This window comes from Phalangium opilio, unplaced genomic scaffold, assembly GCF_054372755.1.
Source record: "Phalangium opilio isolate 3A_F unplaced genomic scaffold, DU_Popi_V2 ptg001421l_1, whole genome shotgun sequence".
In the NCBI taxonomy this organism is placed as follows: domain Eukaryota; kingdom Metazoa; phylum Arthropoda; class Arachnida; order Opiliones; family Phalangiidae; genus Phalangium; species Phalangium opilio.
The window spans coordinates 822,646-894,734 of NW_028324258.1; the positions used below are offsets into that span (position 1 = coordinate 822,646).

A 72,089-nucleotide genomic window follows, 5' to 3' on the forward strand; every position below is an offset into this window, starting at 1 on the left:
AGCGGTGTTGTGAGGTCTCAGATGTAACGTAAAATGTCAGAGTTTTTCCACAATACCTGACGAACATTTAATTTTTGGGCTTCCGTGGCGCAATGATTAGCGCGTTCAGCTGTTAATCGAAAGGTTGAAGGTTCGAGCCCACCCGGGAGAGGTGTTGTGGGGGTCTCAGATGTAGCGTAAAAAGTCAAAACTTTTCCACAATACGTGACAACCATTTAATTTCTGAGCTTCCGTGGCTCAATGGTTAGCGCGTTCGGCTGTTAACCAATAGGTTGGTGGTTCGAGCCCACCCGGGAGCGGTGTTGTGGGATCTCAAATGTAACGTAGAAAGCCAAAGTTTTTCCACAATATCTGACGACCATTTAGTTTTTGGGCTTTCGTCGCGCAATGGTTGGCGCGTTCGGCTGTTAACCAATAGGTTGGTGGTTCGAGCCCACCCGGGAGCGGTGTTGTGGGATCTCAAATGTAAAGTAGAAAGCCAAAGTTTTTCCACAATACCTGATAACCATTTATTTTTTGGGCTTCCTTGGCGCAATGGTTAGCGCGTTCGGCTGTTAACCGAAAGGTTGGTGGTTCGAGCCCAACCGGGAGAGGTGTTGTAGGGTCTCAGATGTAACGTAAGAAGTCAAAACTTATCCACAATACCTGACAACCATTTAATTTCTGAGCTTCCGTGGCTCAATGGTTAGCGCGTTCGGCTGTTAACCAATAGGTTGGTTGTTCGAGCCCATCCGGGAGCGGTGTTGTGAGGTCTCAGATGTAACGTAAAATGTCAGAGTTTTTCCACAATACCTGACGAACATTTAATTTTTGGGCTTCCGTGGCGCAATGGTTAGCGCGTTCGGCTGTTAACCAATAGGTTGGTGGTTCGAGCCCATCCGGGAGCGGTGTTGTGAGGTCTCAGATGTAACGTAAAATGTCAGAGTTTTTCCACAATACCTGACGAACATTTAATTTTTGGGCTTCCGTGGCGCAATGATTGGCGCGTTCAGCTGTTAATCGAAAGGTTGAAGGTTCGAGCCCACCCGGGAGAGGTGTTGTGGGGTCTCAGATGTAGCGTAAAAAGTAAAAACTTTTCCACAATACGTGACAACCATTTAATTTCTGAGCTTCCGTGGCTCAATGGTTAGCGCGTTCGGCTGTTAACCAATAGGTTGGTGGTTCGAGCCCACCCGGGAGCGGTGTTGTGGGATCTCAAATGTAACGTAGAAAGCCAAAGTTTTTCCACAATATTTGACGACCATTTAGTTTTTGGGCTTTCGTCGCGCAATGGTTGGCGCGTTCGGCTGTTAACCAATAGGTTGGTGGTTCGAGCCCACCCGGGAGCGGTGTTGTGGGATCTCAAATGTAAAGTAGAAAGCCAAAGTTTTTCCACAATACCTGACAACCATTTATTTTTTGGGCTTCCTTGGCGCAATGGTTAGCGCGTTCGGCTGTTAACCGAAAGGTTGGTGGTTCGAGCCCCACCGGGAGAGGTGTTGTAGGGTCTCAGATGTAACGTAAGAAGTCAAAACTTATCCACAATACCTGACAACCATTTAATTTCTGAGCTTCCGTGGCTCAATGGTTAGCGCGTTCGGCTGTTAACCAATAGGTTGGTTGTTCGAGCCCATCCGGGAGCGGTGTTGTGAGGTCTCAGATGTAACGTAAAATGTCAGAGTTTTTCCACAATACCTGACGAACATTTAATTTTTGGGCTTCCGTGGCGCAATGATTAGCGCGTTCAGCTGTTAATCGAAAGGTTGAAGGTTCGAGCCCACCCGGGAGAGGTGTTGTGGGGTTTCAGATGTAGCGTAAAAAGTCAAAACTTTTCCACAATACGAGACAACCATTTAATTTCTGAGCTTCCGTGGCTCAATGGTTAGCGCGTTCTGCTGTTAACCAATAGGTTGGTGGTTCGAGCCCATCCGGGAGCGGTGTTGTGAGGTCTCAGATGTGACGTAAAAAGTCAAGGTTTTTACACAATACCTGACGAGCATTTAATTTTTGGGCTTCCGTGGCGCAATGGTTAGCGCGTTCGGCTGTTAACCAATAGGTTGGTGGTTCGAGCCCACCCGGGAGCGGTGTTGTGGGATCTCAAATGTAACGTAGAAAGCCAAAGTTTTTCCACAATATCTGACGACCATTTAGTTTTTGGGCTTCCGTCGCGCAATGGTTGGCGCGTTCGGCTGTTAACCAATAGGTTGGTGGTTCGAGCCCACCCGGGAGCGGTGTTGTGGGATCTCAAATGTAAAGTAGAAAGCCAAAGTTTTTCCACAATACCTGACAACCATTTATTTTTTGGGCTTCCTTGGCGCAATGGTTAGCGCGTTCGGCTGTTAACCGAAAGGTTGGTGGTTCGAGCCCAACCGGGAGAGGTGTTGTAGGGTCTCAGATGTAACGTAAGAAGTCAAAACTTATCCACAATACCTGACAACCATTTAATTTCTGAGCTTCCGTGGCTCAATGGTTAGCGCGTTCGGCTGTTAACCAATAGGTTGGTTGTTCGAGCCCATCCGGGAGCGGTGTTGTGAGGTCTCAGATGTAACGTAAAATGTCAGAGTTTTTCCACAATACCTGACGAACATTTAATTTTTGGGCTTCCGTGGCGCAATGATTAGCGCGTTCAGCTGTTAATCGAAAGGTTGAAGGTTCGAGCCCACCCGGGAGAGGTGTTGTGGGGTTTCAGATGTAGCGTAAAAAGTCAAAACTTTTCCACAATACGAGACAACCATTTAATTTCTGAGCTTCCGTGGCTCAATGGTTAGCGCGTTCTGCTGTTAACCAATAGGTTGGTGGTTCGAGCCCATCCGGGAGCGGTGTTGTGAGGTCTCAGATGTGACGTAAAAAGTCAAGGTTTTTACACAATACCTGACGAGCATTTAATTTTTGGGCTTCCGTGGCGCAATGGTTAGCGCGTTCAGCTGTTAACCAATAGGTTGGTGGTTCGAGCCCAACCGGGAGAGGTGTTGTAGGGGCTCAGATGTAACGTAAAAAGTCAAAACATTTCCACAATACGTGACAACCATTTAATTTCTGAGCTTCCGTGGCTCAATGGTTAGCGCGTTCGGCTGTTAACCAATAGGTTGGTGGTTCGAGCCCATCCGGGAGCGGTGTTGTGAGGTCTCAGATGTAACGTAAAATGTCAGAGTTTTTCCACAATACCTGACGAACATTTAATTTTTGGGCTTCCGTGGCGCAATGATTAGCGCGTTCAGCTGTTAATCGAAAGGTTGAAGGTTCGAGCCCACCCGGGAGAGGTGTTGTGGGGTCTCAGATGTAGCGTAAAAAGTCAAAACTTTTCCACAATACGTGACAACCATTTAATTTCTGAGCTTCCGTGGCTCAATGGTTAGCGCGTTCGGCTGTTAACCAATAGGTTGGTGGTTCGAGCCCACCCGGGAGCAGTGTTGTGGGATCTCAAATGTAACGTAGAAAGCCAAAGTTTTTCCACAATATCTGACGACCATTTATTTTTTGGGCTTTCGTCGCGCAATGGTTGGCGCGTTCGGCTGTTAACCAATAGGTTGGTGGTTCGAGCCCACCCGGGAGCGGTGTTGTGGGATCTCAAATGTAAAGTAGAAAGCCAAAGTTTTTCCACAATACCTGATAACCATTTATTTTTTGGGCTTCCTTGGCGCAATGGTTAGCGCGTTCGGCTGTTAACCGAAAGGTTGGTGGTTCGAGCCCAACCGGGAGAGGTGTTGTAGGGTCTCAGATGTAACGTAAGAAGTCAAAACTTATCCACAATACCTGACAACCATTTAATTTCTGAGCTTCCGTGGCTCAATGGTTAGCGCGTTCGGCTGTTAACCAATAGGTTGGTTGTTCGAGCCCATCCGGGAGCGGTGTTGTGAGGTCTCAGATGTAACGTAAAATGTCAGAGTTTTTCCACAATACCTGACGAACATTTAATTTTTGGGCTTCCGTGGCGCAATGGTTAGCGCGTTCGGCTGTTAACCAATAGGTTGGTGGTTCGAGCCCATCCGGGAGCGGTGTTGTGAGGTCTCAGATGTAACGTAAAATGTCAGAGTTTTTCCACAATACCTGACGAACATTTAATTTTTGGGCTTCCGTGGCGCAATGATTAGCGCGTTCAGCTGTTAATCGAAAGGTTGAAGGTTCGAGCCCACCCGGGAGAGGTGTTGTGGGGTCTCAGATGTAGCGTAAAAAGTCAAAACTTTTCCACAATACGTGACAACCATTTAATTTCTGAGCTTCCGTGGCTCAATGGTTAGCGCGTTCGGCTGTTAACCAATAGGTTGGTGGTTCGAGCCCACCCGGGAGCGGTGTTGTGGGATCTCAAATGTAACGTAGAAAGCCAAAGTTTTTCCACAATATCTGACGACCATTTAGTTTTTGGGCTTTCGTCGCGCAATGGTTGGCGCGTTCGGCTGTTAACCAATAGGTTGGTGGTTCGAGCCCACCCGGGAGCGGTGTTGTGGGATCTCAAATGTAAAGTAGAAAGCCAAAGTTTTTCCACAATACCTGATAACCATTTATTTTTTGGGCTTCCTTGGCGCAATGGTTAGCGCGTTCGGCTGTTAACCGAAAGGTTGGTGGTTCGAGCCCAACCGGGAGAGGTGTTGTAGGGTCTCAGATGTAACGTAAGAAGTCAAAACTTATCCACAATACCTGACAACCATTTAATTTCTGAGCTTCCGTGGCTCAATGGTTAGCGCGTTCGGCTGTTAACCAATAGGTTGGTTGTTCGAGCCCATCCGGGAGCGGTGTTGTGAGGTCTCAGATGTAACGTAAAATGTCAGAGTTTTTCCACAATACCTGACGAACATTTAATTTTTGGGCTTCCGTGGCGCAATGGTTAGCGCGTTCGGCTGTTAACCAATAGGTTGGTGGTTCGAGCCCATCCGGGAGCGGTGTTGTGAGGTCTCAGATGTAACGTAAAATGTCAGAGTTTTTCCACAATACCTGACGAACATTTAATTTTTGGGCTTCCGTGGCGCAATGATTGGCGCGTTCAGCTGTTAATCGAAAGGTTGAAGGTTCGAGCCCACCCGGGAGAGGTGTTGTGGGGTCTCAGATGTAGCGTAAAAAGTAAAAACTTTTCCACAATACGTGACAACCATTTAACTTCTGAGCTTCCGTGGCTCAATGGTTAGCGCGTTCGGCTGTTAACCAATAGGTTGGTGGTTCGAGCCCACCCGGGAGCGGTGTTGTGGGATCTCAAATGTAACGTAGAAAGCCAAAGTTTTTCCACAATATTTGACGACCATTTAGTTTTTGGGCTTTCGTCGCGCAATGGTTGGCGCGTTCGGCTGTTAACCAATAGGTTGGTGGTTCGAGCCCACCCGGGAGCGGTGTTGTGGGATCTCAAATGTAAAGTAGAAAGCCAAAGTTTTTCCACAATACCTGACAACCATTTATTTTTTGGGCTTCCTTGGCGCAATGGTTAGCGCGTTCGGCTGTTAACCGAAAGGTTGGTGGTTCGAGCCCCACCGGGAGAGGTGTTGTAGGGTCTCAGATGTAACGTAAGAAGTCAAAACTTATCCACAATACCTGACAACCATTTAATTTCTGAGCTTCCGTGGCTCAGTGGTTAGCGCGTTCGGCTGTTAACCAATAGGTTGGTTGTTCGAGCCCATCCGGGAGCGGTGTTGTGAGGTCTCAGATGTAACGTAAAATGTCAGAGTTTTTCCACAATACCTGACGAACATTTAATTTTTGGGCTTCCGTGGCGCAATGATTAGCGCGTTCAGCTGTTAATCGAAAGGTTGAAGGTTCGAGCCCACCCGGGAGAGGTGTTGTGGGGTTTCAGATGTAGCGTAAAAAGTCAAAACTTTTCCACAATACGTGACAACCATTTAATTTCTGAGCTTCCGTGGCTCAATGGTTAGCGCGTTCGGCTGTTAACCAATAGGTTGGTGGTTCGAGCCCACCCGGGAGCGGTGTTGTGGGATCTCAAATGTAACGTACAAAGCCAAAGTTTTTCCACAATATCTGACGACCATTTAGTTTTTGGGCTTTCGTCGCGCAATGGTTGGCGCGTTCGGCTGTTAACCAATAGGTTGGTGGTTCGAGCCCACCCGGGAGCGGTGTTGTGGGATCTCAAATGTAAAGTAGAAAGCCAAAGTTTTTCCACAATACCTGACAACCATTTATTTTTTGGGCTTCCTTGGCGCAATGGTTAGCGCGTTCGGCTGTTAACCGAAAGGTTGGTGGTTCGAGCCCAACCGGGAGAGGTGTTGTAGGGTCTCAGATGTAACGTAAGAAGTCAAAACTTATCCACAATACCTGACAACCATTTAATTTCTGAGCTTCCGTGGCTCAATGGTTAGCGCGTTCGGCTGTTAACCAATAGGTTGGTTGTTCGAGCCCATCCGGGAGCGGTGTTGTGAGGTCTCAGATGTAACGTAAAATGTCAGAGTTTTTCCACAATACCTGACGAACATTTAATTTCTGAGCTTCCGTGGCTCAATGGTTAGCGCTTTCGGCTGTTAACCAATAGGTTCGTGGTTCGAGCCCATCCGGGAGCGGTGTTGTGAGGTCTCAGATGTAACGTAAAATGTCAGAGTTTTTCCACAATACCTGACGAACATTTAATTTTTGGGCTTCCGTGGCGCAATGATTAGCGCGTTCAGCTGTTAATCGAAAGGTTGAAGGTTCGAGCCCACCCGGGAGAGGTGTTGTGGGGTCTCAGATGTAGCGTAAAAAGTCAAAACTTTTCCACAATACGTGACAACCATTTAATTTCTGAGCTTCCGTGGCTCAATGGTTAGCGCGTTCGGCTGTTAACCAATAGGTTGGTGGTTCGAGCCCACCCGGGAGCGGTGTTGTGGGATCTCAAATGTATCGTAGAAAGCCAAAGTTTTTCCACAATATCTGACGACCATTTAGTTTTTGGGCTTTCGTCGCGCAATGGTTGGCGCGTTCGGCTGTTAACCACTAGGTTGGTGGTTCGAGCCCACCCGGGAGCGGTGTTGTGGGATCTCAAATGTAAAGTAGAAAGCCAAAGTTTTTCCACAATACCTGACAACCATTTATTTTTTGGGCTTCCTTGGCGCAATGGTTAGCGCGTTCGGCTGTTAACCGAAAGGTTGGTGGTTCGAGCCCAACCGGGAGAGGTGTTGTAGGGTCTCAGATGTAACGTAAGAAGTCAAAACTTTTCCACAATACGAGATAACCATTTAATTTCTGAGCTTCCGTGGCTCAATGGTTAGCGCGTTCTGCTGTTAACCAATAGGTTGGTGGTTCGAGCCCATCCGGGAGCGGTGTTGTGAGGTCTCAGATGTGACGTAAAAAGTCAAGGTTTTTACACAATACCTGACGAGCATTTAATTTTTGGGCTTCCGTGGCGCAATGGTTAGCGCGTTCAGCTGTTAACCAATAGGTTGGTGGTTCGAGCCCACCCGGGAGCGGTGTTGTGGGATCTCAAATGTAACGTAGAAAGCCAAAGTTTTTCCACAATATCTGACGACCATTTAGTTTTTGGGCTTCCGTCGCGCAATGGTTAGCGCGTTCGGCTGCTAACCAATAGGTTGGTGGTTCGAGCCCACCCGGGAGCGGTGTTGTGGGATCTCAAATGTAACGTAGAAAGCCAAAGTTTTTCCACAATACCTGACGACCATTTATTTTTTTGGCTTCCTTGGCGCAATGGTTAGCGCGTTCGGCTGTTAACCGGAAGGTTGGTGGTTCGAGCCCAACCGGGAGAGGTGTTGTAGGGTCTCAGATGTAACGTAATAAGTCAAAACTTATCCACAATACCTGACAACCATTTAATTTCTGAGCTTCCGTGGCTCAATGGTTAGCGCGTTCGGCTGTTAACCAATAGGTTGGTGGTTCGAGACCATCCGGGAGCGGTGTTGTGAGGTCTCAGATGTAACGTAAAATGTCAGAGTTTTTCCAGAATACCTGACGAACATTTAATTTTTGGGCTTCCGTGGCGCAATGATTAGCGCGTTTAGCTGTTAATCGAAAGGTTGAAGGTTCGAGCCCACCCGGGAGAGGTGTTGTGGGGTCTCAGATGTAGCGTAAAAAGTCAAACCTTTTCCACAATACGAGACAACCATTTAATTTCTGAGCTTCCGTGGCTCAATGGTTAGCGCGTTCTGCTGTTAACCAATAGGTTGGTGGTTCGAGCCCATCCGGGAGCGGTGTTGTGAGGTCTCAGATGTGACGTAAAAAGTCAAGGTTTTTACACAATACCTGACGAGCATTTAATTTTTGGGCTTCCGTGGCGCAATGGTTAGCGCGTTCAGCTGTTAACCAATAGGTTGGTGGTTCGAGCCCACCCGGGAGCGGTGTTGTGGGATCTCAAATGTAACGTAGAAAGCCAAAGTTTTTCCACAATATCTGACGACCATTTAGTTTTTGGGCTTCCGTCGCGCAATGGTTAGCGCGTTCGGCTGCTAACCAATAGGTTGGTGGTTCGAGCCCACCCGGGAGCGGTGTTGTGGGATCTCAAATGTAACGTAGAAAGCCAAAGTTTTTCCACAATACCTGACGACCATTTATTTTTTTGGCTTCCTTGGCGCAATGGTTAGCGCGTTCGGCTGTTAACCGGAAGGTTGGTGGTTCGAGCCCAACCGGGAGAGGTGTTGTAGGGTCTCAGATGTAACGTAATAAGTCAAAACTTATCCACAATACCTGACAACCATTTAATTTCTGAGCTTCCGTGGCTCAATGGTTAGCGCGTTCGGCTGTTAACCAATAGGTTGGTGGTTCGAGACCATCCGGGAGCGGTGTTGTGAGGTCTCAGATGTAACGTAAAATGTCAGAGTTTTTCCAGAATACCTGACGAACATTTAATTTTTGGGCTTCCGTGGCGCAATGATTAGCGCGTTTAGCTGTTAATCGAAAGGTTGAAGGTTCGAGCCCACCCGGGAGAGGTGTTGTGGGGTCTCAGATGTAGCGTAAAAAGTCAAACCTTTTCCACAATACGTGACAACCATTTAATTTCTGAGCTTCCGTGGCTCAATGGTTAGCGCGTTCGGCTGTTAACCAATAGGTTGGTGGTTCGAGCCCACCCGGGAGCGGTGATGTGGGATCTCAAATGTAACGTAGAAAGCCAAAGTTTTTCCACAATACCTGACGACCATTTATTTTTTGGGCTTCCTTGGCGCAATGGTTAGCGCGTTCGGCTGTTAACCGAAAGGTTGGTGGTTCGAGCCCAACCGGGAGAGGTGTTGTAGGGTCTCAGATGTAACGTAATAAGTCAAAACTTATCCACAATACCTGACAACCATTTAATTTCTGAGCTTCCGTGGCTCAATGGTTAGCGCGTTCGGCTGTTAACCAATAGGTTGGTGGTTCGAGACCATCCGGGAGCGGTGTTGTGAGGTCTCAGATGTAACGTAAAATGTCAGAGTTTTTCCACAATACCTGACGAACATTTAATTTTTGGGCTTCCGTGGCGCAATGATTAGCGCGTTTAGCTGTTAATCGAAAGGTTGAAGGTTCGAGCCCACCCGGGAGAGGTGTTGTGGGGTCTCAGATGTAGCGTAAAAAGTCAAACCTTTTCCACAATACGTGACAACCATTTAATTTCTGAGCTTCCGTGGCTCAATGGTTAGCGCGTTTGGCTGTTAACCAATAGGTTGGTGGTTCGAGCCCATCCGGGAGCGGTGTTGTGAGGTCTCAGATGTGACGTAAAAAGTCAAGGATTTTACACAATACCTGACGAGCATTTAATTTTTGGGCTTCCGTGGCGCAATGGTTAGCGCGTTCAGCTGTTAACCAATAGGTTGGTGGTTCGACCCCACCCGGGAGCGGTGTTGTGGCATCTCAAATGTAACGTAGAAAGCCAAAGTTTTTTCACAATACCTGACGACCATTTAGTTTTTGGGCTTCCGTGGCGCAATGGTTAGCGCGTTCGGCTGTTAACCAATAGGTTGGTGGTTCGAGCCCACCCGGGAGCGGTGATGTGGGATCTCAAATGTAACGTAGAAAGCCAAAGTTTTTCCACAATACCTGACGACCATTTATTTTTTGGGCTTCCTTGGCGCAATGGTTAGCGCGTTCGGCTGTTAACCGAAAGGTTGGTGGTTCGAGCCCAACCGGGAGAGGTGTTGTAGGGTCTCAGATGTAACGTAATAAGTCATAACTTATCCACAATACCTGACAACCATTCAATTTCTGAGCTTCCGTGGCTCAATGGTTAGCGCGTTCGGCTGTTAACCAAGAGGTTGGTGGTTCGAGCCCATCCGGGAGCGGTGTTGTGAGGTCTCAGATGTAACGTAAAATGTCAGAGTTTTTCCACAATACCTGACGAACATTTAATTTTTGGGCTTCCGTGGCGCAATGATTAGCGCGTTCAGCTGTTAATCGAAAGGTTGAAGGTTCGAGCCCACCCGGGAGAGGTGTTGTGGGGTCTCAGATGTAGCGTAAAAAGTCAAAACTTTTCCGCAATACGTGACAACCATTTAATTTCTGAGCTTCCGTGGCTCAATGGTTAGCGCGTTCGGCTGTTAACCAATAGGTTGGTGGTTCGAGCCCATCCGGGAGCGGTGTTGTGAGGGCTCAGATGTGACGTAAAAATTCAAGGTTTTTACACAATACCTGATGAGCATTTAATTTTTGGGCTTCCGTGGCGCAATGGTTAGCGCGTTCAGCTGTTAACCAATAGGTTGGTGGTTCGAGCCCATCCGGAAGCGGTGTTGTGGGATCTCAAATGTAACGTAGAAAGCCAAAGTCTTTCCACAATACCTGACGACCATTTAGTTTTTGGGCTTCCGTGGCGCAATGGTTAGCGCGTTCGGCTGTTAACCAATAGGTTGGTGGTTCGAGCCCACCCGGGAGCGGTGATGTGGGATCTCAAATGTAACGTAGAAAGCCAAAGTTTTTCCACAATACCTGACGACCATTTATTTTTTGGGCTTCCTTGGCGCAATGGTTAGCGCGTTCGGCTGTTAACCGAAAGGTTGGTGGTTCGAGCCCAACCGGGAGAGGTGTTGTAGGGTCTCAGATGTAACGTAATAAGTCATAACTTATCCACAATACCTGACAACCATTTAATTTCTGAGCTTCCGTGGCTCAATGGTTAGCGCGTTCGGCTGTTAACCAATAGGTTGGTGGTTCGAGCCCATCCGGGAGCGGTGTTGTGAGGTCTCATATGTAACGTAAAATGTCAGAGTTTTTCCACAATACCTGACGAACATTTAATTTGAGGGCTTCCGTGGCGCAATGATTAGCGCGTTCAGCTGTTCATCGAAAGGTTGAAGGTTCGAGCCCACCCGGAAGAGGTGTTGTAGGGTCTCAGATGTAACGTAATAAGTCAAAACTTATCCTCAATACCTGACAACCATTTAATTTCTGAGCTTCCGTGGCTCAATGATTAGCGCGTTCGGCTGTTAACCAATAGGTTGGTGGTTCGAGCCCACCCGGGAGAGGTGTTGTGGGGTCTCAGATGTAGCGTAAAAAGTCAAAACTTTTCCACAATACGTGACAACCATTTAATTTCTGAGCTTCCGAGGCGCAATGATTAGCGCGTGCGGCTGTTAACCAATAGGTTGGTGGTTCGAGCCCATCCGGGAGCGGTGTTGTGAGGGCTCAGATGTGACGTAAAAAGTCAAGGTTTTTACACAATACCTGATGAGCATTTAATTTTTGGGCTTCCGTGGCGCAATGGTTAGCGCGTTCAGCTGTTAACCAATAGGTTGGTGGTTCGAGCCCATCCGGGAGCGGTGTTGTGGGATCTCAAATGTAACGTAGAAAGCCAAAGTTTTTCCACAATACCTGACGACCATTTAGTTTTTGGGCTTCCGTGGCGCAATGGTTAGCGCGTTCGGCTGTTAACCAATAGGTTGGTGGTTCGAGCCCACCCGGGAGCGGTGATGTGGGATCTCAAATGTAACGTAGAAAGCCAAAGTTTTTCCACAATACCTGACGACCATTTATTTTTTGGGCTTCCTTGGCGCAATGGTTAGCGCGTTCGGCTGTTAACCGAAAGGTTGGTGGTTCGAGCCCAACCGGGAGAGGTGTTGTGGGGTCTCAGATGTAACGTAATAAGTCAAAACTTATCCACAATACCTGACAACCATTTAATTTCTGAGCTTCCGTGGCTCAATGGTTAGCGCGTTCGGCTGTTAACCAATAGGTTGGTGGTTCGAGCCCACCCGGGAGAGGTGTTGTGGGGTCTCAGATGTAGCGTAAAAAGTCAAAACTTTTCCACAATACGTGACAACCATTTAAAATCTGAGCTTCCGAGGAGCAATGATTAGCGCGTGCGGCTGTTAACCAATAGGTTGGTGGTTCGAGCCCATCCGGGAGCGGTGTTGTGAGGGCTCAGATGTGACGTAAAAAGTCAAGGTTTTTACACAATACCTGATGAGCATTTAATTTTTGGGCTTCCGTGGCGCAATGGTTAGCGCGTTCAGCTGTTAACCAATAGGTTGGTGGTTCGAGCCCATCCGGGAGCGGTGTTGTGGGATCTCAAATGTAACGTAGAAAGCCAAAGTTTTTCCACAATACCTGACGACCATTTATTTTTTGGGCTTCCTTGGCGCAATGGTTAGCGCGTTCGGCTGTTAACCGAAAGGTTGGTGGTTCGAGCCCAACCGGGAGAGGTGTTGTAGGGTCTCAGATGTAACGTAATAAGTCAAAACTTATCCACAATACCTGACAACCATTCAATTTCTGAGCTTCCGTGGCTCAATGGTTAGCGCGTTCGGCTGTTAACCAATAGGTTGGTGGTTCGAGCCCATTCGGGAGCGGTGTTGTGAGGTCTCAGATATAACGTAAAATGTCAGAGTTTTTCCACAATACCTGACGAACATTTAATTTTTGGGCTTCCGTGGCGCAATGTTTAGCGCGTTCAGCTGTTAATCGAAAGGTTGAAGGTTCGAGCCCACCCGGGAGAGGTGTTGTGGGGTCTCAGATGTAGCGTAAAAAGTCAAAACTTTTCCACAATACGTGACAACCCTTTAATTTCTGAGCTTTCGTGGCTCAATGGTTTGCGCGTTCGGCTGTTAACCAATAGGTTGGTGGTTCGAGCCCATCCGGGAGCGGTGTTGTGAGGTCTCAGATGTGACGTAAAAAGTCAAGGTTTTTACGCAATACCTGATGAACATTTAATTTTTGGGTTTCCGTGGCGCAATGGTTAGCGCGTTCAGCTGTTAACCAATAGGTTGGTGGTTCGAGCCCACCCGGGAGCGGTGATGTGGGATCTCAAATGTAACGTAGAAAGCCAAAGTTTTTCCACAATACCTGACGACCATTTATTTTTTGGGCTTCCTTGGCGCAATGGTTAGCGCGTTCGGCTGTTAACCGAAAGGTTGGTGGTTCGAGCCCATTCGGGAGAGGTGTTGTAGGGTCTCAGATGTAACGTAATAATCCATAACTTATCCACAATACCTGACAACCATTTCATTTCTGAGCTTCCGTGGCGCAATGGTTAGCGCGTTCGGCTGTTAACCAATAGGTTGGTGGTTCGAGCCCATCCGGGAGCGGTGTTGTGAGGTCTCAGATGTAACGTAAAATGTCAGAGTTTTTCCACAATACCTGACGAACATTTATTTTTTGGGCTTCCGTGGCGCAATGGTTAGCGCGTTCAGCTGTTAATCGAAAGGTTGAAGGTTCGAGCCCACCCGGGAGAGGTGTTGTGGGGTCTCAGATGTAGCGTAAAAAGTCAAAACTTTTCCACAATACGTGACAATCATTTAATTTCTGAGCTTTCGTGGCTCAATGGTTTGCGCGTTCGGCTGTTAACCAATAGGTTGGTGGTTCGAGCCCATCCGGGAGCGGTGTTGTGAGGTCTCAGATGTGACGTAAAAAGTCAAGGTTTTTACGCAATACCTGACGAACATTTAATTTTTGGGTTTCCGTGGCGCAATGGTTAGCGCGTTCAGCTGTTAACCAATAGGTTGGTGGTTCGACCCCACCCGGGAGCGGTGTTGTGGGATCTCAAATGTAACGTAGAAAGCCAAAGTTTTTCCACAATACCTGACGACCATTTAGTTTTTGGGCTTCCGTCGCGCAATGGTTAGCGCGTTCGGCTGTTAACCAATAGGTTGGTGGTTCGAGCCCACCCGGGAGCGGTGTTGTGGGATCTCAAATGTAACGTAGAAGGCCAAAGTTTTTCCACAATACCTGACGAGCATTTATTGTTTGGGCTTCCTTGGCGCAATGGTTAGCGCGTTCGGCTGTTAACCGAAAGGTTGGTGGTTCGAGCCCAACCGGGAGAGGTGTTGTAGGGTCTCAGATGTAACGTAATAAGTCATAACTTATCCACAATACCTGACAACCATTTAAATTCTGAGCTTCCATGGCTCAATGGTTAGCGCGTTCGGCTGTTAACCAATAGGTTGGTGGTTCGAGCCCATCCGGGAGCGGTGTTGTGAGGTCTCAGATGTAACGTAAAATGTCAGATTTTTTCCACAATACCTGACGAACATTTAATTTTTGGGCTTCCGAGGCGCAATGATTAGCGCGTTCAGCTGTTAATCGAAAGGTTGAAGGTTCGAGCCCACCCGGGAGAGGTGTTGTGGGGTCTCAGATGTAGCGTAAAAAGTCAAAACTTTTGCACAATACGAGACAACCATTTAATTTCTGAGCTTCCGTGGCTCAATGGTTAGCGCGTTCGGCTGTTAACCAATAGGTTGGTGGTTCGAGCCCATCCGGGAGCGGTGTTGTGAGGTCTCAGATGTGACGTAAAAAGTCAAGGTTTTTCCACAATACCTGACGACCATACAGTTTTTGGGCTTCCGTGGCGCAATGGTTAGCGCGTTCGGCTGTTAACCAATAGGTTGGTGGTTCGAGCCCAACCGGGAGAGGTGTTGTACACTGTTAGAAAAAAAGGTGTTTCATGGGTGTTCGGAAATACCTCGAGGTGTTTATACACTCTTTTTGGAGTGTTTTTTAACTGAGATGGTGTTTTCTCCGTAAAAAGGTGCTAGTTGACTCTTTTAAGGTACTTTTTAAGAAAATCGTGATTCACTGGTACCATGAATTTATTTATTAACATGAATATATATCTGCATTGACTAGTTAAACTACATATTCAGGGATGGGAGGGGCTTAGTTTGAGTGACGTCAGAGAATTTCTGGCGGTTTGTTTTTAAAGCTAATGCTCTTGTCACGCGGAAGGCTAATTATGCTTGTAAATTGATCAACTACCGCATTAATTTAACTCCAACAGCAGGGAAAAACCAGCAACATCAATTCTCACGATTTAAAATGTTAGTAGTTTACTTTCAACCGTTACATTCATTTTCATAATGGCCAAGGCTTAGCACTTTACCAACAGTTTTCAGTTTCAGATTAGGAAAAACATTGCAGGCACTTTTTATAATTTCCTTTAAAAGATCAATATCACTTTCGGACATCGTGTTGAGATATTTATTCACGTATCGGCGATCATTTTTAATATTCCGTTGACGCAGTTTGGTGAACCTAACCGAAAATTGTATCCCTCATACAATTTTGTTAAACTGTTCGTCTGCTGTTCGAACTTCCAGGTGTCTCGATTTTGATTGGCTACCGCGATGACGTTAAACACGTTTGTAATAGAAAGGTCCCTCCCATCCCTGAATAACATGATAGAAAGGCTAATGATACACATATATATTCATGTTAATAAATAAATTCATGCTGGTACGTAGACACACCTTTAGGTGTTAATTGACCCTTATTAAATTGTTTTTTAATCGGAAATAGTGTTTTTAATATAAATCTGTTCGAATGGTGCGAATAAACACCTTTGGGCTTTACTTCACACATTTTTAGCTGATATGATGTTTTTTTAAGTGAAAGGCTATTGATATGAGCTTAGAGGGAAATAATCTACTAATTCTACCTGCATAGTGAAGCATCCTAAAAATAACCCAAAGATTTTAAAAATCTAAATTATTTAACATTTCTTAGGACTAGCTTATTCTAATATTTCTAGGAATTTATAATTATTTTGATTTTTCAATCATTGGAAAATAATTCTTGAAGAGTTCAATATGCTAGAATGTCTTGGAATTAGAGTAATTAATAAAATTATCACTTGAATTTCGCCTTGACACAGGTTTTAATCTCTCCGAGTGACACAACTACTAAAATATTTCCATTTAATATTCTGCAAAAAGAAAATGTTATCGTTTTGTAAGAGATCTTATCATCCTACTCGCTTTATATTAACTTTGATATGCGTGTTGTGTCTCGATTCAGATGCAATCTTCATTACTCGTTCTATATAAACTCTCTTTTTTTGTCATTCCAAATAAAGAAGTTTATCTTAAATAATTAAATAAATATAAGTGCTATGAATTATTATAATTGTTAGTATTTTACGTTAATTATAGTTAGGTCGGTTTAAGAAATTTAATTCCTAAAATAATTTTAAACATAGCTATCTATAAAGTTATACTTCAAGGAAACACCTATATCAGAACTTTTGTAAATTTTGGGTATATAAAGTGATTGATTCACACTAAGAGATAAGAAATGCGCAATTGCGTGAACCTTTGGTGGTAGCTCTGCCATTAGGAGGCTGGACGTTTCTCATGTCTCACGTGTGGCGTATGTGGTGTACACGAATGACTAGTGCATGGTGTTGTTGTTAGAAACCATTAAATACCGGATAGCATTGGGTGAAACAATTGGTTGTTAGACAGCAGATGAAGGTTTAACGAATAGTTAATGATTGACGTTAAATAAGATGGATATAGCAAAGAAGTAACATTTTCCGAATTTCTTTATACTGCGAACGCGTTCCGGAAATTACGAACACTTTTGCTTCGATTTGCCAACTGCGAACGCGGTGACAGACAGACACACAGACACGTCCAGTCACTTGGAGAGAGGTAAAAATTCTACTTCATTACTCTATCGCCACACTTGTTTTTCTAATGGTAAATACCACATACACGCTATTCTGTACTTATTGTCTTCTGACAACGCCATCATATAGTCTTCTGTTTATAACACATACACGCCAATCTGAAACATTGGATTCTACTCCATTATCATCGTTGGGATTAAGATGTACGCGCGATCGACTTAAGTTACGAGAAACGACCAGCCTCCCAATGGCAGGGCCTCGACCAAAGGTTCACGCAATAGCGCTTATTCCTACCATTTGTGAATCAATCGCCTTATATACCCTAAATTTCCAAAAATTGTGAAAACGGTTTACGCTAGAAGTCAAACGTCAACAATAGCTATGTGTAAAATCATTTTAAGAATAACGTTCTTAAAACCACTTAACTAGATTTAAGGTAAAATACTGAAGATTAAAAAATTAATATCATTTAAATTTATTTAAATATTTAAGATAATTTTCTTTCTTCGGAACGACACAAGTGAAAGTTTATATAGAACGAGTAAAGAAGATTGCATCTGAGTCGAAACACTACATGCATATCACGAGTAGGATAAAATTATCTCTTACAAAACCATAACATTTTCTTATTGTAGAAAATTAAATGAAAATATGTTAAGTATGTTTCGGCATTACGATTCTTTAAGTAGTTTTGTAGCTATAAAGCTCTTTTTCATTTCAATATTCTAAGAAGATCTTTTATATTAATATATCAAATTTGGTGTTTACTTTCTAATTCAGCTTTACTACATTTATATACAGTGTAAACATGTAATTTAACTTTCCTAGTTTCACTAAATGTTACTTCTAAATATTTTGGTAAGCGTTGTTCAGATTGGTTCCTTGAATTCCTATGTCTTTGAGGAGGTCTTGACGGTTCACAGTGAGCCGAAAATTAAATACACATTTGAATGATGTAAATCAGGTCCTTAAATAGAACTATTGAGGATATACAGTAAAGGTTAAACGTAACCATTTCACGCGCATATCAATTCTTACACGGTTGAATAAGGCTTACAGAAGAAAAAACGTTTACCCTTAATCCACTGGATTTGAGCAGCAGATTTTGAGCAGCTATTTTGAAAGACTAATCTATGGTAATTCATGTGTTTTGAAAAAAATAATTTCAAAAAACTCCTTTTACAGAGTTGATAGACACCTTTCTGGTATAATTATAATCCTCTATTAAGGGTGATGGTTTAAACCTAACAAGAATTAAAAAGCACCAACGCCAATGGAATTAAAAAACACCAAATTAGTCTCAAAAAGACCTTTTTTTAAAGGGTTTATTAACACTTTTTCTGGTATTAATATACACCTCTATTCAAAGTGATTAAAACACCTCACAGGATATAAAAAGCACCTTCAGAGAAGGTATTATTTCGCACCGTTTTGAAAGGTGCGTATTGACATCCTCTCGAATGGTGCTTTTAAACACCAATAGGGGTGCTGCTGGGGATGCATTAGGAAACACCTCTTAAGGTGTCAAACAGTTCCATTTTTTTTAACAATGTAGGGTCTCAGATGTAACGTAATAAGTCAAAACTTATCCACAATACGTGACAACCATTTAATTTCTGAGCTTTCGTGGCTCAATGGTTTGCGCGTTCGGCTGTTAACCAATAGGTTGGTGGTTCGAGCCCATCCGGGAGCGGTGTTGTGAGGTCTCAGATGTAACGTAAAATGTCAGAGTTTTTCCACAATACCTGACGAACATTTAATTTGTGGGCTTCCGTGGCGCAATGATTAGCGCGTTCAGCTGTTAATCGAAAGGTTGAAGGTTCGAGCCCACCCGGAAGAGGTGTTGTGGGGTCTCAGATGTAGCGTAAAAAGTCAAAACTTTTCCACAATACGTGACAACCATTTAATTTCTGAGCTTCCGTGGCTCAATGGTTAGCACGTTCGGCTGTTAACCAATAGGTTGGTGGTTCGAGCCCATCCGGGAGCGGTGTTGTGAGGTCTCAGATGTGACGTAAAAAGTCAAGGTTTTTACACAATACCTGACGAGCATTTAATTTTTGGGCTTCCGTGGCGCAATGGTTAGCGCCTTCAGCTGTTAACCAATAGGTAAGTGGTTCGAGCCCACCCGGGAGCGGCGTTGTGGGATCTCAAACGTAACGTAGAAAGCCAAAGTTTCTCCACAATACCTGACGACCATTTAATTTGTGGGCTTCCGTGGCGCAATGATTAGCGCGATCAGCTGTTAATCGAAAGGTTGAAGGTTCGAGCCCACCCGGGAGAGGTGTTGTGGGGTCTCAGATGTAGCGTAAAAAGTCAAAACTTTTCCACAATACGTGAGAACCATTTAATTTCTGAGCTTCCGTGGCTCAATGGTTAGCGCGTTCGGCTGTTAACCAATAGGTTGGTGGTTCGAGCCCATCCGGGAGCGGTGTTGTGAGGTCTCAGATGTGACGTAAAAAGTCAAGGTTTTTACACAATACCTGACGAGCATTTAATTTTTGGCCTTCCGTGGCGCAATGGTTAGCGCGTTCAGCTGTTAACCAATAGGTTGGTGGTTCGAGCCCATCCGGGAACGGTGTTGTGAGGTCTCAGATGTAACGTAAAATGTCAGAGTTTTTCCACAATACCTGACGAACATTTAATTTTTGGGCTTCCGTGGCGCAATGATTAGCGCGTTCAGCTGTTAATCGAAAGGTTGAAGGTTCGAGCCCACCCGGAAGAGGTGTTGTGGGGTCTCAGATGTAGCGTAAAAAGTCAAAACTTTTCCACAATACGTGAGAACCATTTAATTTCTGAGCTTCCGTGGCTCAATGGTTAGCGCGTTCGGCTGTTAACCAATAGGTTGGTGGTTCGAGCCCATCCGGGAGCGGTGTTGTGAGGTCTCAGATGTGACGTAAAAAGTCAAGGTTTTTACACAATACCTGACGAGCATTTAATTTTTGGCCTTCCGTGGCGCAATGGTTAGCGCGTTCAGCTGTTAACCAATAGGTTGGTGGTTCGAGCCCATCCGGGAACGGTGTTGTGAGGTCTCAGATGTAACGTAAAATGTCAGAGTTTTTCCACAATACCTGACGAACATTTAATTTTTGGGCTTCCGTGGCGCAATGATTAGCGCGTTCAGCTGTTAATCGAAAGGTTGAAGGTTCGAGCCCACCCGGGAGAGGTGTTGTGGGGTCTCAGATGTAGCGTAGAAAGTCAAAACTTTTCCACAATACGTGACAACCATTTAATTTCTGAGCTTCCGTGGCTCAATGGTTAGCGCGTTCGGCTGTTAACCAATAGGTTGGTGGTTCGAGCCCATCCGGGAGCGGTGTTGTGAGGTCTCAGATGTGACGTAAAAAGTCAAGGTTTTTACACAATACCTGACGAGCATTTAAGTTTTGGGCTTCCGTGGCGCAATGGTTAGCGCGTTCGGCTGTTAACCGAAAGGTTGGTGGTTCGAGCCCAACCGGGAGCGGTGTTGTGAGGTCTCAGATGTGACGTAAAAAGTCAAGGTTTTTACACAATACCTGACGAGCATTTAATTTTTGGGCTTCCGTGGCGCAATGGTTAGCGCCTTCAGCTGTTAACCAATAGGTTAGTGGTTCGAGCCCACCCGGGAGCGGCGTTGTGGGATCTCAAACGTAACGTAGAAAGCCAAAGTTTTTCCACAATACCTGACGACCATTTAATTTTTGGGCTTCCGTGGCGCAATGATTAGCGCGATCAGCTGTTAATCGAAAGGTTGAAGGTTCGAGCCCACCCGGGAGAGGTGTTGTGGGGTCTCAGATGTAGCGTAAAAAGTCAAAACTTTTCCACAATACGTGAGAACCATTTAATTTCTGAGCTTCCGTGGCTCAATGGTTAGCGCGTTCGGCTGTTAACCAATAGGTTGGTGGTTCGAGCCCATCCGGGAGCGGTGTTGTGACGTCTCAGATGTGACGTAAAAAGTCAAGTTTTTTCCACAATACCTGACGACCATTTAATTTTTGGGCTTCCGTGGCGCAATGGTTAGCGCGTTCGGCTGTTAACCGAAAGGTTGGTGGTTCGTGCCCAACCGGGAGAGGTGTTGTAGGGTCTCAGATGTAACGTAATAAGTCATAACTTATCCACAATACCTGTCAACCATTTAATTTCTGAGCTTCCGTGGCTCAATGGTTAGCGCGTTCGGCTGTTAACCAATAGGTTGGTGGTTCGAGCCCGTCCGGGAGCGGTGTTGTGAGGTCTCAGATGTGACGTAAAAGTCAAGGTTTTTCCACAATACCTGACGACCATTTAATTTTTGGGCTTCCGTGGCGCAATGATTAGCGCGATCAGCTGTTAATCGAAAGGTTGAAGGTTCGAGCCCACTCGGGAGAGGTGTTGTGGGGACTCAGATGTGGCGTAAAATGTCAAAACTTTTCCACAATACGTGACAACCATTTAATTTATGAGCTTCCGTGGCTCAATGGTTAGCGCGTTCGGCTGTTAACCAATAGGTTAGTGGTTCGAGCCCATCCGGGAGCGGTGTTGTGACGCCTCAGATGTAACATAAAATGTCAGAGTTTTTCCACAATACCTGACGAACATTGAACTTTTGGGCTTCCGTGGCGCAATGGTTAGCGCGTTCAGCTGTAAATCGAATGGTTGGTGGTTCGAGCCCACCCGGGAGAGGTGTTGTGGGGTCTCATATGTAGCGTAAAAAGTCAAAACTTTTCCACAATACGTGACAACCATTTAAATTCTGAGCTTCCGTGGCTCAATGGTTAGCGAATTCGGCTGTTAACCAATAGGTTGGTGGTTCGAGCCCACCCGGGAGCGGTGTTTTGGTATCTCAAATGTAACGTTGAAAGCCAAAATCTTTCCACAATACCGGACGACCATTTAATTTTTGGGCTTCCGTGGCGCAATGGTCAGCGCGTTCAGCTGTTAACCAATAGGTTGGTGGTTCGAGCCCATCCGGGACCGGTGTTGTGAGGTCTCAGATGTAACGTAAAATGTCAGAGTTTTTCCACAATACCTGACGAACATTTAATTTTTGGGCTTCCGTGGCGCAATGATTAGCGCGTTCAGCTGTTAATCGAAAGGTTGAAGGTTCGAGCCCACCCGGGAGAGGTGTTGTGGGGTCTCAGATGTAGCGTAAAAAGTCAAAACTTTTCCACAATACGTGACAACCATTTAATTTCTGAGCTTCCGTGGCTCAATGGTTAGCGAGTTCGGCTGTTAACCAATAGGTTTGTGGTTCGAGCCCATCCGGGAGCGGTGTTGTGAGGTCTCAGATGTAACGTAAAAAGTCAAGGTTTTTACACAATACCTGACGAGCATTTAAGTTTTGGGCTTCCGTGGCGCAATGGTTAGCGCGTTCGGCTGTTAACCGAAAGGTTGGTGGTTCGAGCCCAACCGGGAGCGGTGTTGTGAGGTCTCAGATGTGACGTAAAAAGTCAAGGTTTTTACACAATACCTGACGAGCATTTAATTTTTGGGCTTCCGTGGCGCAATGGTTAGCGCCTTCAGCTGTTAACCAATAGGTTAGTGGTTCGAGCCCACCCGGGAGCGGCGTTGTGGGATCTCAAACGTAACGTAGAAAGCCAAAGTTTCTCCACAATACCTGACGACCATTTAATTTTTGGGCTTCCGTGGCGCAATGATTAGCGCGATCAGCTGTTAATCGAAAGGTTGAAGGTTCGAGCCCACCCGGGAGAGGTGTTGTGGGGTCTCAGATGTAGCGTAAAAAGTCAAAACTTTTCCACAATACGTGACAACCATTTAATTTCTGAGCTTCCGTGGCTCAATGGTTAGCGCGTTAGGCTGTTAACCAATAGGTTGGTGGTTCGAGCCCATCCGGGAGCGGTGTTGTGAGGTCTCAGATGTGACGTAAAAAGTCAAGGTTTTTACACAATACCTGACGAGCATTTAAGTTTTGGGCTTCCGTGGCGCAATGGTTAGCGCGTTCGGCTGTTAACCGAAAGGTTGGTGGTTCGAGCCCAACCGGGAGCGGTGTTGTGAGGTCTCAGATGTGACGTAAAAAGTCAAGGTTTTTACACAATACCTGACGAGCATTTAATTTTTGGGCTTCCGTGGCGCAATGGTTAGCGCCTTCAGCTGTTAACCAATAGGTTGGTGGTTCGAGCCCAACCGGGAGCAGTGTTGTGAGGTCTCAGATGTGACGTAAAAAGTCAAGGTTTTTACACAATACCTGACGAGCATTTAATTTTTGGGCTTCCGTGGCGCAATGGTTAGCGCCTTCAGCTGTTAACCAATAGGTTGGTGGTTCGAGCCCACCCGGGAGCGGTGTTTTGGGATCTCAAATGTAACGTTGAAAGCCAAAATCTTTCCACAATACCGGACGACCATTTTATTTTTGGGCTTTCGTGGCGCAATGGTCAGCGCGTTCAGCTGTTAACCGAAAGGTTGGTGGTTCGAGCCCACCCGGGAGCGGCGTTGTGGGATCTCAAACGTAACGTGCAAAGCCAAAGTTTTTCCACAATACCTGACGACCATTTAATTTTTGGGCTTCCGTGGCGCAATGATTAGCGCGATCAGCTGTTAATCGAAAGGTTGAAGGTTCGAGCCCACCCGGGAGAGGTGTTGTGGGGTCTCAGATGTAGCGTAAAAAGTCAAAACTTTTCCACAATACGTGAGAACCATTTAATTTCTGAGCTTCCGTGGCTCAATGGTTAGCGCGTTCGGCTGTTAACCAATAGGTTGGTGGTTCGAGCCCATCCGGGAGCGGTGTTGTGACGTCTCAGATGTGACGTAAAAAGTCAAGTTTTTTCCACAATACCTGACGACCATTTAATTTTTGGGCTTCCGTGGCGCAATGGTTAGCGCGTTCGGCTGTTAACCGAAAGGTTGGTGGTTCGTGCCCAACCGGGAGAGGTGTTGTAGGGTCTCAGATGTAACGTAATAAGTCATAACTTATCCACAATACCTGTCAACCATTTAATTTCTGAGCTTCCGTGGCTCAATGGTTAGCGCGTTCGGCTGTTAACCAATAGGTTGGTGGTTCGAGCCCGTCCGGGAGCGGTGTTGTGAGGTCTCAGATGTGACGTAAAAGTCAAGGTTTTTCCACAATACCTGACGACCATTTAATTTTTGGGCTTCCGTGGCGCAATGATTAGCGCGATCAGCTGTTAATCGAAAGGTTGAAGGTTCGAGCCCACCCGGGAGAGGTGTTGTGGGGACTCAGATGTGGCGTAAAATGTCAAAACTTTTCCACAATACGTGACAACCATTTAATTTATGAGCTTCCGTGGCTCAATGGTTAGCGCGTTCGGCTGTTAACCAATAGGTTGGTGGTTCGAGCCCATCCGGGAGCGGTGTTGTGACGCCTCAGATGTAACATAAAATGTCAGAGTTTTTCCACAATACCTGACGAACATTGAACTTTTGGGCTTCCGTGGCGCAATGGTTAGCGCGTTCAGCTGTAAATCGAATGGTTGGTGGTTCGAGCCCACCCGGGAGCGGCGTTGTGGGATCTCAAACGTAACGTAGAAAGCCAAAGTTTCTCCACAATACCTGACGACCATTTAATTTTTGGGCTTCCGTGGCGCAATGATTAGCGCGATCAGCTGTTAATCGAAAGGTTGAAGGTTCGAGCCCACCCGGGAGAGGTGTTGTGGGGTCTCAGATGTAGCGTAAAAAGTCAAAACTTTTCCACAATACGTGACAACCATTTAATTTCTGAGCTTCCGTGGCTCAATGGTTAGCGCGTTAGGCTGTTAACCAATAGGTTGGTGGTTCGAGCCCATCCGGGAGCGGTGTTGTGAGGTCTCAGATGTGACGTAAAAAGTCAAGGTTTTTACACAATACCTGACGAGCATTTAAGTTTTGGGCTTCCGTGGCGCAATGGTTAGCGCGTTCGGCTGTTAACCGAAAGGTTGGTGGTTCGAGCCCAACCGGGAGCGGTGTTGTGAGGTCTCAGATGTGACGTAAAAAGTCAAGGTTTTTACACAATACCTGACGAGCATTTAATTTTTGGGCTTCCGTGGCGCAATGGTTAGCGCCTTCAGCTGTTAACCAATAGGTTGGTGGTTCGAGCCCACCCGGGAGCGGTGTTTTGGGATCTCAAATGTAACGTTGAAAGCCAAAATCTTTCCACAATACCGGACGACCATTTTATTTTTGGGCTTTCGTGGCGCAATGGTCAGCGCGTTCAGCTGTTAACCGAAAGGTTGGTGGTTCGAGCCCACCCGGGAGAGGTGTTGTGGGGTCTCAGATGTAGCGTAAAAAGTCAAAACTTTTCCACAATACGTGAGAACCATTTAATTTCTGAGCTTCCGTGGCTCAATGGTTAGCGCGTTCGGCTGTTAACCAATAGGTTGGTGGTTCGAGCCCATCCGGGAGCGGTGTTGTGAGGTCTCAGATGTGACGTAAAAAGTCAAGGTTTTTACACAATACCTGACGAAAATTTAAGTTTTGGGCTTCCGTGGCGCAATGGTTAGCGCGTTCGGCTGTTAACCGAAAGGTTGGTGGTTCGAGCCCAACCGGGAGCGGTGTTGTGAGGTCTCAGATGTGACGTAAAAAGTCAAGGTTTTTACACAATACCTGACGAGCATTTACTTTTTGGGCTTCCGTGGCGCAATGGTTAGCGCCTTCAGCTGTTAACCAATAGGTTAGTGGTTCGAGCCCACCCGGGAGCGGCGTTGTGGGATCTCAAACGTAACGTAGAAAGCCAAAGTTTCTCCACAATACCTGACGACCATTTAATTTTTGGGCTTCCGTGGCGCAATGATTAGCGCGATCAGCTGTTAATCGAAAGGTTGAAGGTTCGAGCCCACCCGGGAGAGGTGTTGTGGGGTCTCAGATGTAGCGTAAAAAGTCAAAACTTTTCCACAATACGTGACAACCATTTAATTTCTGAGCTTCCGTGGCTCAATGGTTAGCGCGTTCGGCTGTTAACCAATGGGTTGGTGGTTCGAGCCCATCCGGGAGCGGTGTTGTGAGGTCTCAGATGTGACGTAAAAAGTCAAGGTTTTTACACAATACCTGACGAGCATTGAAGTTTTGGGCTTCCGTGGCGCAATGGTTAGCGCGTTCGGCTGTTAACCGAAAGGTTGGTGGTTCGAGCCCAACCGGGAGCGGTGTTGTGAGGTCTCAGATGTGACGTAAAAAGTCAAGGTTTTTACACAATACCTGACGAGCATTTAATTTTTGGGCTTCCGTGGCGCAATGGTTAGCGCCTTCAGCTGTTAACCAATAGGTTAGTGGTTCGAGCCCAACCGGGAGCGGCGTTGTGGGATCTCAAACGTAACGTAGAAAGCCAAAGTTTTTCCACAATACCTGACGACCATTTAATTTTTGGGCTTCCGTGGCGCAATGATTAGCGCGATCAGCTGTTAATCGAAAGGTTGAAGGTTCGAGCCCACCCGGGAGAGGTGTTGTGGGGTCTCAGATGTAGCGTAAAAAGTCAAAACCTTTCCACAATACGTGAGAACCATTTAATTTCTGAGCTTCCGTGGCTCAATGGTTAGCGCGTTCGGTTGTTAACCAATAGGTTGGTGGTTCGAGCCCATCCGGGAGCGGTGTTGTGAGGTATCAGATGTGACGTAAAAAGTCAAGGTTTTTACACAATACCTGACGAGCATTTAATTTTTGGCCTTCCGTGGCGCAATGGTTAGCGCGATCAGCTGTTAATCGAAAGGTTGAAGGTTCGAGCCCACCCGGGAGAGGTGTTGTGGGGTCTCAGATGTAGCGTAAAAAGTCAAAACTTTTCCACAATACGTGACAACCATTTAATTTCTGAGCTTCCGTGGCTCAATGGTTAGCGCGTTCGGCTGTTAACCAATAGGTTGGTGGTTCGAGCCCATCCGGGAGCGGTGTTGTGAGGTCTCAGATGTGACGTAAAAAGTCAAGGTTTTTACACAATACCTGACGAGCATTGAAGTTTTGGGCTTCCGTGGCGCAATGGTTAGCGCGTTCGGCTGTTAACCGAAAGGTTGGTGGTTCGAGCCCAACCGGGAGCGGTGTTGTGAGGTCTCAGATGTGACGTAAAAAGTCAAGGTTTTTACACAATACCTGACGAGCATTTAATTTTTGGGCTTCCGTGGCGCAATGGTTAGCGCCTTCAGCTGTTAACCAATAGGTTAGTGGTTCGAGCCCAACCGGGAGCGGCGTTGTGGGATCTCAAACGTAACGTAGAAAGCCAAAGTTTTTCCACAATACCTGACGACCATTTAATTTTTGGGCTTCCGTGGCGCAATGATTAGCGCGATCAGCTGTTAATCGAAAGGTTGAAGGTTCGAGCCCACCCGGGAGAGGTGTTGTGGGGTCTCAGATGTAGCGTAAAAAGTCAAAACCTTTCCACAATACGTGAGAACCATTTAATTTCTGAGCTTCCGTGGCTCAATGGTTAGCGCGTTCGGTTGTTAACCAATAGGTTGGTGGTTCGAGCCCATCCGGGAGCGGTGTTGTGAGGTCTCAGATGTGACGTAAAAAGTCAAGGTTTTTACACAATACCTGACGAGCATTTAATTTTTGGCCTTCCGTGGCGCAATGGTTAGCGCGTTCAGCTGTTAACCAATAGGTTGGTGGTTCGATCCCATCCGGGAACGGTGTTGTGAGGTCTCAGATGTAACGTAAAATGTCAGAGTTTTTCCACAATACCTGACGAACATTTAATTTTTGGGCTTCCGTGGCGCAATGATTAGCGCGTTCAGCTGTTAATCGAAAGGTTGAAGGTTCGAGCCCACCCGGGAGAGGTGTTGTGGGGTCTCAGATGTAGCGTAAAAAGTCAAAACTTTTCCACATAACGTGACAACCATTTAATTTCTGAGCTTCCGTGGCTCAATGGTTAGCGCGTTCGGCTGTTAACCAATAGGTTGGTGGTTCGAGCCCAACCGGGAGCGGTGTTGTGAGGTCTCAGATGTGACGTAAAAAGTCAAGGTTTTTACTCAATACCTGACGAGCATTGAAGTTTTGGGCTTCCGTGGCGCAATGGTTAGCGCGTTCGGCTGTTAACCGAAAGGTTGGTGGTTCGAGCCCAACCGGGAGCGGTGTTGTGAGGTCTCAGATGTGACGTAAAAAGTCAAGGTTTTTACACAATACCTGACGAGCATTTAATTTTTGGGCTTCCGTGGCGCAATGGTTAGCGCCTTCAGCTGTTAACCAATAGGTAAGTGGTTCGAGCCCACCCGGGAGCGGCGTTGTGGGATCTCAAACGTAACGTAGAAAGCCAAAGTTTCTCCACAATACCTGACGACCATTTAATTTGTGGGCTTCCGTGGCGCAATGATCAGCGCGATCAGCTGTTAATCGAAAGGTTGAAGGTTCGAGCCCACCCGGGAGAGGTGTTGTGGGGTCTCAGATGTAGCGTAAAAAGTCAAAACTTTTCCACAATACGTGAGAACCATTTAATTTCTGAGCTTCCGTGGCTCAATGGTTAGCGCGTTCAGCTGTTAACCAATAGGTTGGTGGTTCGAGCCCAACCGGGAGCGGTGTTGTGAGGTCTCAGATGTGACGTAAAAAGTCAAGGTTTTTACACAATACCTGACGAGCATTGAACTTTTTGGCTTCCGTGGCGCAATGGTTAGCGCGTTCAGCTGTTAATCGAAAGGTTGAAGGTTCGAGCCCACCCGGGAGAGGTGTTGTGGGGTCTCAGATGTAGCGTAAAAAGTCAAGTTTTTTCCACAATACCTGACGACCATTTAATTTTTGGGCTTCCGTGGCGCAATGGTTAGCGCGTTCGACTGTTAACCGAAAGGTTGGTGGTTCGTGCCCAACCGGGAGAGGTGTTGTAGGGTCTCAGATGTAACGTAATAAGTCATAACTTATCCACAATACCTGTCAACCATTTAATTTCTGAGCTTCCGTGGCTCAATGGTTAGCGCGTTCGGTTGTTAACCAATAGGTTGGTGGTTCGAGCCCATCCGGGAGCGGTGTTGTGAGGTCTCATATGTGACGTAAAAAGTCAAGGTTTTTCCACAATACCTGACAACCATTTAATTTTTAAGCTTCCGTGGCGCAATGATTAGCGCTATCAGCTGTTAATCGAAAGGTTGAAGGTTCGAGCCCACCCGGGAGAGGTGTTGTGGGGACTCAGATGTGGCGTAAAATGTCAAAACTTTTCCACAATACGTGACAACCATTTAATTTATGAGCTTCCGTGGCTCAATGGTTAGCGCGTTCGGCTGTTAACCAATAGGTTGGTGGTTCGAGCCCATCCGGGAGCGGTGTTGTGACGCCTCAGATGTAACATAAAATGTCAGAGTTTTTCCACAATACCTGACGAACATTGAACTTTTGGGCTTCCGTGGCGCAATGGTTAGCGCTTTCAGCTGTAAATCGAAAGGTTGGTGGTTCGAGCCCACCCGGGAGAGGTGTTGTGGGGTCTCAGATGTAGCGTAAAAAGTCAAAACTTTTCCACAATACGTGACAACCATTTAATTTCTGAGCTTCCGTGGCTCAATGGTTAGCGCCTTCAGCTGTTAACCAATAGGTTAGTGGTTCGAGCCCATCCGGGAGCGGTGTTGTGAGGTCTCAGAAGTGACGTAAAAAGTCAAGGTTTTTACACAATACCTGACAAGCATTTAAGTTTTGGGCTTCCGTGGCGCAATGGTTAGCGCGTTCGGCTGTTAACCGAAAGGTTGGTGGTTCGAGCCCAACCGGGAGCGGTGTTGTGAGGTCTCAGATGTGACGTAAAAAGTCAAGGTTTTTACACAATACCTGACGGGCATTTAATTTTTGGGCTTCCGTGGCGCAATGGTTAGCGCCTTCAGCTGTTAACCAATAGGTTAGTGGTTCGAGCCCACACGGGAGCGGCGTTGTGGGATCTCAAACGTAACGTAGAAAGCCAAAGTTTCTCCACAATACCTGACGACCATTTAATTTTTGGGCTTCCGTGGCGCAATGATTAGCGCGATCAGCTGTTAATCGAAAGGTTGAAGGTTCGAGCCCACCCGGGAGAGGTGTTGTGGGGTATCAGATGTAGCGTAAAAAGTCAAAACTTTTCCACAATACGTGACAACCATTTAATTTCTGACCTTCCGTGGCTCAATGGTTAGCGCGTTCGGCTGTTAACCAATAGGTTGGTGGTTCGAGCCCATCCGGGAGCGGTGTTGTGAGGTCTCAGATGTGACGTAAAAAGTCAAGGTTTTTACACAATACCTGACGAGCATTTAAGTTTTGGGCTTCCGTGGCGCAATGGTTAGCGCGTTCGGCTGTTAACCGAAAGGTTGGTGGTTCGAGCCCAACCGGGAGCGGTGTTGTGAGGTCTCAGATGTGACGTAAAAAGTCAAGGTTTTTACACAATACCTGACGAGCATTTAATTTTTGGGCTTCCGTGGCGCAATGGTTAGCGCCTTCAGCTGTTAACCAATAGGTTAGTGGTTCGAGCCCACCCGGGAGCGGCGTTGTGGGATCTCAAACGTAACGTAGAAAGCCAAAGTTTCTCCACAATACCTGACGACCATTTAATTTTTGGGCTTCCGTGGCGCAATGATTAGCGCGATCAGCTGTTAATCGAAAGGTTGAAGGTTCGAGCCCACCCGGGAGAGGTGTTGTGGGGTCTCAGATGTAGCGTAAAAAGTCAAAACTTTTCCACAATACGTGAGAACCATTTAATTTCTGAGCTTCCGTGGCTCAATGGTTAGCGCGTTCGGCTGTTAAGCAATAGGTTGGTGGTTCGAGCCCATCCGGGAGCGGTGTTGTGAGGTCTCAGATGTGACGTAAAAAGTCAAGGTTTTTACACAATACCTGACGAGCATTTAATTTTTGGCCTTCCGTGGCGCAATGGTTAGCGCGTTCAGCTGTTAACCAATAGGTTGGTGGTTCGAGCCCATCCGGGAACGGTGTTGTGAGGTCTCAGATGTAACGTAAAATGTCAGAGTTTTTCCACAATACCTGACGAACATTTAATTTTTGGGCTTCCGTGGCGCAATGATTAGCGCGTTCAGCTGTTAATCGAAAGGTTGAAGGTTCGAGCCCACCCGGGAGAGGTGTTGTGGGGTCTCAGATGTAGCGTAAAAAGTCAAAACTTTTCCACAATACGTGAAAACCATTTAATTTCTGAGCTTCCGTGGCTCAATGGTTAGCGCGTTCGGCTGTTAACCAATAGGTTGGTGGTTCGAGCCCATCCGGGAGCGGTGTTGTGAGGTCTCAGATGTGACGTAAAAAGTCAAGGTTTTTACACAATACCTGACGAGCATTTAATTTTTGGGCTTCCGTGGCGCAATGGTTAGCGCCTTCAGCTGTTAACCAATAGGTTAGTGGTTCGAGCCCACCCGGGAGCGGCGTTGTGGGATCTCAAACGTAACGTAGAAAGCCAAAGTTTCTCCACAATACCTGACGACCATTTAATTTTTGGGCTTCCGTGGCGCAATGATTAGCGCGATCAGCTGTTAATCGAAAGGTTGAAGGTTCGAGCCCACCCGGGAGAGGTGTTGTGGGGTCTCAGATGTAGCGTAAAAAGTCAAAACCTTTCCACAATACGTGAGAACCATTTAATTTCTGAGCTTCCGTGGCTCAATGGTTAGCGCGTTCGGCTGTTAAGCAATAGGTTGGTGGTTCGAGCCCATCCGGGAGCGGTGTTGTGAGGTCTCAGATGTGACGTAAAAAGTCAAGGTTTTTACACAATACCTGACGAGCATTTAAGTTTTGGGCTTCCGTGGCGCAATGGTTAGCGCGTTCGGCTGTTAACCGAAAGGTTGGTGGTTCGTGCCCAACCGGGAGAGGTGTTGTAGGGTCTCAGATGTAACGTAATAAGTCATAACTTATCCACAATACCTGTCAACCATTTAATTTCTGAGCTTCCGTGGCTCAATGGTTAGCGCGTTCGGCTGTTAACCAATATGTTGGTGGTTCGAGCCCATCCGGGAGCGGTGTTGTGAGGTCTCAGATGTGACGTAAAAAGTCAAGGTTTTTCCACAATACCTGACGACCATTTAATTTTTGGGCTTCCGTGGCGCAATGATTAGCGCGATCAGCTGTTAATCGAAAGGTTGAAGGTTCGAGCCCACCCGGGAGAGGTGTTGTGGGGACTCAGATGTGGCGTAAAATGTCAAAACTTTTCCACAATACGTGACAACCATTTAATTTATGAGCTTCCGTGGCTCAATGGTTAGCGCGTTCGGCTGTTAACCAATAGGTTGGTGGTTCGAGCCCATCCGGGAACGGTGTTGTGAGGTCTCAGATGTAACGTAAAATGTCAGAGTTTTTCCACAATACCTGACGAACATTGAACTTTTGGGCTTCCGTGGCGCAATGGTTAGCGCGTTCAGCTGTAAATCGAAAGGTTGGTGGTTCGAGCTCACCCGGGAGAGGTGTTGTGGGGTCTCAGATGTAGCGTAAAAAGTCAAAACTTTTCCACAATACGTGACAACCATTTAAATTCTGAGCTTCCGTGGCTCAATGGTTAGCGAATTCGGCTGTTAACCAATAGGTTGGTGGTTCGAGCCCACCCGGGAGCGGTGTTTTGGGATCTCAAATGTAACGTTGAAAGCCAAAATCTTTCCACAATACCGGACGACCATTTAATTTTTGGGCTTCCGTGGCGCAATGGTCAGCGCGTTCAGCTGTTAACCGAAAGGGTGGTGGTTCGAGCCCACCCGGGAGAGGTGTTGTGGGGTCTCAGATGTAGCGTAAAAAGTCAAAACTTTTCCACAATACGTGAGAACCATTTAATTTCTGAGCTTCCGTGGCTCAATGGTTAGCGCGTTCGGCTGTTAACCAATAGGTTGGTGGTTCGAGACCATCCGGGAGCGGTGTTGTGAGGTCTCAGATGTGACGTAAAAAGTCAAGGTTTTTACACAATACCTGACGAGCATTGAAGTTTTGGGCTTCCGTGGCGCAATGGTTAGCGCGTTCGGCTGTTAACCGAAAGGTTGGTGGTTCGAGCCCAACCGGGAGCGGTGTTGTGAGGTCTCAGATGTGACGTAAAAAGTCAAGGTTTTTACACAATACCTGACGAGCATTTAATTTTTGGGCTTCCGTGGCGCAATGGTTAGCGCCTTCAGCTGTTAACCAATAGGTTAGTGGTTCGAGCCCACCCGGGAGCTGCGTTGTGGGATCTCAAACGTAACGTAGAAAGCCAAAGTTTTTCCACAATACCTGACGACCATTTAATTTTTGGGCTTCCGTGGCGCAATGATTAGCGCGATCAGCTGTTAATCGAAAGGTTGAAGGTTCGAGCCCACCCGGGAGAGGTGTTGTGGGGTCTCAGATGTAGCGTAAAAAGTCAAAACTTTTCCACAATACGTGACAACCATTTAATTTCTGAGCTTCCGTGGCTCAATGGTTAGCGCGTTCGGCTGTTAACCAATAGGTTGGTGGTTCGGGCCCATCCGGGAACGGTGTTGTGAGGTCTCAGATGTAACGTAAAATGTCAGAGTTTTTCCACAATACCTGACGAACATTTAATTTTTGGGCTTCCGTGGCGCAATGATTAGCGTGTTCAGCTGTTAATCGAAAGGTTGAAGGTTCGAGCCCACCCGGGAGAGGTGTTGTGGGGTCTCAGATGTAGCGTAAAAAGTCAAAACTTTTCCACAATACGTGACAACCATTTAATTTCTGAGCTTCCGTGGCTCAATGGCTAGCGCGTTCGGCTGTTAACCAATAGGTTGTGGTTCGAGCCCATCCGGGAGCGGTGTTGTGAGGTCTCAGATGTGACGTAAAAAGTCAAGGTTTTTACACAATACCTGACGAGCATTGAAGTTTTGGGCTTCCGTGGCGCAATGGTTAGCGCGTTCGGCTGTTAACCGAAAGGTTGGTGGTTCGAGCCCAACCGGGAGCGGTGTTGTGAGGTCTCAGATGTGACGTAAAAAGTCAAGGTTTTTACACAATACCTGACGAGCATTTAATTTTTGGGCTTCCGTGGCGCAATGGTTAGCGCCTTCAGCTGTTAACCAATAGGTTAGTGGTTCGAGCCCACCCGGGAGCGGCGTTGTGGGATCTCAAACGTAACGTAGAAAGCCAAAGTTTTTCCACAATACGTGACGACCATTTAATTTCTGAGCTTCCGTGGCTCAATGGTTAGCGCGTTCGGCTGTTAACCAATAGGTTGGTGGTTCGGGCCCATCCGGGAACGGTGTTGTGAGGTCTCAGATGTAACGTAAAATGTCAGAGTTTTTCCACAATACCTGACGAACATTTAATTTTTGGGCTTCCGTGGCGCAATGATTAGCGCGTTCAGCTGTTAATCGAAAGGTTGAAGGTTCGAGCCCACCCGGGAGAGGTGTTGTGGGGTCTCAGATGTAGCGTAAAAAGTCAAAACTTTTCCACAATACGTGACAACCATTTAATTTCTGAGCTTCCGTGGCTCAATGGTTAGCGCGTTCGGCTGTTAACCAATAGGTTGTGGTTCGAGCCCATCCGGGAGCGGTGTTGTGAGGTCTCAGATGTGACGTAAAAGTCAAGGTTTTTACACAATACCTGACGAGCATTGAAGTTTTGGGCTTCCGTGGCGCAATGGTTAGCGCGTTCGGCTGTTAACCGAAAGGTTGGTGGTTCGAGCCCAACCGGGAGCGGTGTTGTGAGGTCTCAGATGTGACGTAAAAAGTCAAGGTTTTTACACAATACCTGACGAGCATTTAATTTTTGGGCTTCCGTGGCGCAATGGTTAGCGCCTTCAGCTGTTAACCAATAGGTTAGTGGTTCGAGCCCACCCGGGAGCGGCGTTGTGGGATCTCAAACGTAACGTAGAAAGCCAAAGTTTTTCCACAATACGTGACGACCATTTAATTTTTGGGCTTCCGTGGCGCAATGATTAGCGCGATCAGCTGTTAATCGAAAGGTTGAAGGTTCGAGCCCACCCGGGAGAGGTGTTGTGGGGTCTCAGATGTAGCGTAAAAAGTCAAAACTTTTCCACAATACGTGAGACCCATTTAATTTCTGAGCTTCCGTGGCTCAATGGTTAGCGCGTTCGGCTGTTAACCAATAGGTTGGTGGTTCGAGCCCATCCGGGAGCGGTGTTGTGACGTCTCAGATGTGACGTAAAAAGTCAAGTTTTTTCCACAATACCTGACGACCATTTAATTTTTGGGCTTCCGTGGCGCAATGGTTAGCGCGTTCGGCTGTTAACCGAAAGGTTGGTGGTTCGTGCCCAACCGGGAGAGGTGTTGTAGGGTCTCAGATGTAACGTAATAAGTCATAACTTATCCACAATACCTGTCAACCATTTAATTTCTGAGCTTCCGTGGCTCAATGGTTAGCGCGTTCGGCTGTTAACCAATAGGTTGGTGGTTCGAGCCCATCCGGGAGCGGTGTTGTGAGGTCTCAGATGTGACGTAAAAAGTCAAGGTTTTTCCACAATACCTGACGACCATTTAATTTTTGGGCTTCCGTGGCGCAATGATTAGCGCGATCAGCTGTTAATCGAAAGGTTGAAGGTTCGTGCCCACCCGGGAGAGGTGTTGTGGGGACTCAGATGTGGCGTAAAATGTCAAAACTTTTCCACAATACGTGACAACCATTTAATTTATGAGCTTCCGTGGCTCAATGGTTAGCGCGTTCGGCTGTTAACCAATAGGTTGGTGGTTCGAGCCCATCCGGGAGCGGTGTTGTGACGCCTCAGATGTAACATAAAATGTCAGAGTTTTTCCACAATACCTGACGAACATTGAACTTTTGGGCTTCCGTGGCGCAATGGTTAGCGCGTTCAGCTGTAAATCGGAAGGTTGGTGGTTCAAGCCCACCCGGGAGAGGTGTTGTGGGGTCTCAGATGTAGCGTAAAAAGTCAAAACTTTTCCACAATACGTGACAACCATTTAAAATCTGAGCTTCCGTGGCTCAATGGTTAGCGAATTCGGCTGTTAACCAATAGGTTGGTGGTTCGAGCCCATCCGGGAGCGGTGTTGTGAGGTCTCAGATGTGACGTAAAAAGTCAAGGTTTTTACACAATACCTGACGAGCATTTAACTTTTGGGCTTCCGTGGCTCAATGGTTAGCGCGTTCGGCTGTTAACCAATAGGTTGGTGGTTCGAGCCCATCCGGGAGCGGTGTTGTGACGTCTCAGATGTGACGTAAAAAGTCAAGGTTTTTTCCACAACACCTGACGACCATTTAATTTTTGGGCTTCCGTGGCGCAATGGTTAGCGCGTTAGGCTGTTAACCAATAGGTTGGTGGTTCGAGCCCATCCGGGAGCGGTGTTGTGAGGTTTCAGATGTGACGTAAAAAGTCAAGGTTTTTCCACAATACCTGACGAACATTTAATTTTTGGGCTTCCTTGGCGCAATGGTTAGCGCGTTCGGCTGTTAACCAAAAGGTTGGTGGTTCGAGCCAAACCGGGAGAGGTGTTGTAGGGTCTCAGATGTAACGTAATAAGTCATTACTTATCCACAATACCTGACAACCATTTAATTTCTGAGTTTCGTGGCTCAATGGTTAGCGCGTTCGGCTGTTAACCAATAGGTTGGTGGTTCGAGCCCATCCGGGAGCGGTGTTGTGACGTCTCAGATGTGACGTAAAAAGTCAAGGTTTTTCCACAATACCTGACGACAATTTAATTTTTGGGCTTCCGTGGCGCAATGGTTAGCGCGTTCAGCTGCTATTCAAAAGACTGGTGGTTTGAGCCCTCCCGGGATCGGTGTTGTGACGTCTCAGATGTAACATAAAATGTCAGAGTTTTTCCACAATACCTGTCGAACATTGAATTTTTGGGCTTCCGTGGCGCAATGGTTAGTGCGTTCAGCTGTTAATCGAAAGGTTGGTGGTTCGAGCCCACCATCGAGAGGTGTTTTGGGGTCTCAGATGTAGCGTAAAAAGTCAAAACTTCAAATTCAAATTCAAAATGTTTATTTTTTACTTTTCATTACATATACAGTTTGCTACGGGGCTAAGTCACAACACCTGACGACCATTTAATTTTTGGGCTTCCGTGACGCAATGGTTAGCGCGTTCGGCTGTTAACCAAAAGGTTGGTGGTTCGAGCCAAACCGGGAGAGGTGTTGTAGGGTCTCAGATGTAACGTAATAAGTCATTACTTATCCACAATACCCAACAACCATTTAATTTCTGAGTTTCGTGGCTCAATGGTTAGCGCGTTCGGCTGTTAACCAATAGGTTGGTGGTTCGAGCCCATCCGGGAGCGGTGTTGTGACGTCTCAGGTGTAACGTAAAATGTCAGAGTTTTTCCACAATACCTGACGAACATTTAATTTTTGGGCTTCCGTGGCGCAAAGATTAGCGCGTTCAGCTGTTAATCGAAAGGTTGAAGGTTCGAGCCCACCCGGGAGAGGTATTGTGGGGTCTCAGATGTAGCGTAAAAAGTCAAAACTTTTCCACAATACGTGACAACCATTTAATTTCTGAGCTTCCGTGGCTCAATGGTTAGCGCGTTCGGCTGTTAACCAATAGGTTGGTGGTTCGAGCCCATCCGGGAGCGGTGTTGTGACGTCTCAGATGTGACGTAAAAAGTCAAGGTTTTTCCACAATACCTGACGACCATTTAATTTGTGGGCTTCCGTGGCGCAATGGTTAGCGCGTTCAGCTGCTATTCAAAAGACTGGTGGTTTGAGCCCTCCCGGGATCGGTGTTGTGACGTCTCAGATGTAACATAAAATGTCAGAGTTTTTCCACAATACCTGACGAACATTGAATTTTTGGGCTTCCGTGGCGCAATGGTTAGTGCGTTCAGCTGTTAATCGAAAGGTTGGTGGTTCGAGCCCACCATCGAGAGGTGTTTTGGGGTCTCAGATGTAGCGTAAAAAGTCAAAACTTCAAATTCAAATTCAAATTCAAAATGTTTATTTTTTACTTTTCATTACTTATACAGTTTGCTACGGGGCTAAGTCACAACACCTGACGACCATTTAATTTTTGGGCTTCCGTGGCGCAATGGTTAGCGCGTTCGGCTGTTAACCAATAGGTTGGTGGTTCGAGCCCACTCGGGAGCGGTGTTGTGAGGTCTCAGATGTAACGTAAAATGTCAGATTTTTTCCACAATACCTGACGAACATTTAATTTTTGGGCTTCCGTGGCGCAATGATTAGCGCGTACAGCTGTTAATCGAAAGGTTGAAGGTTCGAGCCCACCCGGGAGAGGTGTTGTGGGGTCTCAGATGTAGCGTAAAAAGTCAAAACTTTTCCACAATACGTAACAACCATTTAATTTCTGAGCTTCCGTGGCTCAATGGTTAGCGCGTTCGGCTGTTAACCAATAGGTAGGTGGCTCGAGCTCATCCGGGAGCGGTGTTGTGAGGTCTCAGATGTGACGTAAAAAGTCAAGGTTTTTCCACAATACCTGACGAACGTTTAATTTTTGGGCTTCCTTGGCGCAATGGTTAGCGCGTTCGGCTGTTAACTGAAAGGTTGGTGGTTCGAGCCCAACCGGGAGAGGTGTTGTAGGGTCTCAGATGTAACGTAATAAGTCATTACTTATCCACAATACCTGACAACCATTTAATTTCTGAGCTTCCGTGGCTCAATGGTTAGCGCGTTCGGCTGTTAACCAATAGGTTGGTGGTTCGAGCCCATCCGGGAGCGGTGTTGTGAGGTCTCAGATGTAACGTAAAATATCAGAGTTTTTCCACAATACCTGACGAACATTTAATTTTTGGGCTTCCGTGGCGCAATGATTAGCGCGTTCAGCTGTTAATCGAAAGGTTGAAGGTTCGAGCCCACCCGGGAGAGGTGTTGTGGGGTCTCAGATGTAGCGTAAAAAGTCAAAACTTTTCCACAATACGTGACAACCATTTAATTTCTGAGCTTCCGTGGCTCAATGGTTAGCGCGTTCGGCTGTTAACCGATAGGTTGGTGGTTCGAGCCCATCCGGGAGCGGTGTTGTGACGTCTCAGATGTGACGTAAAAAGTCAAGGTTTTTCCACAATACCTGAAGACCATTTAATTTTTGGGCTTCCGTGGCGCAATGGTTAGCGCGTTGGGCTGTTAACCAATAGGTTGGTGGTTCGAGCCCATCCGGGAGCGGTGTTGTGAGGTCTCAGATGTAACGTAGAAAACCAAAGTTTTCCACAATACCTGACGAACATTTAATTTTTGGGCTTCCTTGGCGCAATGGTTAGCGCGTTTGGCTGTTAACCGAAAGGTTGGTGGTTCGAGCACAACCGGGAGAGGTGTTGTAGGGTCTCAGATGTAACGTAATAAGTCATAACTTATCCACAATACCTGACAACCATTTAATTTCTGAGCTTCCGTGGCTCAATGGTTAGCGCGTTCGGCTGTTAACCAATAGGTTGGTGGTTCGAGCCCATACGGGAGCGGTGTTGTGAGGTCTCAGATGTAACGTAAAATGTCAGAGTTTTTCCACAATACCTGACGAACATTTAATTTTTGGGCTTCCGTGGCGCAATGATTAGCGCGTTCAGCTGTTAATCGAAAGGTTGAAGGTTCGAGCCCACCCGAGAGAGGTGTTGTGGGGTCTCAGATGTAGCGTAAAAAGTCAAAACTTTTCCACAATAAGTGACAACCATTTAATTTCAGAGCTTCCGTGGCTCAATGGTTAGCGCGTTCGGCTGTTAACCGATAGGTTGGTGGTTCGAGCCCATCCGGGAGCGGTGTTGTGACGTCTCAGATGTGACGTAAAAAGTCAAGGTTTTTCCACAATACCTGAAGACCATTTAATTTTTGGGCTTCCGTGGCGCAATGATTAGCGCGTTCAGCTGTTAATCGAAAGGTTGAAGGTTCGAGCCCACCCGGGAGAGGTGTTGTGCGGTCTCAGATGTAGCGTAAAAAGTCAAAACTTTTCCACAATACGTGACAACCATTTAATTTCTGAGCTTCCGTGGCTCAATGGTTAGCGCGTTCGGCTGTTAACCAATAGGTTGGTGGTTCGAGCCCATCCGGGAGCGGTGTTGTGATGTCTCAGATGTGACGTAAAAAGTCAAGGTTTTTACACAATACCTGACGAGCATTTAATTTTTGGGCTTCCGTGGCGCAATGGTTAGCGCGTTCGGTTGTTAACCAATAGGTTGGTGGTTCGAGCCCATCCGGGAGCGGTGTTGTGAGGTCTCAGATGTAACGTAAAATGTCAGAGTTTTTCCACAATACCTGACGAACATTTAATTTTTGGGCTTCCGTGGCGCAATGGTCAGCGCGTTCAGCTGTTAACCAATAGGTTGGTGGTTCGAGCCCATCCGGGACCGGTGTTGTGAGGTCTCAGATGTAACGTAAAATGTCAGAGTTTTTCCACAATACCTGACGAACATTTAATTTTTAGGCTTCCGTGGCGCAATGATTAGTGCGTTCAGCTGTTAATCGAAAGGTTGAAGGTTCGAGCCCACCCGAGAGAGGTGTTGTGGGGTCTCAGATGTAGCGTAAAAAGTCAAAACTTTTCCACAATAAGTGACAACCATTTAATTTCAGAGCTTCCGTGGCTCAATGGTTAGCGCGTTCGGCTGTTAACCAATAGGTTGGTGGTTCGAGCCCATCCGGGAGCGGTGTTGTGAGGTCTCAGATGTGACGTAAAAAGTCAAGGTTTTTACACAATACCTGACGAGCATTTAATTTTTGGGCTTCCGTGGCGCAATGGTTAGCGCGTTCGGTTGTTAACCAATAGGTTGGTGGTTCGAGCCCATCCGGGAGCGGTGTTGTGAGGTCTCAGATGTAACGTAAAATGTCAGAGTTTTTCCACAATACCTGACGAACATTTAATTTTTGGGCTTCCGTGGCGCAATGGTTAGCGCGTTCGGCTGTTAACCAATAGGTTGGTGGTTTGAGCCCACCCGGGAGCGGTGATGTGGGATCTCAAATGTAACGTAGAAAGCCAAAGTTTTTCCACAATACCTGACGACCATTTATTTTTTGGGCGATATTCATTCAAAAAACTGTTCAAATTCAATTTTCAATAAGAAATCGTTGTCACGGATTTTGCATCTTGAAGAAAAAAAACCTGCGATTTTTTCGGTACACTTTTTAATGCATTTTTTTCTGGACAAATGTTTGACCGAATTCAAATTAACTACCTATAAAATACTCATTAAAAGTGATTTCATTTCGATTGATCAATAAATAAAAATGAACCTGGATTTTTAATAACATTTTCAAAATCGACGTTTCTCGGCCAGAGAAAAACATTTTGAGAATTTTTTCACTATTTTAAAATATAACCATTGAAACCATTATTTTTGTACTTTTTGCTTTAATTCAAGCAAATATAACGATATATATCCAAAAAACTGTTAAAATTCAATTTCCAATAAGAAATAGTTGTCACGGATTTTGTATCTTGAAGAAAAAAAACATGCGATTTTTTCGGTACACTTTTGAATGCATTTTTTTCTGGACAAATTTTTGACCGAATTCAGCTTTATTACCTATAAAATACTCATTAAAAGTGATTTCATCTCGATTGATCAATAAATAAAATTGAACCTCGATTTTTAATAACATTTTCAAAATCGACGTTTCTCGGCCAGAGAAGCACATTTTGAGAATTTTTTCACTATTTTCAAATATAACCACTGAAACCATTATTTTTGTACTTTTTGCTTTAATTCAAGCAAATATAACGATATTCATCCAAAAAACTTATAATTCAATTTCCAATAAGAAATCGTTGTCACGGATTTTGTATCTTGAAGAAAAAAAACATGCGATTTTTTCGGTACACTTTTGAATGCATTTTTTTCTGGACAAATTTTTGACCGAATTCAGCTTATTTACCTATAAAATACTCATTAAAAGTGATTTCATATCGATTGATCAATAAATAAAAATGTACCTCGATTTTTAATAACATTTTCAAAATCGACGTTTCTCGGCCAGAGAAAAACATTTTGAGAATTTTTTCACTATTTTAAAATATAACCATTGAAACCATTATTTTGTATTTTTTGCTTTAATTCAAGCAAATATAACGATATTCATCCAAAAAACTGTTAAAATTCAATATCCAATAAGAAATCGTTGTCACGGATTTTGTATCTTGAAGAAAAAAAAATGCGATTTTTTCGGTACACTTTTTAATGAATTTTTTTCTGGACAAATTTTTGACCGAATTCAGCTTATTTACCTATAAAATACTCATTAAAAGTGATTTCATCTCGATTGATCAAAAAAACATGCGATTTTTTCGGTACACTTTTGAATGCATTTTTTTCTGGAAAAATGTTTGACCGAATTCAAATTAATTACCTATAAAATACTCATTATAAGTGATTTCATTTCGATTGATCAATAAATAAAAATGAACCTCGATTTTTAATAATATTTTCAAAATCGACGTTTCTCGGCCAGAGAAAAACATTTAGAGAATTTTTTCACTATTTTAAAATATAACCATTGAAACCATTATTTTTGTACTTTTTGCTTTAATTCAAGCAAATATAACGATATATATCCAAAAAACTGTTAAAATTCAATTTCCAATAAGAAATAGTTGTCACGGATTTTGTATCTTGAAGAAAAAAAACATGCGATTTTTTCGGTACACTTTTGAATGCATTTTTTTCTGGACAAATTTTTGACCGAATTCAGCTTTATTACCTATAAAATACTCATTAAAAGTGATTTCATCTCGATTGATCAATAAATAAAATTGAACCTCGATTTTTAATAACATTTTCAAAATCGACGTTTCTCGGCCAGAGAAGCACATTTTGAGAATTTTTTCACTATTTTCAAATATAACCACTGAAACCATTATTTTTGTACTTTTTGCTTTAATTCAAGCAAATATAACGATATTCATCCAAAAAACTTATAATTCAATTTCCAATAAGAAATCGTTGTCACGGATTTTGTATCTTGAAGAAAAAAAACATGCGATTTTTTCGGTACACTTTTGAATGCATTTTTTTCTGGACAAATTTTTGACCGAATTCAGCTTATTTACCTATAAAATACTCATTAAAAGTGATTTCATATCGATTGATCAATAAATAAAAATGTACCTCGATTTTTAATAACATTTTCAAAATCGACGTTTCTCGGCCAGAGAAAAACATTTTGAGAATTTTTTCACTATTTTAAAATATAACCATTGAAACCATTATTTTGTATTTTTTGCTTTAATTCAAGCAAATAAAACGATATTCATCCAAAAAACTGTTAAAATTCAATATCCAATAAGAAATCGTTGTCACGGATTTTGTATCTTGAAGAAAAAAAAAATGCGATTTTTTCGGTACACTTTTTAATGAATTTTTTTCTGGACAAATTTTTGACCGAATTCAGCTTATTTACCTATAAAATACTCATTAAAAGTGATTTCATCTCGATTGATCAAAAAAACATGCGATTTTTTCGGTACACTTTTGAATGCATTTTTTTCTGGAAAAATGTTTGACCGAATTCAAATTAATTACCTATAAAATACTCATTATAAGTGATTTCATTTCGATTGATCAATAAATAAAAATGAACCTCGATTTTTAATAACATTTTCAAAATCGACGTTTCTCGGCCAGAGAAAAACATTTAGAGAATTTTTTCACTATTTTAAAATATAACCATTGAAACCATTATTTTTGTACTTTTTGCTTTAATTCAAGCAAATATAACGATATATATCCAAAAAACTGTTAAAATTCAATTTCCAATAAGAAATAGTTGTCACGGATTTTGTATCTTGAAGAAAAAAAACATGCGATTTTTTCGGTACACTTTTTAATGCATTTTTTTCTGGACAAATGTTTGACCGAATTCAAATTAATTACCTATAAAATACTCATTAAAAGTGATTTCATCTCGATTGATCAATAAATAAAATTGAACCTCGATTTTTAATAACATTTTCAAAATCGACGTTTCTCGGCCAGAGAAGCACATTTTGACAATTTTTTCACTATTTTCAAATATAACCACTGAAACCATTTTTTTGTACTTTTTGCTTTAATTTAAGCAAATTTAACGATATTCATCCAAAAAACTGTTAAAATTCCATTTCCAATAAGAAATCGTTGTCACGGATTTTGTATCTTGAAGAAACAAAAAATGCGATTTTTTCGGTACACTTTTTAATGAATTTTTTTCTGGACAAATTTTTGACCGAATTCAGCTTATTTATCTATAAAATACTCATTAAAAGTGATTTCATCTCGATTGATCAAAAAAACATGCGATTTTTCGGTACACTTTTGAATGCATTTTTTTCTGGTCAAATGTTTGACCGAATTCAAATAAATTAACTATAAAATACTCTTTAAAAGTGATTCATTTCGATTGTTCAATAAATAAAAATGAACCTCGATTTTTAATAACATTTTGAAAATCGACGTTTCTCGGCCAGAGAAGCACATTTTGAGAATTTTTTCACTATTTTCAAATATAACCACTGAAGACATTTTTTTGTACTTTTTGCTTTAATTCAAGCAAATATAACGATATTCATTCAAAAAACTGTAAAAATTCAATTTCCAATAAGAAATCGTTGTCACGGATTTTGTATCTTGAAGAAAAAAAACATGCGATTTTTTCGGTACACTTTTTAATGCATTTTTTTCTGGACAAATGTTTGACCGAATTCAAATTAATTACCTATAAAATACTCATTAAAAGTGATTTCATTTCGATTGATCAATAAATAAAAATGAACCTCGATTTTTAATAACATTTTCAAAATCGACGTTTCTCGGCCAGAGGAAAACATTTTGAGAATTTTTTCACTATTTTAAAATATAACCATTGAAACCATTATTTTTGTACTTTTTGCTTTAATTCAAGCAAATATAACGATATATATCCAAAAAACTGTTAAAATTCAATTTCCAATAAGAAATAGTTGTCACGGATTTTGTATCTTGAAGAAAAAAAACATGCGATTTTTTCGGTACACTTTTGAATGCATTTTTTTCTGGACAAATTTTTGACCGAATTCAGCTTTATTACCTATAAAATACTCATTAAAAGTGATTTCATCTCGATTGATCAATAAATAAAATTGAACCTCGATTTTTAATAACATTTTCAAAATCGACGTTTCTCGGCCAGAGAAGCACATTTTGAGAATTTTTTTCACTATTTTCAAATATAACCACTGAAACCATTATTTTTGTACTTTTTGCTTTAATTCAAGCAAATATAACGATATTCATCCAAAAAACTTATAATTCAATTTCCAATAAGAAATCGTTGTCACGGATTTTGTATCTTGAAGAAAAAAAACATGCGATTTTTTCGGTACACTTTTGAATGCATTTTTTTCTGGACAAATTTTTGACCGAATTCAGCTTATTTACCTATAAAATACTCATTAAAAGTGATTTCATATCGATTGATCAATAAATAAAAATGTACCTCGATTTTTAATAACATTTTCAAAATCGACGTTTCTCGGCCAGAGAAAAACATTTTGAGAATTTTTTCACTATTTTAAAATATAACCATTGAAACCATTATTTTGTATTTTTTGCTTTAATTCAAGCAAATAAAACGATATTCATCCAAAAAACTGTTAAAATTCAATATCCAATAAGAAATCGTTGTCACGGATTTTGTATCTTGAAGAAAAAAAAAATGCGATTTTTTCGGTACACTTTTTAATGAATTTTTTTCTGGACAAATTTTTGACCGAATTCAGCTTATTTACCTATAAAATACTCATTAAAAGTGATTTCATCTCGATTGATCAAAAAAACATGCGATTTTTTCGGTACACTTTTGAATGCATTTTTTTCTGGAAAAATGTTTGACCGAATTCAAATTAATTACCTATAAAATACTCATTATAAGTGATTTCATTTCGATTGATCAATAAATAAAAATGAACCTCGATTTTTAATAACATTTTCAAAATCGACGTTTCTCGGCCAGAGAAAAACATTTAGAGAATTTTTTCACTATTTTAAAATATAACCATTGAAACCATTATTTTTGTACTTTTTGCTTTAATTCAAGCAAATATAACGATATATATCCAAAAAACTGTTAAAATTCAATTTCCAATAAGAAATAGTTGTCACGGATTTTGTATCTTGAAGAAAAAAAACATGCGATTTTTTCGGTACACTTTTTAATGCATTTTTTTCTGGACAAATGTTTGACCGAATTCAAATTAATTACCTATAAAATACTCATTAAAAGTGATTTCATCTCGATTGATCAATAAATAAAATTGAACCTCGATTTTTAATAACATTTTCAAAATCGACGTTTCTCGGCCAGAGAAGCACATTTTGACAATTTTTTCACTATTTTCAAATATAACCACTGAAACCATTTTTTTGTACTTTTTGCTTTAATTTAAGCAAATTTAACGATATTCATCCAAAAAACTGTTAAAATTCCATTTCCAATAAGAAATCGTTGTCACGGATTTTGTATCTTGAAGAATCAAAAAATGCGATTTTTTCGGTACACTTTTTAATGAATTTTTTTGTGGACAAATTTTTGACCGAATTCAGCTTATTTATCTATAAAATACTCATTAAAAGTGATTTCATCTCGATTGATCAAAAAAACATGCGATTTTTTCGGTACACTTTTGAATGCATTTTTTTCTGGTCAAATGTTTGACCGAATTCAAATAAATTAACTATAAAATACTCTTTAAAAGTGATTCATTTCGATTGTTCAATAAATAAAAATGAACCTCGATTTTTAATAACATTTTGAAAATCGACGTTTCTCGGCCAGAGAAGCACATTTTGAGAATTTTTTCACTATTTTCAAATATAACCACTGAAGACATTTTTTTGTACTTTTTGCTTTAATTCAAGCAAATATAACGATATTCATCCAAAAAACTGTAAAAATTCAATTTCCAATAAGAAATCGTTGTCACGGATTTTGTATCTTGAAGAAAAAAAACATGCGATTTTTTCGGTACACTTTTTAATGCATTTTTTTCTGGACAAATGTTTGACCGAATTCAAATTAATTACCTATAAAATACTCATTAAAAGTGATTTCATTTCGATTGATCAATAAATAAAAATGAACCTCGATTTTTAATAACATTTTCAAAATCGACGTTTCTCGGCCAGAGGAAAACATTTTGAGAATTTTTTCACTATTTTAAAATATAACCATTGAAACCATTATTTTTGTACTTTTTGCTTTAATTCAAGCAAATATAACGATATTCATCCAAAAAACTGTTAAAATTCAATTTACAATAAGAAATAGTTGTCACGGATTTTGTATCTTGAAGAAAAAAAACATGCTATTTTTTCGGTACACTTTTGAATTCATTTTTTTCTGGACAAATTTTTGACCGAATTCAGCTTATTTACCTATAAAATACTCATTAAAAGTGATTTCATATCGATTGATCAATAAATAAAAATGTACCTCGAGTTTTAATAACATTTGCAAAATCGACGTTTCTCGGCCAGAGAAAAACATTTTGAGAATTTTTTCACTATTTTAAAATATAACCATTGAAACCATTATTTTTGTATTTTTTGCTTTAATTCAAGCAAATATAACGATATTCATTCAAAAAAACTGTTCAAATTCAATTTTCAATAAGAAATCGTTGTCACGGATTTTGCATCTTGAAGAAAAAAAACATGCGATTTTTTCGGTACACTTTTTAATGAATTTTTTTCTGGACAAATTTTTGACCGAATTCAGCTTATTTACCTATAAAATACCCATTAAAAGTGATTTCATATCGATTGATCAATAAATAAAAATGTACCTCGAGTTTTAATAACATTTTCAAAATCGACGTTTCTCGGCGAGAGAAGCACATTTTGAGAATTTTTTCACTATTTTAAAATATAACCACTGAAACCATTATTTTTGTACTTTTTGCTTTAATTCAAGCAAATATAACGATATTCATCCAAAAAACTGTTAAAATTCAATTTCCAATAAGAAATAGTTGTCACGGATTTTGTATCTTGAAGAAAAAAAACATGCGATTTTTTCGGTACACTTTTTAATGAATTTTTTTCTGGACAAGTTTTTGACCGAATTCAGCTTATTTATCTATAAAATACTCATTAAAAGTGATTTCATCTCGATTGATCAATAAATAAAATTGAACCTCGATTTTTAATAACATTTTCAAAATCGACGTTTCTCGGGCAGAGAAAAACATTTTGAGAATTTTTTCACTATTTTAAAATATAACCATTGAAACCATTATTTTTGTATTTTTTGCTTTAATTCAAGCAAATATAACGATATTCATTCAAAAAACTGTTCAAATTCAATTTTCAATAAGAAATCGTTGTCACGGATTTTGTATCTTGAAGAAAAAAACATGCGATTTTTTCGGTACACTTTTGAATGCATTTTTTTCTGGTCAAATGTTTGACCGAATTCAAATAAATTAACTATAAAATACTCTTTAAAAGTGATTCATTTCGATTGTTCAATAAATAAAAATGAACCTCGATTTTTAATAACATTTTGAAAATCGACGTTTCTCGGCCAGAGAAGCACATTTTGAGAATTTTTTCACTATTTTCAAATATAACCACTGAAGACATTTTTTTTGTACTTTTTGCTTTAATTCAAGCAAATATAACGATATTCATCCAAAAAACTGTAAAAATTCAATTTCCAATAAGAAATCGTTGTCACGGATTTTGTATCTTGAAGAAAAAAAACATGCGATTTTTTCGGTACACTTTTTAATGCATTTTTTTCTGGACAAATGTTTGACCGAATTCAAATTAATTACCTATAAAATACTCATTAAAAGTGATTTCATCTCGATTGATCAATAAATAAAATTGAACCTCGATTTTTAATAACATTTTCAAAATCGACGTTTCTCGGCCAGAGAAGCACATTTTGACAATTTTTTCACTATTTTCAAATATAACCACTGAAACCATTTTTTTGTACTTTTTGCTTTAATTTAAGCAAATTTAACGATATTCATCCAAAAAACTGTTAAAATTCCATTTCCAATAAGAAATCGTTGTCACGGATTTTGTATCTTGAAGAAACAAAAAATGCGATTTTTTCGGTACACTTTTTAATGAATTTTTTTCTGGACAAATTTTTGACCGAATTCAGCTTATTTATCTATAAAATACTCATTAAAAGTGATTTCATCTCGATTGATCAAAAAAACATGCGATTTTTTCGGTACACTTTTGAATGCATTTTTTTCTGGTCAAATGTTTGACCGAATTCAAATAAATTAACTATAAAATACTCTTTAAAAGTGATTCATTTCGATTGTTCAATAAATAAAAATGAACCTCGATTTTTAATAACATTTTGAAAATCGACGTTTCTCGGCCAGAGAAGCACATTTTGAGAATTTTTTCACTATTTTCAAATATAACCACTGAAGACATTTTTTTGGTACTTTTTGCTTTAATTCAAGCAAATATAACGATATTCATCCAAAAAACTGTAAAAATTCAATTTCCAATAAGAAATCGTTGTCACGGATTTTGTATCTTGAAGAAAAAAAACATGCGATTTTTTCGGTACACTTTTTAATGCATTTTTTTCTGGACAAATGTTTGACCGAATTCAAATTAATTACCTATAAAATACTCATTAAAAGTGATTTCATTTCGATTGATCAATAAATAAAAATGAACCTCGATTTTTAATAACATTTTCAAAATCGACGTTTCTCGGCCAGAGGAAAACATTTTGAGAATTTTTTCACTATTTTAAAATATAACCATTGAAACCATTATTTTTGTACTTTTTGCTTTAATTCAAGCAAATATAACGATATTCATCCAAAAAACTGTTAAAATTCAATTTACAATAAGAAATAGTTGTCACGGATTTTGTATCTTGAAGAAAAAAAACATGCTATTTTTTCGGTACACTTTTGAATGCATTTTTTTCTGGACAAATTTTTGACCGAATTCAGCTTATTTACTTATAAAATACTCATTAAAAGTGATTTCATATCGATTGATCAATAAATAAAAATGCACCTCGATTTTTAATAACATTTTCAAAATCGACGTTTCTCGGCCAGAGAAGCACATTTTGAGAACTTTTTCACTATTTTAAAATATAACCACTGAAACCATTATTTTTGTACTTTTTGCTTTAATTCAAGCAAATATAACGATATTCATCCAAAAAACTGTTATAATTCAATTTCCTATAAGAAATCGTTGTCACGGATTTTGTATCTTGAAGAAAAAAAACATGCGATTTTTTCGGTACACTTTTGAATTCATTTTTTTTGTGGACAAATTTTTGTCCGAATTCAGCTTATTTACCTATAAAATACTCATTAAAAGTGATTTCATATCGATTGATCAATAAATAAAATTGAACCTCGATTTTTAATAACATTTTCAAAATCGACGTTTCTCGGCCAGAGAAGCACATTTTGAGAATTTTTTCACTATTTTCAAATATAACCACTGAAAACATTTTTTTGTACCTTTTGCTTTAATTCAAGCAAATGTAACGATATTCATTCAAAAAACTGTTCAAATTCAATTTTCAATAAGAAATCGTTGTCACGGATTTTGTATCTTGAAGAAAAAAAACATGCGATTTTTTCGGTACACTTTTTAATGCATTTTTTTCTGGACAAATGTTTGACCGAATTCAAATAAATTTCCTATAAAATACTCTTTAAAAGTGATTTCATTTCGATTGATCAATAAATAAAAATGAACCTCGATTTTTAATAACATTTTGAAAATCGACGTTTCTCGGCCAGAGAAGCACATTTTGAGAATTGTTTCACTATTTTCAAATATAACCACTGAAGACATTTTTTTGTACTTTTTGATTTAATTCAAGCAAATATAACGATATTCATCCAAAAAACTGTAAAAATTCAATTTCCAATAAGAAATCGTTGTCACGGATTTTGTATCTTGAAGAAAAAAAACATGCGATTTTTTCGGTACACTTTTGAATGCATTTTTTTCTGGACAAATTTTTGACCGAATTCAGCTTATTTACTTATAAAATACTCATTGAAAGTGATTTCATATGGATTGATCAATAAATAAAAATGCACCTCGATTTTTAATAACATTTTCAAAATCGACGTTTCTCGGCCAGAGAAAAACATTTTGAGAATTTTTTCACTATTTTGAAATATAACCATTGAAACCATTATTTTTGTATTTTTTGCTTTAATTCAAGCAAATATAACGATATTCATCCAAAAAACTGTTAAAATTCAATTTCCAATAAGAAATCGTTGTCACGGATTTTGTATCTTGAAGAAACAAAAAATGCGATTTTTTCGTTACACTTTTTAATGCATTTTTTTCTGGACAAATGTTTGACCGAATTCAAATAAATTACCTATAAAATACTCTTTAAAAGTGATTTCATTTCGATTGATCAATAAATAAAAATGAACCACGATTTTTAATAACATTTTGAAAATCGACGTTTCTCGGCCAGAGAAGCACATTTTGAGAATTTTTTCACTATTTTAAAATATAACCACTGAAACCATTATTTTTGTACCTTTTGCTTTAATTCAAGCAAATATAACGATATTCATCCAAAAAACTGTTATAATTCAATTTCCAATAAGAAATCGTTGTCACGGATTTTGTATCTTGAAGAAAAAAAACATGCGATTTTTTCGGTACACTTTTGAATGCATTTTTTTCTGGACAAATTTTTGACCGAATTCAGCTTATTTACCAAAAAATACTCATTAAAAGTGATTTCATATCGATTGATCAATAAATAAAAATGTACCTCGAGTTTTAATAACATTTTCAAAATCGACGTTTCTCGGCCAGAGAAGCACATTTTGAGAATTTTTTCACTATTTTAAAATATAACCACTGAAACCATTATTTTTGTACTTTTTGCTTTAATTCAAGCAAATGTAACGATATTCATTCAAAAAACTGTTCAAATTCAATTTCCAATAAGAAATCGATGTCACGGATTTTGTATCTTGAAGAAAAAAAACATGCGATTTTTTCGGTACACTTTTGAATGCATTTTTTTCTGGACAAAATTTTGACCGAATTCAGCTTATTTACCTATAAAATACTCATTTAAAGTGATTTCATATCGATTGATCAATAAATAAAAATGAACCTCGATTTTTAATAACATTTTCAAAATCGACGTTTCTCGGCCAGAGGAAAACATTTTGAGAATTTTTTCACTATTTTAAAATATAACCATTGAAACCATTATTTTTGTACTTTTTGCTTTAATTCAAGCAAATATAACGATATTCATCCAAAAAACTGTTAAAATTCAATTTCCTATAAGAAATCGTTGTCACGGATTTTGTATCTTGAAGAAAAAAAACATGCGATTTTTTCGGTACACTTTTGAATTCATTTTTTTTGTGGACAAATTTTTGTCCGAATTCAGCTTATTTACCTATAAAATACTCATTAAAAGTGATTTCATATCGATTGATCAATAAATAAAATTGAACCTCGATTTTTAATAACATTTTCAAAATCGACGTTTCTCGGCCAGAGAAGCACATTTTGAGAATTTTTTCACTATTTTCAAATATAACCACTGAAACCATTTTTTTGTACCTTTTGCTTTAATTCAAGCAAATGTAACGATATTCATTCAAAAAACTGTTCAAATTCAATTTTCAATAAGAAATCGTTGTCACGGATTTTGTATCTTGAAGAAAAAAAACATGCGATTTTTTCGGTACACTTTTTAATGCATTTTTTTCTGGACAAATGTTTGACCGAATTCAAATAAATTTCCTATAAAATACTCTTTAAAAGTGATTTCATTTCGATTGATCAATAAATAAAAATGAACCTCGATTTTTAATAACATTTTGAAAATCGACGTTTCTCGGCCAGAGAAGCACATTTTGAGAATTGTTTCACTATTTTCAAATATAACCACTGAAGACATTTTTTTGTACTTTTTGCTTTAATTCAAGCAAATATAACGATATTCATCCAAAAAACTGTAAAAATTCAATTTCCAATAAGAAATCGTTGTCACGGATTTTGTATCTTGAAGAAAAAAAACATGCGATTTTTTCGGTACACTTTTGAATGCATTTTTTTCTAGACAAATTTTTTACCGAATTCAGCTTATTTACTTATAAAATACTCATTGAAAGTGATTTCATATGGATTGATCAATAAATAAAAATGCACCTCGATTTTTAATAACATTTTCAAAATCGACGTTTCTCGGCCAGAGAAAAACATTTTGAGAATTTTTTCACTATTTTGAAATATAACCATTGAAACCATTATTTTTGTATTTTTTGCTTTAATTCAAGCAAATATAACGATATTCATCCAAAAAACTGTTAAAATTCAATTTCCAATAAGAAATCGTTGTCACGGATTTTGTATCTTGAAGAAACAAAAAATGCGATTTTTTCGTTACACTTTTTAATGCATTTTTTTCTGGACAAATGTTTGACCGAATTCAAATAAATTACCTATAAAATACTCTTTAAAAGTGATTTCATTTCGATTGATCAATAAATAAAAATGAACCACGATTTTTAATAACATTTTGAAAATCGACGTTTCTCGGCCAGAGAAGCACATTTTGAGAATTTTTTCACTATTTTAAAATATAACCACTGAAACCATTATTTTTGTACTTTTTGCTTTAATTCAAGCAAATATAACGATATTCATCCAAAAAACTGTTATAATTCAATTTCCAATAAGAAATCGTTGTCACGGATTTTGTATCTTGAAGAAAAAAAACATGCGATTTTTTCGGTACACTTTTGAATGCATTTTTTTCTGGACAAATTTTTGACCGAATTCAGCTTATTTACCAAAAAATACTCATTAAAAGTGATTTCATATCGATTGATCAATAAATAAAAATGTACCTCGAGTTTTAATAACATTTTCAAAATCGACGTTTCTCGGCCAGAGAAGCACATTTTGAGAATTTTTTCACTATTTTAAAATATAACCACTGAAACCATTATTTTTGTACTTTTTGCTTTAATTCAAGCAAATGTAACGATATTCATTCAAAAAACTGTTCAAATTCAATTTCCAATAAGAAATCGATGTCACGGATTTTGTATCTTGAAGAAAAAAAACATGCGATTTTTTCGGTACACTTTTGAATGCATTTTTTTCTGGACAAAATTTTGACCGAATTCAGCTTATTTACCTATAAAATACTCATTAAAAGTGATTTCATATCGATTGATCAATAAATAAAATTGAACCTCGATTTTTAATAACATTTTCAAAATCGACGTTTCTCGGCCAGAGAAGCACATTTTGAGAATTTTTTCACTATTTTCAAATATACCCACTGAAACCATTATTTTTGTACTTTTTGCTTTAATTCAAGCAAATATAACGATATTCATCCAAAAAACTGTTATAATTCAACTTCCTATAAGAAATCGTTGTCACGGATTTTGCATCTTGAAGAAAAAAACATGCGATTTTTTCGGTACACTTTTTAATGAATTTTTTTCTGGACAAATTATTGACCGAATTCAGCTTATTTACCTATAAAATACTCATAAAAAGTGATTTCATCTCGATTGATCAATAAATAAAATTGAACATCGATTTTTAATAACATTTTCAAAATCGACGTTTCTCGGCCAGAGAAGCACATTTTGAGAATTTTTTCACTATTTTCAAATATAACCACTGAAACCATTATTTTTGTACTTTTTGCTTTAATTCAAGCAAATGTGACGATATTCATCCAAAAAACTGTTATAATTCAATTTCCTATAAGAAATCGTTGTCACGGATTTTGTATCTTGAAGAAAAAAAACATGCGATTTTTTCGGTACACTTTTGAATTCATTTTTTTCTGGACAAATTTTTGACCGAATTCAGCTTATTTACCTATAAAATACTCATTAAAAGTGATTTCATATCGATTAATCAATAAATAAAAATGTACCTCGAGTTTTAATAACATTTTCAAAATCGACGTTTCTCGGCCAGAGAAAAACATTTTGAGAATTTTTTCACTATTTTAAAATATAACCATTGAAACCATTATTTTTGTATTTTTTGCTTTAATTCAAGCAAATATAACGATATTCATTCAAAAAACTGTTCAAATTCAATTTTCAATAAGAAATCGTTGTCACGGATTTTGCATCTTGAAGAAAAAACATGCGATTTTTTCGGTACACTTTTTAATGAATTTTTTTCTGGACAAATTTTTGACCGAATTCAGCTTATTTACCTATAAAATACTCATTAAAAGTGATTTCATCTCGATTGATCAATAAATAAAATTGAACATCGATTTTTAATAACATTTTCAAAATCGACGTTTCTCGGCCAGAAAAGCACATTTTGAGAATTTTTTCACTATTTTCAAATATAACCACTGAAACCATTATTTTTGTACTTTTTGCTTTAATTCAAGCAAATATAACGATATTCATCCAAAAAACTGTTATAATTCAATTTCCTATAAGAAATCGTTGTCACGGATTTTGTATCTTGAAGAAAAAAAACATGCGATTTTTTCGGTACACTTTTGAATTCATTTTTTTTGTGGACAAATTTTTGTCCGAATTCAGCTTATTTACCTATAAAATACTCATTAAAAGTGATTTCATATCGATTGATCAATAAATAAAATTGAACCTCGATTTTTAATAACATTTTCAAAATCGACGTTTCTCGGCCAGAGAAGCACATTTTGAGAATTTTTTCACTATTTTCAAATATAACCACTGAAACCATTTTTTTGTACCTTTTGCTTTAATTCAAGCAAATGTAACGATATTCATTCAAAAAACTGTTCAAATTCAATTTTCAATAAGAAATCGTTGTCACGGATTTTGTATCTTGAAGAAAAAAAACATGCGATTTTTTCGGTACACTTTTTAATGCATTTTTTTCTGGACAAATGTTTGACCGAATTCAAATAAATTTCCTATAAAATACTCTTTAAAAGTGATTTCATTTCGATTGATCAATAAATAAAAATGAACCTCGATTTTTAATAACATTTTGAAAATCGACGTTTCTCGGCCAGAGAAGCACATTTTGAGAATTGTTTCACTATTTTCAAATATAACCACTGAAGACATTTTTTTGTACTTTTTGCTTTAATTCAAGCAAATATAACGATATTCATCCAAAAAACTGTAAAAATTCAATTTCCAATAAGAAATCGTTGTCACGGATTTTGTATCTTGAAGAAAAAAAACATGCGATTTTTTCGGTACACTTTTGAATGCATTTTTTTCTGGACAAATTTTTGACCGAATTCAGCTTATTTACTTATAAAATACTCATTGAAAGTGATTTCATATGGATTGATCAATAAATAAAAATGCACCTCGATTTTTAATAACATTTTCAAAATCGACGTTTCTCGGCCAGAGAAAAACATTTTGAGAATTTTTTCACTATTTTGAAATATAACCATTGAAACCATTATTTTTGTATTTTTTGCTTTAATTCAAGCAAATATAACGATATTCATCCAAAAAACTGTTAAAATTCAATTTCCAATAAGAAATCGTTGTCACGGATTTTGTATCTTGAAGAAACAAAAAATGCGATTTTTTCGTTACACTTTTTAATGCATTTTTTTCTGGACAAATGTTTGACCGAATTCAAATAAATTACCTATAAAATACTCTTTAAAAGTGATTTCATTTCGATTGATCAATAAATAAAAATGAACCACGATTTTTAATAACATTTTGAAAATCGACGTTTCTCGGCCAGAGAAGCACATTTTGAGAATTTTTTCACTATTTTAAAATATAACCACTGAAACCATTATTTTTGTACTTTTTGCTTTAATTCAAGCAAATATAACGATATTCATCCAAAAAACTGTTATAATTCAATTTCCAATAAGAAATCGTTGTCACGGATTTTGTATCTTGAAGAAAAAAAACATGCGATTTTTTCGGTACACTTTTGAATGCATTTTTTCTGGACAAATTTTTGACCGAATTCAGCTTATTTACCAAAAAATACTCATTAAAAGTGATTTCATATCGATTGATCAATAAATAAAAATGTACCTCGAGTTTTAATAACATTTTCAAAATCGACGTTTCTCGGCCAGAGAAGCACATTTTGAGAATTTTTTCACTATTTTAAAATATAACCACTGAAACCATTATTTTTGTACTTTTTGCTTTAATTCAAGCAAATGTAACGATATTCATTCAAAAAACTGTTCAAATTCAATTTCCAATAAGAAATCGATGTCACGGATTTTGTATCTTGAAGAAAAAAAACATGCGATTTTTTCGGTACACTTTTGAATGCATTTTTTTCTGGACAAAATTTTGACCGAATTCAGCTTATTTACCTATAAAATACTCATTTAAAGTGATTTCATATCGATTGATCAATAAATAAAAATGTACCTCGATTTTTAATAACATTTTCAAAATCGACGTTTCTCGGCCAGAGAAAAACATTTTGAGAATTTTTTCACTATTTTAAAATATAACCATTGAAACCATTATTTTTGTATTTTTTGCTTTAATTCAAGCAAATATAACGATATTCATTCAAAAAACTGTTCAAATTCAATTTTCAATAAGAAATCGTTGTCACGGATTTTGCATCTTGAAGAAAAAAAACATGCGATTTTTTCAGTACACTTTTGAATGCATTTTTTTCTGGACAAATTTTTGACCGAATTCAGCTTATTTACTTATAAAATACTCATTAAAAGTGATTTCATATCGATTGATCAATAAATAAAAATGCACCTCGATTTTTAATAACATTTTCAAAATCGACGTTTCTCGGCCAGAGAAAAACATTTTGAGAATTTTTTCGCTATTTTGAAATATAATCATTGAAACCATTATTTTTGTATTTTTTGCTTTAATTCAAGCAAATATAACGATATTCATTCAAAAAACTGTTCAAATTCAATTTTCAATAAGAAATCGTTGTCACGGATTTTGCATCTTGAAGAAAAAAAACATGCGATTTTTTCGGTACACTTTTTAATGCATTTTTTTCTGGACAAAATTTTGACCGAATTCAGCTTATTTACCTATAAAATACTCATTAAAAGTGATTTCATCTCGATTGATCAATAAATAAAAATGAACCTTGATTTTTAATAACATTTTCAAAATCGACGTTTCTCGGCCAGAGAAGCACATTTTGAGAATTTTTTCACTATTTTCAAATATAACCACTGAAACCATTTTTTTGTACTTTTTGCTTTAATTCAAGCAAATGTAACGATATTCATTCAAAAAACTGTTCAAATTCAATTTTCAATAAGAAATCGTTGTCACGGATTTTGCATCTTGAAGAAAAAAAACATGCGATTTTTTCGGTACACTTTTTAATGCATTTTTTTCTGGACAAATGTTTGACCGAATTCAAATAAATTACCTATAAAATTCTCTTTAAAAGTGATTTCATTTCGATTGATCAATAAATAAAAATGAACCTCGATTTTTAATAACATTTTGAAAATCGACGTTTCTCGGCCAGAGAAGCACATTTTGAGAATTTTTTCACTATTTTCAAATATAACCACTGAAACCATTTTTTTTTGTACTTTTTGCTTTAATTCAAGCAAATGTAACGATATTCATTCAAAAAACTGTTCAAATTCAATTTTCAATAAGAAATCGTTGTCACGGATTTTGTATCTTGAAGAAAAAAAACATGCGATTTTTTGGTACACTTTTTAATGCATTTATTTCTGGACAAATGTTTGACCGAATTCAAATTTATTACCTATAAAATACTCATTAAAAGTGATTTCATCTCGATTGATCAATAAATAAAATTGAACCTCGATTTTTAATAACATTTTCAAAATCGACGTTTCTCGGGCAGAGAAGCACATTTTGAGAATTTTTTCACTATTTTAAAATATAACCACTGAAACCATTATTTTTGTACTTTTTGCTTTAATTCAAGCAAATATAACGATATTCATCCAAAAAACTGTTATAATTCAATTTCCAATAAGAAATCGTTGTCACGGATTTTGTATCTTGAAGAAAAAAAACATGCGATTTTTTCGGTACACTTTTGAATGCATTTTTTTCTGGACAAATTTTTGACCGAATTCAGCTTATTTACCAAAAAATACTCATTAAAAGTGATTTCATATCGATTGATCAATAAATAAAAATGTACCTCGAGTTTTAATAACATTTTCAAAATCGACGTTTCTCGGCCAGAGAAGCACATTTTGAGAATTTTTTCACTATTTTAAAATATAACCACTGAAACCATTATTTTTGTACTTTTTGCTTTAATTCAAGCAAATGTAACGATATTCATTCAAAAAACTGTTCAAATTCAATTTCCAATAAGAAATCGATGTCACGGATTTTGTATCTTGAAGAAAAAAAACATGCGATTTTTTCGGTACACTTTTGAATGCATTTTTTTCTGGACAAAATTTTGACCGAATTCAGCTTATTTACCTATAAAATACTCATTTAAAGTGATTTCATATCGATTGATCAATAAATAAAAATGTACCTCGATTTTTAATAACATTTTCAAAATCGACGTTTCTCGGCCAGAGAAAAACATTTTGAGAATTTTTTCACTATTTTAAAATATAACCATTGAAACCATTATTTTTGTATTTTTTGCTTTAATTCAAGCAAATATAACGATATTCATTCAAAAAACTGTTCAAATTCAATTTTCAATAAGAAATCGTTGTCACGGATTTTGCATCTTGAAGAAAAAAAACATGCGATTTTTTCAGTACACTTTTGAATGCATTTTTTTCTGGACAAATTTTTGACCGAATTCAGCTTATTTACTTATAAAATACTCATTAAAAGTGATTTCATATCGATTGATCAATAAATAAAAATGCACCTCGATTTTTAATAACATTTTCAAAATCGACGTTTCCCGGCCAGAGAAAAACATTTTGAGAATTTTTTCGCTATTTTGAAATATAACCATTGAAACCATTATTTTTGTATTTTTTGCTTTAATTCAAGCAAATATAACGATATTCATTCAAAAAACTGTTCAAATTCAATTTTCAATAAGAAATCGTTGTCACGGATTTTGCATCTTGAAGAAAAAAACATGCGATTTTTTCGGTACACTTTTTAATGCATTTTTTTCTGGACAAAATTTTGACCGAATTCAGCTTATTTACCTATAAAATACTCATTAAAAGTGATTTCATCTCGATTGATCAATAAATAAAAATGAACCTTGATTTTTAATAACATTTTCAAAATCGACGTTTCTCGGCCAGAGAAGCACATTTTGAGAATTTTTTCACTATTTTCAAATATAACCACTGAAACCATTTTTTTGTACTTTTTGCTTTAATTCAAGCAAATGTAACGATATTCATTCAAAAAACTGTTCAAATTCAATTTTCAATAAGAAATCGTTGTCACGGATTTTGCATCTTGAAGAAAAAAAACATGCGATTTTTTCGGTACACTTTTTAATGCATTTTTTTCTGGACAAATGTTTGACCGAATTCAAATAAATTACCTATAAAATTCTCTTTAAAAGTGATTTCATTTCGATTGATCAATAAATAAAAATGAACCTCGATTTTTAATAACATTTTGAAAATCGACGTTTCTCGGCCAGAGAAGCACATTTTGAGAATTTTTTCACTATTTTCAAATATAACCACTGAAACCATTATTTTTGTACTTTTTGCTTTAATTCAAGCAAATGTAACGATATTCATTCAAAAAACTGTAAAAATTCAATTTGAAATAAGAAATCGTTGTCACGGATTTTGTATCTTGAAGAGAAAAAACATGCGATTTTTTCGGTACACTTTTTAATGAATTTTTTTCTGGACAAATTTTTGACCGAATTCAGCTTATTTACCTATAAAATACTCATTAAAAGTGATTTCATCTCGATTGATCAATAAATAAAAATGAACCTTGATTTTTAATAACATTTTCAAAATCGACGTTTCTCGGCCAGAGAAGCACATTTTGAGAATTTTTTCACTATTTTCAAATATAACCACTGAAACCATTTTTTTTTGTACTTTTTGCTTTAATTCAAGCAAATGTAACGATATTCATTCAAAAAACTGTTCAAATTCAATTTTCAATAAGAAATCGTTGTCACGGATTTTGTATCTTGAAGAAAAAAAACATGCGATTTTTTGGTACACTTTTTAATGCATTTATTTCTGGACAAATGTTTGACCGAATTCAAATTTATTACCTATAAAATACTCATTAAAAGTGATTTCATCTCGATTGATCAATAAATAAAATTGAACCTCGATTTTTAATAACATTTTCAAAATCGACGTTTCTCGGGCAGAGAAAAACATTTTGAGAATTTTTTCACTATTTTAAAATATAACCATTGAAACCATTATTTTTGTATTTTTTGCTTTAATTCAAGCAAATATAACGATATTCATTCAAAAAACTGTTCAAATTCAATTTTCAATAAGAAATCGTTGTCACGGATTTTGTATCTTGAAGAAAAAAACATGCGATTTTTTCGGTACACTTTTGAATGCATTTTTTTCTGGACAAAATTTTGACCGAATTCAGCTTATTTACCTATAAAATACTCATTAAAAGTGATTTCATATCGATTGATCAATAAATAAAAATGTACCTCGATTTTTAATAACATTTTCAAAATCGACGTTTCTCGGCCAGAGAAAAACATTTTGAGAATTTTTTCACTATTTTAAAATATAACCATTGAAACCATTATTTTTGTATTTTTTTGCTTTAATTCAAGCAAATATAACGATATTCATTCAAAAAACTGTTCAAATTCAATTTCCAATAAGAAATAGTTGTCACGGATTTTGCATCTTGAAGAAAAAAAACATGCGATTTTTTCGGTACACTTTTTAATGCATTTTTTTCTGGACAAAATTTTGACCGAATTCAGCTTATTTACCAATAAAATACTCATTAAAAGTGATTTCATCTCGATTGATCAATAAATAAAAATGAACCTTGATTTTTAATAACATTTTCAAAATCGACGTTTCTCGGCCAGAGAAGCACATTTTGAGAATTTTTTCACTATTTTCAAATATAACCACTGAAACCATTTTTTTGTACTTTTTGCTTTAATTCAAGCAAATGTAACGATATTCATTCAAAAAACTGTTCAAATTCAATTTTCAATAAGAAATCGTTGTCACGGATTTTGCATCTTGAAGAAAAAAAACATGCGATTTTTTCGGTACACTTTTTAATGCATTTTTTTCTGGACAAATGTTTGACCGAATTCAAATAAATTACCTATAAAATTCTCTTTAAAAGTGATTTCATTTCGATTGATCAATAAATAAAAATGAACCTCGATTTTTAATAACATTTTGAAAATCGACGTTTCTCGGCCAGAGAAGCACATTTTGAGAATTTTTTCACTATTTTCAAATATAACCACTGAAACCATTATTTTTGTACTTTTTGCTTTAATTCAAGCAAATGTAACGATATTCATTCAAAAAACTGTAAAAATTCAATTTGAAATAAGAAATCGTTGTCACGGATTTTGTATCTTGAAGAGAAAAAACATGCGATTTTTTCGGTACACTTTTTAATGAATTTTTTTCTGGACAAATTTTTGACCGAATTCAGCTTATTTACCTATAAAATACTCATTAAAAGTGATTTCATCTCGATTGATCAATAAATAAAAATGAACCTTGATTTTTAATAACATTTTCAAAATCGACGTTTCTCGGCCAGAGAAGCACATTTTGAGAATTTTTTCACTATTTTCAAATATAACCACTGAAACCATTTTTTTTTGTACTTTTTGCTTTAATTCAAGCAAATGTAACGATATTCATTCAAAAAACTGTTCAAATTCAATTTTCAATAAGAAATCGTTGTCACGGATTTTGTATCTTGAAGAAAAAAAACATGCGATTTTTTGGTACACTTTTTAATGCATTTATTTCTGGACAAATGTTTGACCGAATTCAAATTTATTACCTATAAAATACTCATTAAAAGTGATTTCATCTCGATTGATCAATAAATAAAATTGAACCTCGATTTTTAATAACATTTTCAAAATCGACGTTTCTCGGGCAGAGAAAAACATTTTGAGAATTTTTTCACTATTTTAAAATATAACCATTGAAACCATTATTTTTGTATTTTTTGCTTTAATTCAAGCAAATATAACGATATTCATTCAAAAAACTGTTCAAATTCAATTTTCAATAAGAAATCGTTGTCACGGATTTTGTATCTTGAAGAAAAAAACATGCGATTTTTTCGGTACACTTTTGAATGCATTTTTTTCTGGACAAAATTTTGACCGAATTCAGCTTATTTACCTATAAAATACTCATTAAAAGTGATTTCATATCGATTGATCAATAAATAAAAATGTACCTCGATTTTTAATAACATTTTCAAAATCGACGTTTCTCGGCCAGAGAAAAACATTTTGAGAATTTTTTCACTATTTTAAAATATAACCATTGAAACCATTATTTTTGTATTTTTTTGCTTTAATTCAAGCAAATATAACGATATTCATTCAAAAAACTGTTCAAATTCAATTTCCAATAAGAAATAGTTGTCACGGATTTTGCATCTTGAAGAAAAAAAACATGCGATTTTTTCGGTACACTTTTTAATGCATTTTTTTCTGGACAAAATTTTGACCGAATTCAGCTTATTTACCAATAAAATACTCATTAAAAGTGATTTCATCTCGATTTATCAATAAATAAAAATGAACCTTGATTTTTAATAACATTTTCAAAATCGACGTTTCTCGGCCAGAGAAGCACATTTTGAGAATTTTTTCACTATTTTCAAATATAACCACTGAAACCGTTATTTTTGTACTTTTTGCTTTAATTCAAGCAAATGTAACGATATTCATTCAAAAAACTGTTCAAATTCAATTTTCAATAAGAAATCGTTGTCACGGATTTTGTATCTTGAAGAACATGCGATTTTTTCGGTACACTTTTGAATGCATTTTTTCTGGACAAAATTTTGACCGAATTCAGCTTATTTACCTATAAAATACTCATTAAAAGTGATTTCATATCGATTGATCAATAAATAAAAATGTACCTCGATTTTTAATAACATTTTCAAAATCGACGTTTCTCGGCCAGAGAAAAACATTTTGATAATTTTTTCACTATTTTAAAATATAACCATTGAAACCATTATTTTTGTGTTTTTTGCTTTAATTCAAGCAAATATAACGATATTCATTCAAAAAACTGTTCAAATTCAATTTTCAATAAGAAATCGTTGTCACGGATTTTGCATCTTGAAGAAAAAAAACATGCGATTTTTTCGGTACACTTTTTAATGCATTTTTTTCTGGACAAAATTTTGACCGAATTCAGCTTATTTACCTATAAAATACTCATTAAAAGTGATTTCATCTCGATTTATCAATAAATAAAATTGAACATCGATTTTTAATAACATTTTCAAAATCGTCGTTTCTCGGCAAGAGAAGCACATTTTGAGAATTTTTTCACTATTTTAAAATATAACCACTGAAACCGTTATTTTTGTACTTTTTGCTTTAATTCAAGCAAATATAACGATATTCATCCAAAAAACAGTTAAAATTCAATTTCCAATAAGAAATAGTTGTCACGGATTTTGTATCTTGAAGAAAAAAAACATGCGATTTTTTCGGTACACTTTTTAATGAATTTTTTTCTGGACAAATTTTTGACCGAATTCACCTTATTTACCAATAAAATACTCATTAAAAGTGATTTCATCTCGATTGATCAATAAATAAAAATGAACCTTGATTTTTAATAACATTTTCAAAATCGACGTTTCTCGGCCAGAGAAGCACATTTTGAGAATTTTTTCACTATTTTCAAATATAACCACTGAAACCATTTTTTTGTACTTTTTGCTTTAATTCAAGCAAATGTAACGATATTCATTCAAAAAACTGTTCAAATTCAATTTTCAATAAGAAATCGTTGTCACGGATTTTGTATCTTGAAGAAAAAAAACATGCGATTTTTTCGGTACACTTTTTAATGCATTTTTTTCTGGACAAATGTTTGGCCGAATTCAAATTAATTACCTATAAAATACTCATTAAAAGTGATTTCATCTCGATTGATCAATAAATAAAATTGAACCTCGATTTTTAATAACATTTTCAAAATCGACGTTTCTCGGCCATAGAAAAACATTTTGAGAACTTTTTCACTATTTTAAAATATAACCATTGAAACCATTATTTTTGTATTTTTTGCTTTAATTCAAGCAAATATAACGATATTCATTCAAAAAACTGTTCAAATTCAATTTTCAATAAGAAATCGTTGTCACGGATTTTGCATCTTGAAGAAAAAAAACATGCGATTTTTTCGGTACACTTTTTAATGCATTTTTTTCTGGACAAAATTTTGACCGAATTCAGCTTATTTACCTATAAAATACTCATTAAAAGTGATTTCATCTCGATTTATCAATAAATAAAATTGAACATCGATTTTTAATAACATTTTCAAAATCGACGTTTCTCGGCCAGAGAAGCACATTTTGAGAATTTTTTCACTATTTTGAAATATAACCACTGAAACCGTTATTTTTGTACTTTTTGCTTTAATTCAAGCAAATATAACGATATTCATCCAAAAAACAGTTAAAATTCAATTTCCAATAAGAAATAGTTGTCACGGATTTTGTATCTTGAAGAAAGAAACATGCGATTTTTTCGGTACACTTTTTAATGAATTTTTTTCTGGACAAATTTTTGACCGAATTCACCTTATTTACCAATAAAATACTCATTAAAAGTGATTTCATCTCGATTGATCAATAAATAAAAATGAACCTTGATTTTTAATAACATTTTCAAAATCGACGTTTCTCGGCCAGAGAAGCACATTTTGAGAATTTTTTCACTATTTTCAAATATAACCACTGAAACCATTTTTTTGTACTTTTTGCTTTAATTCAAGCAAATGTAACGATATTCATTCAAAAAACTGTTCAAATTCAATTTTCAATAAGAAATCGTTGTCACGGATTTTGTATCTTGAAGAAAAAAAACATGCGATTTTTTCGGTACACTTTTGAATGCATTTTTTTCTGGACAAAATTTTGACCGAATTCAGCTTATTTACCTATAAAATACTCATTAAAAGTGATTTCATATCGATTGATCAATAAATAAAAATGTACCTCGATTTTTAATAACATTTTCAAAATCGACGTTTCTCGGCCAGAGAAAAACATTTTGATAATTTTTTCACTATTTTAAAATATAACCATTGAAACCATTATTTTTGTGTTTTTTGCTTTAATTCAAGCAAATATAACGATATTCATTCAAAAAACTGTTCAAATTCAATTTTCAATAAGAAATCGTTGTCACGGATTTTGCATCTTGAAGAAAAAAAACATGCGATTTTTTCGGTACACTTTTTAATGCATTTTTTTCTGGACAAATTTTTGACCGAATTCAGCTTATTTACCTATAAAATACTCATTAAAAGTGATTTCATCTCGATTTATCAATAAATAAAATTGAACATCGATTTTTAATAACATTTTCAAAATCGTCGTTTCTCGGCCAGAGAAGCACATTTTGAGAATTTTTTCACTATTTTAAAATATAACCACTGAAACCGTTATTTTTGTACTTTTTGCTTTAATTCAAGCAAATATAACGATATTCATCCAAAAAACAGTTAAAATTCAATTTCCAATAAGAAATAGTTGTCACGGATTTTGTATCTTGAAGAAAAAAACATGCGATTTTTTCGGTACACTTTTTAATGAATTTTTTTCTGGACAAATTTTTGACCGAATTCACCTTATTTACCAATAAAATACTCATTAAAAGTGATTTCATCTCGATTGATCAATAAATAAAAATGAACCTTGATTTTTAATAACATTTTCAAAATCGACGTTTCTCGGCCAGAGAAGCACATTTTGAGAATTTTTTCACTATTTTCAAATATAACCACTGAAACCATTTTTTTGTACTTTTTGCTTTAATTCAAGCAAATGTAACGATATTCATTCAAAAAACTGTTCAAATTCAATTTTCAATAAGAAATCGTTGTCACGGATTTTGTATCTTGAAGAAAAAAAACATGCGATTTTTTCGGTACACTTTTTAATGCATTTTTTTCTGGACAAATGTTTGACCGAATTCAAATTAATTACCTATAAAATACTCATTAAAAGTGATTTCATCTCGATTGATCAATAAATAAAATTGAACCTCGATTTTTAATAACATTTTCAAAATCGACGTTTCTCGGCCAGAGAAGCACATTTTGAGAATTTTTTCACTATTTTCAAATATAACCACTGAAACCATTATTTTTGTACTTTTTGCTTTAATTCAAGCAAATGTAACGATATTCATTCAAAAAACTGTTCAAATTCAATTTCCAATAAGAAATCGTTGTCACGGATTTTGTATCTTGAAGAAAAAAAACATGCGATTTTTTCGGTACACTTTTGAATGCATTTTTTTCTGGACAAAATTTTGACCGAATTCAGCTTATTTACCTATAAAATACTCATTAAAAGTGATTTCATATCGATTGATCAATAAATAAAAATGTACCTCGATTTTTAATAACATTTTCAAAATCGACGTTTCTCGGCCAGAGAAAAACATTTTGAGAATTTTTTCACTATTTTAAAATATAACCATTGAAACCATTATTTTTGTATTTTTTGCTTTAATTCAAGCAAATATAACGATATTCCTTCAAAAAACTGTTCAAATTCAATTTTCAATAAGAAATCGTTGTCACGGATTTTGCATCTTGAAGAAAAAAAACATGCGATTTTTTCGGTAAACTTTTTAATGAATTTTTTTCTGGACAAATTTTTGACCGAATTCAGCTTATTTACCTATAAAATACTCATTAAAAGTGATTTCATCTCGATTGATCAATAAATAAAATTGAACATCGATTTTTAATAACATTTTCAAAATCGACGTTTCTCGGCCAGAGAAGCACATTTTGAGAATTTTTTCACTATTTTCAAATATAACCACTGAAACCATTATTTTTGTACTTTTTGCTTTAATTCAAGCAAATATAACGATATTCATCCAAAAAAACTGTTATAATTCAATTTCCAATAAGAAATCGTTGTCACGGATTTTGTATCTTGAAGAAAAAAAACATGCGATTTTTTCGGTACACTTTTGAATGCATTTTTTTCTGGACAAATTTTTGACCGAATTCAGCTTATTTACCAAAAAATACTCATTAAAAGTGATTTCATATCGATTGATCAATAAATAAAAATGTACCTCGAGTTTTAATAACATTTTCAAAATCGACGTTTCTCGGCCAGAGAAGCACATTTTGAAAATTTTTTCACTATTTTCAAATATAACCACTGAAACCATTTTTTTTTGTACTTTTTGCTTTAATTCAAGCAAATATAACGATATTCTTCCAAAAAACTGTTAAAATTCAATTTCCAATAAGAAATCGTTGTCACGGATTTTGTATCTTGAAGAAAAAAAACATGCGATTTTTTCGGTACACTTTTTAATGCATTTTTTTCTGGACAAATGTTTGACCGAATTCAAATAAATTACCTATAAAATACTCTTTAAAAGTGATTTCATTTCGATTGATCAATAAATAAAAATGAACCTCGATTTTTAATAACATTTTGAAAATCGACGTTTCTCGGCCAGAGAAGCACATTTTGAGAATTTTTTCACTATATTCAAATATAACCACCGAAGACATTTTTTTTGTACTTTTTGCTTTAATTCAAGCAAATATAACGATATTCATCCAAAAAACTGTAAAAATTCAATTTCCAATAAGAAATCGTTGTCACGGATTTTGTATCTTGAAGAAAAAAACATGCGATTTTTTCGGCACACTTTTTAATGCATTTTTTTCTGGACAAATGTTTGACCGAATTCAAATTAATTACCTATAAAATACTCATAAAAAGTGATTTCATTTCGATTGATCAATAAATAAAAATGAACCTCAATTTTTAATAACATTTTCAAAATCGACGTTTCTCGGCCAGAGAAGCACATTTTGAGAATTTTTTCACTATTTTAAAATATAACCACTGAAACCGTTATTTTTGTACTTTTTGCTTTAATTCAAGCAAATATAACGATATTCATCCAAAAAACAGTTAAAATTCAATTTCCAATAAGAAATCGTTGTCACGGATTTTGTATCTTGAAGAAAAAAAACATGCGATTTTTTCGGTACACTTTTGAATGCATTTTTTTCTGGACAAAATTTTGACCGAATTCAGCTTATTTACCTATAAAATACTCATTAAAAGTGATTTCATATCGATTGATCAATAAATAAAAATGTACCTCGATTTTTAATAACATTTTCAAAATCGACGTTTCTCGGCCAGAGAAAAACATTTTGAGAATTTTTTCACTATTTTAAAATATAACCATTGAAACCATTATTTTTGTATTTTTTGCTTTAATTCAAGCAAATATAACGATATTCATTCAAAAAACTGTTCAAATTCAATTTTCAATAAGAAATCGTTGTCACGGATTTTGCATCTTGAAGAAAAAAAACATGCGATTTTTTCGGTAAACTTTTTAATGAATTTTTTTCTGGACAAATTTTTGACCGAATTCAGCTTATTTACCTATAAAATACTCATTAAAAGTGATTTCATCTCGATTGATCAATAAATAAAATTGAACATCGATTTTTAATAACATTTTCAAAATCGACGTTTCTCGGCCAGAGAAGCACATTTTGAGAATTTTTTCACTATTTTCAAATATAACCACTGAAACCATTATTTTTGTACTTTTTGCTTTAATTCAAGCAAATATAACGATATTCATCCAAAAAAACTGTTATAATTCAATTTCCAATAAGAAATCGTTGTCACGGATTTTGTATCTTGAAGAAAAAAAACATGCGATTTTTTCGGTACACTTTTGAATGCATTTTTTTCTGGACAAATTTTTGACCGAATTCAGCTTAGTTACCAAAAAATACTCATTAAAAGTGATTTCATATCGATTGATCAATAAATAAAAATGTACCTCGAGTTTTAATAACATTTTCAAAATCGACGTTTCTCGGCCAGAGAAGCACATTTTGAAAATTTTTTCACTATTTTCAAATATAACCACTGAAACCATTTTTTTTTGTACTTTTTGCTTTAATTCAAACAAATATAACGATATTCTTCCAAAAAACTGTTAAAATTCAATTTCCAATAAGAAATCGTTGTCACGGATTTTGTATCTTGAAGAAAAAAAACATGCGATTTTTTCGGTACACTTTTTAATGCATTTTTTTCTGGACAAATGTTTGACCGAATTTAAATAAATTACCTATAAAATACTCTTTAAAAGTGATTTCATTTCGATTGATCAATAAATAAAAATGAACCTCGATTTTTAATAACATTTTGAAAATCGACGTTTCTCGGCCAGAGAAGCACATTTTGAGAATTTTTTCACTATATTCAAATATAACCACCGAAGACATTTTTTTTTGTACTTTTTGCTTTAATTCAAGCAAATATAACGATATTCATCCAAAAAACTGTAAAAATTCAATTTCCAATAAGAAATCGTTGTCACGGATTTTGTATCTTGAAGAAAAAAACATGCGATTTTTTCGGCACACTTTTTAATGCATTTTTTTCTGGACAAATGTTTGACCGAATTCAAATTAATTACCTATAAAATACTCATTAAAAGTGATTTCATTTCGATTGATCAATAAATAAAAATGAACCTCAATTTTTAATAACATTTTCAAAATCGACGTTTCTCGGCCAGAGGAAAACATTTTGAGAATTTTTTCACTATTTTAAAATATAACCATTGAAACCATTATTTTTGTACTTTTTGCTTGAATTCAAGCAAATATAACGATATATATCCAAAAAACTGTTAAAATTCAATTTCCAATAAGAAATAGTTGTCACGGATTTTGTATCTTGAAGAAAAAAAACATGCGATTTTTTCGGTACACTTTTGAATGCATTTTTTTCTGGACAAATTTTTGACCGAATTCAGCTTATTTACTTATAAAATACTCATTAAAAGTGATTTCATATCGATTGATCAATAAATAAAAATGCACCTCGATTTTTAATAACATTTTCAAAATCGACGTTTCTCGGCCAGAGAAAAACATTTTGAGAATTTTTTCACTATATTGAAATATAACCATTGAAACCATTATTTTTGTATTTTTTGCTTTAATTCAAGCAAATATAACGATATTCATTCAAAAAACTGTTCAAATTCAATTTTCAATAAGAAATCGTTGTCACGGATTTTGCATCTTGAAGAAAAAAAACATGCGATTTTTTCGGTACACTTTTTAATGCATTTTTTTCGGGACAAATGTTTGACCGAATTCAAATTAATTACCTATAAAATACTCATTAAAAGTAATTTCATCTCGATTGATCAATAAATAAAATTGAACCTCGATTTTTAATAACATTTTCAAAATCGACGTTTCTCGGCCAGAGAAGCACATTTTGAGAATTTTTTCACTATTTTCAAATATAACCACTGAAACCATTATTTTTGTACTTTTTGCTTTAATTCAAGCAAATATAACGATATTCATCCAAAAAACTGTAAAAATTCAATTTCCAATAAGAAATCGTTGTCACGGATTTTGTATCTTGAAGAAAAAAACATGCGATTTTTTCGGTACACTTTTGAATGCATTTTTTTCTGGACAAATTTTTGAAAGAATTCAGCTTATTTACCTATAAAATACTCATTAAAAGTGATTGCATATCGATTGATCAATAAATAAAAATGTACCTCGAGTTTTAATAACATTTTCAAAATCGACGTTTCTCGGCCTGAGAAGCACATTTTGAGAATTTTTTCATTATTTTAAAATATAACCATTGAAACCATTATTTTTGTACTTTTTGCTTTAATTATAGCAAATATAACGATATTCATCCAAAAAACTGTTAAAATTCAATTTCCAATAAGAAATAGTTGTCACGGTTTTTGTATCTTGAAGAAAAAAAACATGCGATTTTTTCGGTACACTTTTGAATGCATTTTTTTCTGAACAAATTTTTGACCGAATTCAGCTTATTTACTTTTAAAATACTCATTTAAAGTGATTTCATATCGATTGATCAATAAATAAAAATGCACCTCGATTTTTAATAACATTTTCAAAATCGACGTTTCTCGGCCAGAGAAAAACATTTTGAGAATTTTTTCACTATTTTAAAATATAACCACTGAAACCATTATTTTTGTACTTTTTGCTTTAATTCAAGCAAATATAACGATATTCATCCAAAAAACTGTTAAAATTCAATTTCCAATAAGAAATAGTTGTCACGGATTTTGCATCTTGAAGAAAAAAACATGCGATTTTTTCGGTACACTTTTTAATGCATTTTTTTCGGGACAAATGTTTGACCGAATTCAAATTAATTACCTATAAAATACTCATTAAAAGTGATTTCACCTCGATTGATCAATAAATAAAATTGAACCTCGATTTTTAATAACATTTTCAAAATCGACGTTTCTCGGCCAGAGAAGCACATTTTGAGAATATTTTCACTATTTTCAAATATATCCACTGAAACCATTATTTTTGTACTTTTTGCTTTAATTCAAGCAAATATAACGATATTCATCCAAAAAACTGTTATAATTCAATTTCCTATAAGAAATCGTTGTCACGGATTTTGTATCAAGAAGAAAAAAAAACATGCGATTTTTTCGGTACACTTTTGAATTCATTTTTTTCTGGACAAATTTTTGACCGAATTCAGCTTATTTACCTATAAAAT

The 72,089-nt window shown here is 37.8% G+C and overlaps 6 non-coding genes across 6 annotated transcripts; all 6 read left to right on the forward strand.

Annotated features, from left to right (window-relative positions):
* The first annotated feature begins 7,429 nt into the window (after positions 1–7,429).
* TRNAS-GCU (transfer RNA serine (anticodon GCU)) lies at positions 7,430–7,502 on the forward strand. Its single transcript has one exon. It is a non-coding gene; the product is annotated as a tRNA-Ser (tRNA).
* An 809-nt stretch (positions 7,503–8,311) lies between these two features.
* Positions 8,312–8,384, forward strand: TRNAS-GCU (transfer RNA serine (anticodon GCU)). Its single transcript has one exon. It is a non-coding gene; the product is annotated as a tRNA-Ser (tRNA).
* A 12,874-nt stretch (positions 8,385–21,258) lies between these two features.
* Positions 21,259–21,331, forward strand: TRNAY-GUA (transfer RNA tyrosine (anticodon GUA)). Its single transcript has one exon. It is a non-coding gene; the product is annotated as a tRNA-Tyr (tRNA).
* Positions 21,332–24,050: 2,719 nt separating this feature from the next.
* TRNAY-GUA (transfer RNA tyrosine (anticodon GUA)) lies at positions 24,051–24,123 on the forward strand. Its single transcript has one exon. It is a non-coding gene; the product is annotated as a tRNA-Tyr (tRNA).
* Positions 24,124–28,901: 4,778 nt separating this feature from the next.
* Positions 28,902–28,974, forward strand: TRNAY-GUA (transfer RNA tyrosine (anticodon GUA)). Its single transcript has one exon. It is a non-coding gene; the product is annotated as a tRNA-Tyr (tRNA).
* A 6,245-nt stretch (positions 28,975–35,219) lies between these two features.
* On the forward strand, positions 35,220–35,292 carry TRNAY-GUA (transfer RNA tyrosine (anticodon GUA)). The gene has a single exon. It is a non-coding gene; the product is annotated as a tRNA-Tyr (tRNA).
* Positions 35,293–72,089: the final 36,797 nt, after the last annotated feature.